Source organism: Ipomoea nil, unplaced genomic scaffold (genome assembly GCF_001879475.1).
Source record: "Ipomoea nil cultivar Tokyo-kokei standard unplaced genomic scaffold, Asagao_1.1 scaffold0188, whole genome shotgun sequence".
Taxonomy (NCBI): domain Eukaryota; kingdom Viridiplantae; phylum Streptophyta; class Magnoliopsida; order Solanales; family Convolvulaceae; genus Ipomoea; species Ipomoea nil.
Genome location: NW_017616616.1, coordinates 4,807,080 through 4,877,440, shown reverse-complemented (window position 1 = coordinate 4,877,440; position 70,361 = coordinate 4,807,080). Strand labels below are relative to the sequence as shown.

The following is a 70,361-nucleotide window of genomic DNA, read 5'->3' as shown; positions in this document are numbered from 1 at the left end:
GCCATAACCCCGGGCTTTGCATCTCTGAGAAAATTGTTGAAAATTATAATGGGGAGGCCTGCATAACCTTTGAGGATAAAGAGGTGCAACAAATGAACAGAATAGGGGACCCTAGACCCTAGACCCTAGACCCTAGACCCTAGACACTAGACCCTAGACCCTAGACCCTAGACCCTAGACCCTAGACCCTAGACCCTAGACCAAGACCCAAGACCCAAGACCCAAGACCCAAGACCCAAGACCCTAGACCCTAGACCCAAGACCCAAGACCCAAGACCCAAGACCCAAGACCCTAGACCCTAGACCCTAGACCCTAGACCCTAGACCCTAGACCCTAGACCCTAGACCCAAGACCCAAGACCCAAGACCCTAGACCCAAGACCCTAGACCCTAGACCCTAGACCCTAGACCCTAGACCCAAGACCCAAGACCCAAGACCCAAGACCCAAGACCCTAGACCCAAGACCCTAGACCCAAGACCCAAGACCCTAGACCCTAGACCCAAGACCCAAGACCCAAGACCCTAGACCCTAGACCCTAGACCCTAGACCCTAGACCCTAGACCCTAGACGCTAGACCCTAGACCCTAGACCCTAGACCCTAGACCCTAGACCCTAGACCCTAGACCCTAGACCCTAGACCCTAGATCCAAGACCCTAGACCCAAGACCCAAGACCCTAGACCCTAGACCCTAGACCCAAGACCCTAGACCCTAGACCCTAGACCCTAGACCCTAGACCCTAGACCCTAGACCCTAACCCCCTAAACCGCTAAACCCCTAAACCCTAACCCCTAAACCCCAACCCCTAAACCCTAAACCCTAAACCCTAAACCCTAAACCCTAAACCCTAAACCCTAAACCCTACTTTGAGGATCGGACGTCGGGAGAAGCTCCGGCGAGAATTGGTCCTCCGACTTTGGCGATGACGATTCCGGTGAAGCAACGTCGTGGGGACCTTCAAGGGCTTGTCGGAGACATCCATGATGCTACTGGGGACGATCGAGGGACGCAGGGAGAGATTCGGAGGTCGAGCGAGAATTCTGGCCGCGAACCTAGGGTTTCTGCCCATCCGCCATTGATGATGGTTCAAGCTCCTGGTGGCTCTTCCACACACCTTCGAGACTTGCAGAAGGTGGTGGGGGTTGATCGCGATGACCATGGGGCTGATCGGAGTGCAATCGCGTCGCCGGCGATTAGTGGTCCCTCGACTTTATGCGCGACGATTCCGGCTGCCTTGCCGAGCAGTGGTGGCAGTTTCGAGGTTGGGGAGACTCAAGGGGCTGCTAGGGAGTGGAGCAATGGCGTGCAGACTGATCGCCGATCGGTTGAGGGTCGAGAAGGTGTTTGCGCGATCGGAGTTCCCTCGAAGGGCCGCGATTGCGCGTCGGAGACCATGGCATCTTGCCATGGCTCTTGTGATCTCAGAGATGGGAGGGGAGAGGCGGTGTGAAGGCAGTAGCTCGACGCTGAGCGCTATTGGCCGTGAGTTCTCTGCTTGCGCTGCGGACTATGGGGTGCGAACGGAGGCAAGGGCTGCTGGGTCGATGGCTGCTGCCTCAGTGGTGGATGGCAAGTCAGAAGATGGAGTTCGTCGCCTGGCTGCTCAGCGTTGTTTGGAGACCTTGGGCGTGTCTATTGTGGATGCAAAAACCCACGCCAAACCCAAGGACCTCTTGGCAGTGTTGTTGGCAGCCATGGAGGAGAACGAAAGTCGAGACAAGCTTGGTGGTTTTCGTCTTCGGCCACAGGCCAAGGTTAATCGTTTCAAGAAGGCCAAGCCTAAACGGAAAAAACCTCATGGTGGTGCCTCAGTTTGTGACTCCGGTGGCGTGCTGGAGAAGAAGGATGGAGTGGAGAATGTGAGGCAGCATGGTGGTCTCTCGGCAGCCAAGTCCATGGAGCTTGGTGGTCCCATGGCCTTTAGCCACGCTGGAAAACCAGGCACTGCCGGAAGAAGGGCTGCTGAGGTTCGTAAGAAACGAGCTAAGGCTCGGGTCAAGCCATACGAGGTGGTGTCTAAGCAGCAGCACGCTTCGGGTAAGTTTTCGTCTCTCCTTGCCTCTAAATCAGCTGGAAAGTTTGACACCGGGCAGGCAGCATCCATGGTGTCTAATCGGCAAGCTCAAAAGGAGCAAGCTGGTCATAGACACAATCCTCCTAATCGGCTTATCTCGCGTGATGATGCTGGTCATAGGGGTGGGAGGGATGTTGCTGTGCTCTCGGCTTTGCCTTTGACGCAAGGTGGGCAGTGTGATGAGAACATTGTCTCACATGCCACACCTTTGGTTGTTGGTGCAAAAAGTGATGGTGGGAATGGCAATTGTGACCCTAAATTGGCCTTTTCCCCACCTAACGTGAATTTTGCACCTATGGGCGTTGAGTCTTCTCGGCCTTTGGTGATAGACGAGAGCAGTGTTGGCTTTGCTACTTGGCCGAGCTCAAGTGATGGCCATCTCCTGGGCACATCTGTGTTAAAAGACAAGGTGGGGGTGGAATGCTCAAAATTTGGTGCGTTGGGGAAGCAGGCTGCTTCACTAGCTCAAATTGTGAATGGGGTGTGTTTGAGTGTGGGGCAGCCGGTTTCAAACTTGGGTCAAGAGGGGACTATGTCCATTTTTGATCCACTTTTGGTTAACCAAGATAACATGCCAAAACTTGAGCATTGCCCCTCCGTTGGTAGTTGTGTTGCTATGCAAAATGTTAGGGAGACACCCGGCATGGTCTATAGCACAATTGTGCATTCCGAACCTTTATGCAAAGGGGAGCATTTAAGAGCTATGGATGATGTTGGGGTTGGCCGAGAACATCAAGGAGATGGAGCTATTATTTGTGCTATGCAAAAGGCCCCACTGCCGGGGGTTAATCATACGGCAACAGGTAATACTTGCCCTCCGTTCTCTTTTGATTTAAATCTAGGTGCGGGAGATGTACAAGAGGCATCACGTAGACACCCTAATCGGCATGTCCATGATGGGCAAGCTGGTCATAGGGTTCATGGGGGTGATCCTAATCGGCGAGTCATTGTTGACAAAGCTGGTCATAGGTCCCATGAAGGTGCTATTCCGAGTACATCAGTCGCGTCTAGAGGGCAAGACATGCTGAATGTTAGTGGGGATTTTGTAGCAAAATCCTCTTTCTCACTCTTGCCTAGCTTTGGAATTGCCCCACCCGTTTGCTCTAGTCCTCTACCTTCGGGTTTAAGTGGTACTGGAGTGGGTGGGATTGAGCATTTCTCAAACATAAATACAGCTCTAAATGTTGGCAACAAGATAACTAAAAACCACGGGATTGGAGGTAACACTTCAATTACGTTTGGGACATGTTGTCGACATCGAGTGGTTCAGGGGACAATAATGGTGTAAGTGGTTTGGAAGCTACACGAACTAATATACTTGCACCATTTGCCTCACATAAGGGTGTTATTAGGGACACGCAAAATTCAGTGCAGGCCCCTAACAACACCCTAAACCCGAGGCATGCAACCATGGAGGAAGGTAAGCATGTCTCGGGTTTAGCCGGGTCCACTGTATGGACACGGCTTGCTGCGTTGCATGCTAAGAATGCCACCCAAAAGGGGCATCATGCATGGATAATACGGCCCAGGTAAGTAGCTCGGCATTGGCCGTGAGCTCAGGTACGCCTCTCTCCTTTGCTAGTCTTTTTGCATCAGCGGGTCTGCCTACTCAAAAGGTTAATGCAGGCCATAACCCCGGGCTTTGCATCTCTGAGAAAATTGTTGAAAATTATAATGGGGAGGCCTGCATAACCTTTGAGGATAAAGAGGTGCAACAAATGAACAGAATAGGGGAAACCTTACTCATTGGAAAATTCTCTTATGGCAGGCCCGTTCTTTCCGTTATAAGGGAACACTTTGCCAAGCGCTTAAAGCTGAAAGGAACTGTGACTATCGGCTTAGTGGACCCACGCCACGTGTTTCTTGCATTCTCTAATGCGGAAGATTGCATTAACACGCTGGTTAAGGGTCAAATTCTCTTTAACGAAAATTGCCCGATGCGGCTCTTTAGGTGGACAATGGACTTTGACACAAGGTACGAGACGTCTTTGGCCCCGGTGTGGGTTCTTTTGCCTAATCTTAAAGCCAACTGCTTCTCGGAACCTTGTCTCAAACAAATTGTGAAACCTATTGGTAAGTTGTTACAGGTGGACACGCCTACGGCCAAGTTCACTCGGCCAAGTGTGGCTAGAGTTAAAGTTGAGGTTGATTTGCTAAAACCCCTATGCCGTAAGGTGTTTATTCGGCTTGGGACTGCGAGCCCGGACCGGGAACCCGTGGGATTTTGGCAAATGATTGAGTACGAGCGTGTCCCCCCGTACTGTTTAAATTGCAGGAAACAGGGCCATATGGCGAATAGTTGTCGTGTTTCTGGTGGTGGAGCCCGCGCAATATGGCTCCGCAAGTGCCGGCATCAGTGTTTGATGTTAGCTCTAGTCCCACGGTCGTGAACCAGCAGGCAGACCCGATTTCGGGTGGCCAGGGTCGGGGCACTGCTATCGTGTTGGATCATCGGGATATGACGGCTAATCAAAGAGAAAAGCAAAGAAATAAAGAAAAACATGTGAAAGGCAAGTCCCCGGTTATCGATAATAGTCGGGGACCAAGTGCAGGTACAGGTAAGTTAGTGTGGCGGGCCCAAACTACTAGCTGGCCTAGTGCCCCGGTCCCGGTCAGTAATGGGTTTGCTGCGCTACAGGATGATAGCCTTGCTTCGGATGAGGCTATTGTGGATACTGTGGAGGAGGCTTTTGTGGATGCCTCCACCCCGGATGTTACCGGGATATCGGATATAACGCCGTCTAGGATAGGGAATGGCCTCTCATCGGGCCGCTTGTCCACTATTCCAGAGGGCAACGAGGATGCTAGTCTCTATACGGGAGAGCGGGCGGATATACAGAGCCCGCAGCAGGTATCTTTCTCTTTTACTCCTTCTCCTGTTCCGAATCCTATCTTTTATGGACCCCTTGAGCTGGGGACGCCGCCATGCACACCTCCGAGTGATACTCTTTGGTTAGCGGCTCAAACGCCCGATTCACCCCCTGAGGCTCCGAGGAGGGGGAGGGAAAGGGCGTGGTCAGATACTGACGTCCCGGTGGCTGACCATGAACCGGAGGAATAGATCTCGGGTTCTGACACAGAATATGAGAATCTTGACCTCCGGGAAGGGGTTGCCTCAGTAAGGCGTCGGTATAGTTTTATGAGGCAGGACAGGGACCCCCCTGAAGGGCCGGGTGTTTTATCGTCTATATGAAACTACTCGTCTAGAATGTGAGGGGGGTGTCCTCTCGGGGTTCTGCTCGCAGGATCCGTGTATTGTTGAGAATGCATACACCTTTTATTCTATGTCTGCTCGAGCCTTTCAGCTCGTCTGATTGGCTTGAGTTTTTCAGGATTCGCTTTAATTTTGATAATGTATTTGCTTCTGTTAATAATAAAATCTGGCTTTTTTAGAATAATGATTTGACAGTAACATTTGAGAGTCAAACTGAGCAGTGCATTACTATTTCATGTGTTCATTCTACCGTGCTCACGTCTTTTTGGCTCTCATTTGTTTATGCCAAAACCAAGGAACGCTTCCGGGACCCGTTGTGGGCTGAGTTGAATCATGTGTATTCTTTGATTCCTGGAGGGGTTCCTTGGTCGGTCGCAGGTGATTTTAATTGTTTGTTAAGCGTGGACGAGAAAAAAGGTGGGCTTCCGTATCCACATCGGAAGACTACTGATTTTCAGCAGTGTGTCAGTACGTGTGACTTGATTGATGCAACCTACTACGGCTCCTGTTTCACTTGGTGGAATGGGCGGCGTAGGGAGGCAGCCATATGGATGCGTTTGGATCGGTTCCTGTTTACTTCGATATGGGAATCGGTTTTCAAAATGTCGGTACGGCATTTATCAAAGTCCACGTCTGACCACAGTCCACTACTGATATCCTGTGATTTATTGAGTACGCAGGTTGTACCGAAGCACTTTGTGTTCTTAAATGTATGGATCAAGCACGAGGGCTTTCAGAGGGTGGTGCGTGATAGCTGGGAGGCCCCTGTGGAGGGGGGCCCTATGTTCGTAGTGGCCACCAAATTGAATAGATTGGGTAAGGTTCTGAGCAGGTGGAGCAAGACTGAATTTGGGGACATATTTGTGAAGCTCCAGGAATATGAGGATAGTGTTCAGACCCTTGAGGCTGCCTTGCAGCAACACCCGGGTGATGAAAATGCTTTAATTGAATATAAAAAGGGTGTTGCTTTGCTGCAAAAACAGATTGCAATAGAGGAGGAATATTGGCAGCAAAATGCGCGTGTCACCGAGGTTCAGGATGGGGATAGGAACTCCCGTTTCTTTCACTCTATTGTTAAGAAACGCAGGTCTTGCCCCGAGTGTTGTCCCCGCAGCAGAGTGGGTTTGTAGCTGGCCGGTCCATCACGGACAATGTTCTGCTTGCGTCTGAGATGTGCCATGGGTTGAGTTTGCAGAACCGAGACATAGTGCTGAAGCTGGATATGGCTAAGGCATATGACCGGGTTTCATGGTTTTTCCTGACTTCGGTGATGCGCCGCCTGGGTTTCAGTGAGATTTGGATAGATATGGTGTTCCGAGCTGTGTCGAATGTTTGGTACTCTGTGAGGAACCGCTGTGCCACGGTTCACACAGCCCCCGGGGACACCACATATACATCACCTGGCTTATGCGGATGACGTGATTATTTTTAGTACAGCCAGGTTGGGGGCAATTCAGGAGGTAATTAATGCTTTGAAAGAGTACGAGGAGATTTCGGGACAGTTGGTGAGCTTTCAGAAGAGTGCATTTTATGTGCACCCTCGTACTCCGGCTGGTGAGATTGACAGCATTTGCAGGGCAACAGGTTGTGTGCATAAACAGTTTCCATTCACCTATTTGGGTTGCCCTGTGTATCTTGGTCGCAAGAAATGTATGTATTTCGCCTCCGTTGTGGATAAAGTCAAGGCTAAATGTTTAAGTTGGAAACGACGGGTGCTTTCGAAAGGTGGGAAGGCGATCTTGATTTCCTCAGCTCTACAGGCCATTCCTTTGCACCTGTTCTTGGCCTGCGCGCCCCCTAAGCAGGTAATCAGGGACCTGGAAAGATGTTATGTGAGTTTCTTTTGGAAACAATCGGGGGGCGCCCGGTATCACTGGAGTTCGTGGAAAACTCTGTCCCGTCCAAAAAAAGGAGGGGGGAGTTGGTTTCCTGGACTTGGATCTCATGGTTAGAGCTGCCAGTGCGAAATTGTGGTGGAATTTTCGCACAGAGCATACACTTTGGTCAGATTTCATGAGGGCCAAGTATTGCAGTCGGGTGCACCCGGTTGCTAAGCTGGTCCAGACTACTGATTCGCACACCTGGAAGCGGATGTTGATGGTTCGTGATGAGGTCGAGGGGGTCCTGACTTGGCGGTTGTTCCAAGGCCGGGTTAATTTCTGGTGGGACAACTGGTCAGGTTTAGGCCAACTTGGCCGACTGTATCCATCTCGGGGGGTTTCTTACTCCCGGGAGTTGCTTCTGGATTATGTGCGGGACGGTGAGCTTGATTTGACTGGCCATGATGACTTGGCTTATGCGGGGGTTAATGCGGACTTGTCCCGAATGGGGCAGGGGCCGCGTGACATCCCGCTTTGGACCGTGGCTTCTGATGGTATGTTTTCTTACTCCTCTGCTAAGGCCTTTCTTAGGCCTACTATGCCCACTACACCGGACCCTCTCTTAGCTAAATGTTGGCGCAAACACCTCCCGTTTAAGGTGTCCTTCTTGGCTTGGAGAGTGTTCCGAGGGCGGCTTCCTACGGATGACATCTTGTCTCGTTTCGGTCATGTGATTGTCTCGAGGTGTTGGTGTTGTCCAGCCCCTGTTCCTGAGTCTATTGATCATATATTTTATTTCGAGGAAACAGCAGGATCTGTCTGGAGATATGTTTTGGCGTCCCTTGGCCTCCAGTCGCGACATCGAAGTCTTAGGACATTGATTGCGAGTTGGGGCCGGGGAGGGGCGCGTAACCCTTTATTTTCCTTTGCTGTTTGCAGGTTGCCGTACTTGATTTTGTGGGAGCTGTGGAAACACCGTAATGGGTGTATGCATGGACGGGACACTCCTAGCATTGCACAAGTGATGCATGGGGTCGCAAAGGGGGTGGCGGAATGTCTGTTTAGGCGGTGGCCTATGCAGCATATCCTGCCCTCTAACTGGAGGACGACTGTGGCATACTTGGAGGCACATGTGCCGAGGCAGGTTGTTAGGACGGTCAGGTGGTCACCTCCCGCTGCTGGATCGTTAAAGATTAATCTATCTCTTTCAGCGGCAGTGGGGGGGGCTGCGGCCGTGGTCCGCAATCAGGCGGGTGGTTTTTGCTATGGGATTGCCTGGTCTGGACATGGGGAGCATGCTCGGGGCATGTTCCGGGTTCTGTTCTCGTGTCTGGAATGGTGCCTGGCCAGGGGCTATACAGAGATTGTAATGGAATCCACGTGGGCGGAGCTTTGTAGTTATGTGGATCTTTCATTTCGCCCGCCGTGGTTTCTGGACGACGTGGTATCCAGACTCCAGTTCCTGTGTTCCTGTAGGGTAGTTACTGCTGTCTTGTACCCGTCTAGGGCCAATCTACCTGCACGAACACTTGCTGATTGGGTGGTTGATAAGCCGGGGGGGCCATTTTTCGGGACCTTAATGATCTGCCGCCTAGGGTGCGTTCGTTGTTGGTACACGATGACATACCCTATGTGTTTTTTGAGATAGATAACCCCCCGTGATTCTGGTCTGCTTGTATCTTGTACTTATGGGTTGAAAAGTTTGGAAAAAGAAAAAGAAAAAAGAAAAAAGAAAAAAAAAAGGAAAAAAAGAGAAAGAAAAGAATGAAAATAGTGGAAATGATAAAAATATGAGTGGAAAAGAATTGGAGTGTTCAAGAGATTATGAGTGGTAAAATGAGGGATTGGTAAGGAAAGAAAGAGCGGAGTTGAGCTAAAAACAGAGAGTGTGTGAGGTGTTCTTGGAGGCTATGAAGTCTTGCTGGTCGGGACTGAGTCTCAACGTAAGGTGTTGGCGGTACAACATGGCACCCTAGTCTGGGCTGAACGGTGCACCAGGCAGGACTAATCAAATCCGTTGACCTGGTCAGGCTTGCTGCTAGCCAATAGTAGCCGAGTCCCTTCTGGACTCCGGGGGGGACGGGTCTCATTTGGGGGGTTGCTGTTTGTTCGTGTCAGCCTGTTAATACCTATACACTCACCTGTTGTGAAAGATGGAAATAGCTGGGGTCGAGGAAACAGGATCTTGTTTGTTCTTCTTGTTTTCTATTTTGCAGGTTTGTTTCTTTGGCCTCCGAGGCGTATACTGGTCTACAAGCTTTTTTAGTTCCGCCTTTGCAGGCGTTCTTTGAGATAGACCAGGCCTCAACGTTGGTGCAAGCGGTAAGAAGTTGCATCCTGGCCCGGGCTGAACGGTGGCCGGGTAGGTGTTTCTCAAATCCGTTGGCATAGTCCAGGCTTGCTGCTGGCCCATAGTAGCTAATCCCGTTAGGGTTGGTTCCGGTTCGTGCTGGTGCTGATCGGGGTTCGATGCTATTGGCTGCCTTGTTCTATGATTGCTTTATCTGTTGGCCTGTGATTGCCTGTAGTATGTAATGTTTTGACTAAGGCCTGTGTGCCGACACTCTGCTTTATCATCTCGTCGGGTTGGTGTGAGTTGTTGCTTTATACAGGGCAGCCAATAGCACCCCAGGAGATGGTGCGGTCATATGCTATGTCTCCTCGACTATGATGGCCGTGAAGGCAGCTGGATTGTACTTGCATTTTTATTTTCGAGCAGCTGCGCTTTGTATTTAGTTATAGTCTTGGGTCTAGTGTTAGTCATCTAGCATGGGACTTGGGGCATGTATGTTATAGCCCCGGGGGCCTACTTTATGTTATCTCATTTTATTTTCTAGCTTAGTTTTACTTAGTTTTACTTAGTAGGATTTTGGTCGTGTGTGGCCTAATCCCTTGGACATTGTACTGGCTTCGGCCTTTCATTTATTATTAATAAAAGTATCTTTACTTAAAAAAAAAAAAAAAAAAAAAAAAAAAAAAAAAAACCCAGGGTTTAGGGTTTAGGGCCTGCGATTGCCTGTACTATTTTATGTTTTGTTTTGACTGAGGCCTGTGTGCCGGCATTTCTGCTTTACCATTTGTCGGGTTGGTGTGTATTGTTGCTTTTAACAAGGCAGCCAATAGCACCCCAAGAGATGTCGCGGTTGTGGTTGCAGCCCGGTTGGACTGCATTGATGCTAAGTGCAGTTGGCAGGGAGGCGCTATGGTTCGTGACAGGCAAAGCAGTTGTTCCCCTTGTCACTAGTCTCCACGATTATATGGTGGACCGTGAGGCAGCAGGGCTATATTTGCATTTATACTCTTCGAGCAGCTGCGCATCTACTTACTGGTTTTTGTGTTTTCATTTGCATTATAGTCTTTGGACTGGTGTTAGTCATCTAGCATGGGAATTGGGGCATGTATGTTATAGCCCCGGGGGCCTTCTTTATGTAGTCTCTTTTTATTTTCTAGCTTAGTATTAGTTAGTGGGATTTTGGACGTGTGTGGCCTAATCCCGTGGATGGGTACAATCTGAAATGCCGTTTGGAGTTTGGAGTTCATTGGAGATGGATTAGGGTGCTCCCTTTCGTTTGTCCAATGATCCTTGTTTTTTCCGGTCAGTTTGGGTGGTTTCCGGCCGTGATAGGTGGTTGCAATGGTGATCTCTGTTTTGTCTTGTCGTTCATGGTCTTTTTCCGATTTCCGGAGGACATTTCAACAGGTGGCATCGGAGGATTTTCCGGCGTTAACTGATTTGCCGGTGGTGTGGTCCGCTCGCCGCCGGCAGAGAGGTCTCCATATGGTAACGCATCAGTTGCCGTTTTGGGAGGTGGCCGAAATTGGTATCTCCCGGATTCTGTGGTGATTGACTGCAAAACGCGTTCTAGATTGTTGCTGATGATGGGAGATAAGAGATATACGCACGTGGTGCATGGAGACCAGGTTAACCCGCTAGTTGTGGGCTAACCCGAACCGTGACCCATTAAGTTTATTTTATTTTCTGTCACATGAATTTAACAAGAATACTCTGTGGTTGGATGGTTTGTGAGGTCGATTGAGAGCCGTATGGCGCAGGTTCAACTCTCACTATTGATGAGGGCTTTTATTAGTTCTCCTTCCCTTATGTGGACGATTTTGCAGCTACACTTACATTCTTATATAATTTGTGAGATTTGGTTTTTAAAGGTGAATGTGGTGTAGTGGTAAAGTAGGCGCGCAGTGGGATTTCTATCCAGGGTTTGAGTCTTCTTGTGGGCATTTACAATTGATTTCATGATTTTATAGAGTTAAACGTGCATGGCGTGAATGGAGGTTATGAACCAGTTAGGCTTAAGCTTTATTTTAATTAATTTTGCTCTAGTTTAATTGGGATTAGCCGCTGTTGGACGTATATTTTCGTTTGTTTGGTTATTTTTGTATGTTTTGTGTATTCAGGGGTATGCCCCGGTGCATCATGTATTTGGATATTTGTTTTTTATTTACATCTCTGATTTGTAGAGGAAAAAAAAACCCTAAACCCTAAACCCAATGGGTGTTTTGACCTCCGGTGGAGATGAAGTTATTTAGCTAATTAAGATCTGTTTGGTTGTGCAGATCTTATGTTTTCTGGGGCATCCCAAACCCCCTGATGAAACATGTTAAATGATGAGGGGGGTTAAGGTTTGTCTTGGCTCTTCTGTGCAGAGCTGGGGCTTGTGCTGGTTAAAACCCAGTGATGAACTGTGAGCTGGGCAGTTCTGAGGGTGTTCAGCTTGTGGTGGTACTGGCAGCAGGGATGAAGCTATAGGAGCTGACCTGTTGTGCTTCTCTGTGGGCTGATCTGCAGCTTTGTTGCAGAGATGAAGCCAACTCTCTCTTTTTATTTTTGCAGGTGTAGACAGAGGAGCAGGACAGAAGTGAAGATGAAGGATGGAGCTGTAGATGCTGTTCTAATGATGATACAGGAAAAGCAAGTCCTAGAGTAGCAATAGTCATGTTTATTTGTGATTTTACTTGGCTTGTAGGTGTCTTATGTGATGAATGGGGTCCTTAGTTCCCCTTTTTTGGTTAAATGTGGTAACAGCCTTGCCAATTTGTCCTCTGAGGTGGGAGTATCTTGACTGCATTCACTTGGGAGGGATTTGGGGGGCATGATAAAAGGATTTGATCTTAGTGGCTTGCATTATTTGAAAATGGGAGTGTTAGGGGTGAGAAGTGTTTAAAATGAAAGAGGGAATTTTGGAGAACCATCGCTTAAGGCTACGTAAGCAATATAAATAACACGATACCAAATAAAGCAAGTAAAGTCTTTATTGATCCCGGGAAAGGCCCTAAGTACAATCTACTTGGTTGTTCTGAGTACCGACTGACTGCGGTCGGGATTCTCTAACAACAACCTATCGATCGTCCCAAAGTCCTCTACACTGTAGCTACTGTGGGCATTTATAGCCGCTATGCCGGGGACAAGATTCCTGCCGCTCGGCATGTCTTCCACGTAGCCACCACGTGTCATCTTCCCGGGTGCCCTGCCTGTCGCCATGAAGAGCCGCCACGCGTCCTCTCGCGTCCTTGTACCAGCTCTTTCGTCGAAGGGCTACCGCTCGGTGGTTGACATCAGCGCTCGGGCAACTCCCGGCCATTCCCGACCGGGGTCTTCATGGAAAAAGCCCGACCTGCCACCTGAAAAGATCATAAGAGAAAGACAAAGGCAAGTCGGTCGTGGTGGAGCTTATGTCGGTCGGGATATTCCCTACCAAAAGCCCCCCAGCCCGGGCCTTTTTGATCAGTCGGGAAAAAACGGGACGGGATGAAGAAGCCCGTCCGGGGTTACGAAGGCTGTCTTGCTCTCGTCTTCATGGTGCATCATTATTTGGTGATATCCCTTGAAGGCATGGTGCATCAACTCGGCCCCGGCCGTCTCGTCGACCATCTGGTGAATGCTTGGTAGAGGATACGGGTCAAGCGGACAGGCCTTGTTGAGGTCCGTAAAATCGATGCACATCCTCCATGCTGGGGGCTTAGGACCAAGAACGATATTTGCCACCCACTCGGGATAGATCACCGGTCGGATGTGCTCGATCGCCGCCATCTTTTTGACTTCCTCCCTGACAAATTCGCGGCGATCGGAGGAGAGATGTCGTGTTTTCTGCACGACCGGCTTGGCGGCGGGATCGACGGCTAACTTGTGACAGATGACCGACCGATCGATCCCGGGCATGTCTTCGGGCCCCCACGCAAAGATATCAGCGTATTCCCGGAGTACAGCCAGGACTTCTGCCCGGATCTCGGGGGTGAGGGCTCGGCCAATCTTAATTTTCCTGTCCGGGCGATCCTCGGACAGGGGAACTTCTTCAATTTCTTCGGAAGGCTCAGGCTGCTCCTTCCGTTCCTTAGCCTCCTCCTTGGCTATGGTATTCACCCGGGATGACGGACCGGAGTCGCGTCTATTAACCGCTCGGGTGTAACATTTCCGGGCGAATTGGACATCGCCGCGGACCACGCCGACCCCATTGGGGGTAGGGAATTTCATGCACAGGTGGGGCATAGAAATTATCCCACCAATCTTCATAATGGCGGGTCGGCCCAAGATTATGTTGTGGACACAATGGAGGTTGACCACAACAAACTCCAGCTCCGTCTTGATCGACTTTGGAGGCGTGCCGATCTCTACGGGGAGCGTTATCTTTTAGGGGTGTGCAAATTTCGGAGAAATTTCGGTTAACCGACCGAACCGACGAAATTCGGTTAACCGTTTTCGAACCGAAATATTTCGGTTCGGTTAATGGTTAAAGGTTTTCTTAAAATTCGGTTAACGGTTAATTCGGTTCGAAAGTGTCGGTTAACCGAATTAACCGAACGGTTAACCGAATTTTAGAATATATATATAATATATAATATATTAAATATTAAATATATAATTACTAAAATAAAAAATAGTCAAAATGTCAAATAGAATACATAATAATATGAATTTATTATGATATGTATTTTATTTTAATTGGAATTATTATTTTAGGAATTATTTTATGGATTTTAAATTTTAGGGTTAAAAATTTCGGTTAATCGGTTAACCGACCGATTAACCGAAAAAAAGTTCGGTTCGGTCAATTCGGTAGAGTAAATTTCGGTTCGGTTAACGGTTAAAGCAAAAAAAAGTTCGGTTAATTCGGTTCGGTTAAAACGGTTCGGTTAACCGAACGGTTAACCGAATGAACACCCCTATTATCTTTCCCTCGGGGTAGATCAAGGCCCCGGTAAATCCCGACAGTGGTACACCGACCGGAGTCAGCTCCTTCCTGTCGAGGCCCAGCTTCTCGAAGACGTCCAAGTAAAGGACGTTCACACTGCTGCCCGTGTCCACCATAACCCTTTGGACATCCGTCCCCTTGACATCGATCGTGACCACCAGCGCCTCCATGCCGTGGTCGCTGCTGCTAGGTTGGTCCTCAAGGGTGAAGGTTATGGGTTCCATCCTCTGTCTTTTCCCGGTCTCCCGAGAATCTACGATCGCGACCGGGCAGTTCGTCCTCGATCGAGATGCATCTTCAAGCCCGCCAAATATGACATGGATGGTGGGCTTGCCGGATGGTCGGCTGCCAGATGGGGGGTCAAGGTCCCGTCGGTCATCGTGACGATCGTCCCTTCGATCGTCTCTTCGGTCCTGACCCGACCGATCAGAGCGGTGATGAGATCGCCTGTGATCCCTCTGATCGGTACTTCTCTTGTTGTCCTCTCTCTTCCCTACGCACTTGTCCAATTTTCCCAAATTGAGCAAATCTTCCAGCAATTGGCGCAAGTGGGTACACTCCTCGGTGTCATGCCCGGCGCATCGATGGTAAGCACAGTGCTTACTCTTGTCAGGGCCGTCTCGATCGGGATGGGGGAGTTTGATGAGATTGCAGGACTGAGCGTACTGCATGGCCTCCGCCGCGGATCGGTTTAAGGCCGTAAACTCGCCAGGCCTGGTGCGGGATCGGGGATGGTCATCTCCCGACCGATGTTCCGCCCGGCCGGCCGGTTTACGGGACGAAGAGCCGACCTCCTGCAAGCGCTTGACGGCATTCGCCTCACCTGCGTTGGCGTAATCAGTGATCCTTCGGAGGGCCTCCTCATATGTGGTCGGGGGGTGGAGGATAAAATCCTGGTATAAGTATCCCGCCCGGAGGGAGATGTGAAGCATGTGAGTGGCGGTCGCATCATCCATGGGCTCGACCTCCCCGACTGCCGCCTTCCACTTGATGAGGAAGTCAGTCAAGCTTTCCCCTTCGAGCTGCTTGGCCTTCTCGAGGTACATATAGGACTTCCTCACCACTTTGGAAGTAATGAACTTCCGTACAAACTTGATCGCCAGGGTCTCAAATTTGTCGATTGACCCTGGCTGCAGGGTTCGGAACCATTCTGCCGCCCGACCGGTAAGCGTTGAGTAGAAGGCCCTGCACATCACGGCGTCTGAAACGCCCTTCAGCATCATATTGCTGAAGAAATCATTCACGTGAGCCTCCGGGTCTGTCCGACCGTCGTAACTCTTCTCTCCCGAGACCTTCAAGTCGAGCGGGTAAGGTTGAGCCATTACCGCTGCTGTGAAAGGCGTCTGGTGTAGGGTCGATCGGTCGGCCGGGGGTGCTGTGGGATACGCACTCCTGAGCTGCGCAACTTCAGCCTGAAGGTTGTAGAGCAATCCTCGGGTTTCGTTGAGCTCGGCGGCCTGAACGGCCTGGGCTGTATCCCGAGCGCGTCGTCGCCGGTGAGATCTCGACCCGCTATACCCAGATGAAGCCTCATGGCTAGCTTCCTGCATTTGTACGTCTTCTTGCCCGCGGTTCGGGTCTTGGGGTCCCAAACGCTGGCGCATCTCTGGTCGGAGACGATCGAAAGCTACCGCTCGGGCAACCTCTTCAGGGTCCTCCGCTTGAACGGCCTGGGCTGGTGCCTCCATCGCATCAGCACCCCCCGACTCCAACCGCGAATGAGCCGAGCGTCGAGCCCGGGAAGTGGACTGACGCTGCGGCTCTACTTGTGCGGTCGGTTGTACTGGAGGGGCGGCGGCTGGAGCTGTATATGCAGGCGTATATGGTGGATAACCAACCGGGGAAGTGTAGCACATCGGTTGGCCTGGCCAGTACCCATACGGTGGAGGTGGGACCGGGTACGGATACTGAGCGGGATACATCATCGGCTGCTGCTGGTATGGCAAACCGGGTGGGGGGTATCCCGGCTGTATGTAATTCACCGGCTGCTGGGCGGTCGGGTACGTATTTGACGGATGCGGTGGTGAGAGGTTGAGGTTGAGGTCCATCGTCTGACCCTGCTGTTGGGTAGCGTAGTGGTCGGAGGAGCTCGCTGCATCCGCTTGGTCGTCGGCGAAGTTGTTGTGTGCCCACGGATACATGATTGGTGAAGAGACCGGGTGCTCGTCGAAACGTTGATTTCTTGCACGGGTCCCCACAGACGGCGCCAAAATGATACTGCTAATTCTACGTAAGCAATATAAATAAAACGAGACCAAATAAAGCAAGTAAAGTCTTTATTGATCCCGGGAAAGGCCCTAAGTACAATCTACTTAGTTGTTCTGAGTACCGACTGACTGCGGTCGGGATTCTCTAACAACAACCTATCGATCGTCCCAAAGTCCTCTACACTGTAGCTACTGTGGGCATTTATAGCCGCTATGCCGGGGACAAGATTCCTGCCGCTCGGCATGTCTTCCACGTAGCCACCACGTGTCATCTTCCCGGGTGCCCTGCCTGTCGCCATGAAGAGCCGCCACGCGTCCTCTCGCGTCCTTGTACCAGCTCTTTCGTCGAAGGGCTACCGCTCGGTGGTTGACATCAGCGCTCGGGCAACTCCCGGCCATTCCCGACCGGGGTCTTCATGGAAAAAGCCCGACCTGCCACCTGAAAAGATCATAAGAGAAAGACAAAGGCAAGTCGGTCGTGGTGGAGCTTATGTCGGTCGGGATATTCCCTACCAGCTTCCTTTGACAAAACATAGTACACTATGCAATTGAAGCTTCCTATGCCTTAAGGGTGGGGTGGTTTAGAATGATCATTGCTCACATGACTTGCCTCCCAAGCCTTTCGTTGGTAAAAACACAGAGCTCTGTGCAACGATAGGTGGCAGGATCGTGTGAGGGTGCTTGGAGGGTGACCATTGCTCAGGATGTCGGTCATAAAGACCTCCCCCCTCCCCCCGATAAAAATACAGAGATCTGTACGGGCGAGGTTGACTTGCAACCTGTAGGGTGGTAGGAGATAGAAGTGTTTGGTCTTGATATCGGTCCCACCATTTGAATGGGGCATGGCTTACATGACTTTAGTTTGCTTTATTTTAGTTGGGTGCTTGGGTGAGCTTTGTGAGAGTTTGAGTGTACAGGTGGACCTCTATCTTGATGTTTCTGTCCGCCCGTCTTGGGCTCTGGATGATGTTACTTCATAATATCCAAAAAAGAATTACGAAGTTATGATATTACTTCATATTTTATAGGACCTGCAACGTAATTCTTAACATAAGAGTGTTTGTCTAATAGCATGAATTTTTCATAACAAAAATGTCTTGAACAGTGATGAATACAAATATGCAAATATATTTGGCAATAGGAATCCCTTCATATGTTATGATAGTAAATCTAATAAACTTCACCTTTTCACAAGAATAAGACAGTCTCTCCTCTGCTTCAAGTTCAGTCAAGGATCTCAGGCCCCATGTTTTTATAGCTAGTTGCAAAGCTTACTCAGCTAGCTTAGAACTTTCTTTAGATAACTCACATGGAAATAAACTATCCTTCACCTGCACTTGGTAATTGACATTAAGATTTCAGAGTCAAAAAATACTGAAAAGGAAAGAATAACTTAAACCTTAAACCCTAAACAATAAATCTAGTCAGAATTAACAAAATATAAAACCCAAAAGATCACCTGTCTCCTAGAAAATTTAAAATCCTACACAAGATTTAGACTGTTGAAGTTTCTAGCTTTGTATACTGTTAGGAAGGGGTTTGTCTGTCTTTCCATAGTCAACCACCTAATCGTGGCCATTGCATTGTAATGCATTTTTCAGTTTCTTATGATATGATATTTTTCTTTAAAAAAAATAACAAAAAAAACATTCAAATCTGATATTAAATTACTATTATAACAATTTATATTACAATCCTGAAAAACTTCTATAAACTCAACCATTAATATAAAAGACTGTAACCTCCAAGCTCAATATGAAGCATTGAAGCCAAATGAGTACACTTCCTTTACCCACCAATTCTCAATCTTAATAAATAAATAAAATCTTGAAAAGTTTATATAAACTCAACCATTAATGAAAGACTGTAATTAGCAATCAGACTTAAATTATTTGGCCCAACCTACATTTATTCATATGACAGTGCATGAAGCATCAAAGAGCATGGTGGACAATTTGATCCACAAAGCATTAAGGGGGCGTTTGGTTCAGGTTATATAAGATAACCAAAGGAATGTGACATTCCAAAGCTCACATTCCGGTGTTTGGTTCATATTATCTCAAGGAATCTAACATTCCCAAGGAATGTCACATTCCCTCCACATAGGATTTTGAAGGGAATGTGATTCCCTTCAAAATCTTAGGTAATCTAAGATAACCTTGGTTATGTTAGTTATATATATATATATATATATATATATATATATATATATATATATATATATATTTGTAATTATATATATTTTTTTTTATTTTTATTATGTTATGTTAGTTTATAAAATAATTTTGTTTCTCAAGTTCAAGATTTTAGTTAATATTTTAAAATCATGTGATTATATATGATACCGTTATCTTATTTATTTATTTTAATTTTTAAATTTATTAAAATATATGAAAATATGTTAAGGATATTATAGTGTGTATAAAAGATAACCCTAAACCAAACATCATTATATTACATACCCCAATTTTAACCAAACACAGGAATCTAACATTCCCAGTAATCTAACATTCCCAGTAATCTAACATTCCCTAAGGTAATCTTACATTCCGTGAACCAAACGACCCCTAAGGGTTTACTTGAATGTCAAGATTCAAGAAAGTTGAAGGATAAATTGGCCTTAGTTACAAGTGAGGAATTCTTATTATGTGTTTCTTTGAATTAAAAGGAAGTCCAAAATGAGATAAAATATGGTATCTATTAGGCAGTACAATTTATTCAAAATCCAACTAATTATGCAACACTAAGCTGGAAGGGAAATGCAGTCACCATTTCCCCCACACCCAGGAATAGTGACTGGAAAACTTCATATCCCTTCTGAATGCGTAACAGAAGATTTTTAATTTTAGACTTTACCCTTGCTTACTCGATAATCAATTAATTACAATTTACATATATAGAACTGTACTTATTTTCATGTAGCAAGTCTCAGACTCTCAGGTAATCACTGTAAGATTATTTTTTTGAAAAAACACCAAGGATGGAATAACCTTTAATACAATTACTTACTAAAAAAAACCTAAAGTAAAAACATAAAAAGACATTAAAATGACTTGATTTGATAAATTGTACAAATTGACTTTCTCAACACATCTCAAGACAAACAATCCATGAGACCATTGCATCCATTACATTCTTGCACATACCTTTTAAAAATCTAAACTAAACCATAATTCTAATTTAGTTGAGGTTAATTATAAGAATTGTACATATCCCTTAAGTCATAGTAGTGTATCTTTCTTAATAGCTTAGTAACAACTAAGTTTTGGTCTTCTTGTTCCTTTTCTAATTGGTTAAAATATATGTATAGAGTAAACACATCCAACCTATCTGAATTGATTTTCTCAATTTGTCTTATGCCACACTTCAAATACGAAGTAAAATTAATCTAATGTGGTCTCTTTTTGTTTTTTGGAACTTAGCACTCTTTTCTTAGTTACTTATCTTGTACACATCTTAACTCTGTTTAAGCTCATCTTAACAGAGCAATCTAAAATCCAATCAAATGAAGAGAGCTGTGGCAGATCACATTTCTATGAAATGAATGTGTGTGTTTATATAATTATTTCCCAAAGGGAAAAGTTGAAAACACCCCTAATTCAAAGGGCAATCTTTCTAACCAATAGTTAATAAAATACACTCACATTGTAGCTAGACTACTGTCATTAGCTAAGAGCCACGCCTTTTCTAATGAACTAATCAATAATAACCATACATTAAATAAAGAACTCATCATCCATATTATAGAAAAGGATTCCCTGCTCATTCATACAATCTGCAATCCTAAATGATGAGCTTCATCAAACAAAAATGCCAAAAACAAATACAGATGAGATGCTAATGCTCCAATGGCAGTTTATAGTTTCTCTCAGGAGCTTGAGCAAACCAAAGGCAGTTTATAGTTTCTCATACCTTAAAACAAAAATATATTATTAAAAATTGGAAAAAAGAAAAAAAAAAAAACCGAACCTGCAGGGCGGTGGCTGTGGCGTCGCAGGGGAGCGACGGAAGCAAATCAGCGGTGGAGATGGCGTTGGCGAGTGCAGATCGGCGAAGCTGTGGCGTCGCGGTGGTGGATGCGATGGCTGATCTGAACTGAAGGATGCGGTGGTGCGATGCGGTGTGCGTCTGATCTGAACTGAAGGATGCGGCTATGCGGTGGGTGCGTCTGATCTGAACTGAAGGATGCGGCTATGCGGTGGGTGCGTTTGATCTGAACTGAAGGATGCGGCGGTGCGGTGGGTGCGTCTGATCTAAACTGAAGGGTTGAAGGGTGCGGTGGATGTAAGGGTTGAAGGATTAGATCTGAACTGTGAAGTCTTAGGGTTAGGCGGGAACATAAAAAGAATTCTTCTTGTTTTTTTAGAAATACTTTCCGCCACTATTTCAAACCAAAGTGGCGGGTTTTTTTTAAAACCAAACTTTCAAAGCTTTATTATAACCTGTATTTGTACCGGTGCGAAAATTTAAAAAAAAAAATACAATTAGGCGTATGCACATTGATTATAATAAAATGAAGATAATATTTATCAAATTCGTTTATTAATTATTAAATACTTCTTTATATACAACATTTGTAATTGAAGAACCACATTAGGCATCTTCTTTGCATACAAGTACTTTGAGGCCATATGGACTACTAACTCTAGAAACCGCAACATATAGTTGTCTATGAAAAAAAAAATGATATCTTTAGAAGCAAGCCAACATTTGATAGCGTTTGACCTTGAGTTTTTTTTTTAATTTATTTATTTTCATTGCGTAAGATAACATTGAGAATTGTCTTCTTGTGAATTTAAATGACACTATTGGACCTGAAGGCATCAAATTGGTAATTTCGTTATAGTTAAGGGACCATTTCGGCAATTAACTCTTTTAAAATTAGTATATATTCCAAATATTGCAAAACTATGTAGTTTTCATTGGGCGGAAAACTTTTTATAATTTTAATTATCAAAATGTTGTGGCTTTATTATAGTAAAATGATTTCTTGCCACCGTTTCAAGTTGAAACGGTGCCGGAATGTAAAAGCGTTATTTTAATTTTTCAAACTGCATCCGTTATAGCTAACAACAGTGGCGAATTATCTATCGATTATTTACGAAATTATCACCGCGAATTTTTAATTAAGAATACACCACTGTTCTTTTAACAACAGTGGCTAAATATATGCATTTTCATTTATCTATAGTAGTTTCATAATATTCATTCTATATGTTCATAAAAATAAAGCTTAATGTACATAGATAGTATACTATGAACACATCATGTTTAGTAATATTCATTATGTGCTATACTCAGAATATTTGTTCTATATGTCCATAAACATAAGCATTAATGTTTATAAAAACAAAGTTTAATGTATATAAATATTAGACCGAAAAATTGGATGACAAGACCAAATGTGATACAAAATACACAGTCATGCACCTAATTAAAAAAATTTAATAGTCAAGGACCAAGTGTGATTCATGTATAATACTTAATGGACTAAAAGCGAAATTTATTATAATATTTATTCTATATGTCTATAAAATAAGTTGTAATATCAAAAAATCATAAACTAAATGTACATCATATGTATTTCCATTCATTTTATAATAGGTTCATAATGTTTCTATATGTTAATAAAAACAAAGTTTAATGTACATAAATATTACACTAGAGTAATAAATTTATATACCTATAGATCTATTTAATAATAACAAATAAAATATAATATATGGATGTCATTCAAAAGATCTTAATTTAGAATTTTTAATGATATATTTTTTATACATTAGTTTTATTTTTACAAAAAGAAAAGGAGAAAAATAAACTCAAGTTAAAATTAAGAGTTAATTCCATTTTTGGTCCTAGATTTATAGGTAGCAGTCCACTTTTAGTCTTTTTTGTATCAGAACATTCATTTTTGGTCCTAATATTATTGTGACACGACTAGTTTTAGGCCTTTATAAAAAAAAAAAAAAGTTGAAATTTCGTTAAATACAAGGGCATTTCGCTCCTCAATAATGAATTTTTTCAAAAAAAAAATAAACATAAAAAATATAACGAGTCAACACACTTTGTATTAAATAGATCAAAATGTCTTTCAATTTAATGAAATTTCAACGATTTTGTCGATAGAGGACCAAAATTGATCATGTCACAATAATACTATGACCAAAAGGAGATGTTTTGAGAAAAAAAGGACTAAAAGTGGATTCTGACCTATAAATCTAGGACTAAAAATAGAATTAACTCTAAAAATAATATAAAATTACCATATGAAAGGAAAGTGTAATTAATTTTAATTTGAAATGATATTACAAAAATGTCTATGTGTTTTGGTGAGAAAATTTGGCTAGACACTTCTGTTATTATATAGATATATATATATATATATATATATATAGATATATAGATATAGATATATAGGGAAGTGATCAGGTGCGGGTGGACTCACATTAAGCATTACACTAGCGCACTTTAAGTACACAACAGACGCACATTAAACACACAAACAAAATACATCCAGAACATAAACTCACGCACCTTAAGTTTTAGCAACAACTTACATTAAGTACACACTCACGCATATTAAGTACAAAACTCACGAACCTTAAGTACAAAACTCACGCACATTAAGCACAAAACTCGTTAAGTTTCAACAACAACTCACATTAAGTACATTCTCATGCACATTAAGTACACAACTCACGCACTTTAAGTACAAAACTCACACGCATTAAGCACTACACACTCACACACATTAAGCACAAGACTCACGAACATTACGTACAAAACCCACATACATTAAGTACAAAATTCACGCACATTAATCACCCGCACAACCGCACACGGGAAACATTCACCCGCACCAGAATTTTAACCTAGCTATATATATATATAGGTAGATATATAGATATGTAGATATATATAGATATAGAATATAGAATATAGATATAGACATATAGATATAGATATATAATTTATTAAATACAATTCTAATACAAAATCTAAATATTATTTTACATCACAAATAAATCTTACTCCATGGTATAATTTGCCTCACACGGCACATCCATGCAAACACAAGCACGGAGAATGAGCAGCACCGCCATTACTTTTCCTTCGTCCTCCTCTATTGCAGCGGTGGGAACGCCGGCGACGCGGACTCGGGTAGGCAAATATGAATTGGGAAATACGTTGGGGGAGGGCAGTTTTGCAAAGGTCAAGTATGCCACCAACCTCGACTCCGGCGAGAGCGTCGCCATCAAAATCATCGACCGTGACCGCATCCTACGTCACAAGATGGTCGAAGGGGTCCTAATTTCTCGTCCTCTTATTTATTTCAGTATTTCTTTATTCATATCAACGCCTTCCTGTTTTACAGTTTGTGTTTTCATTTCTATATATATACTTGAGAAAATTCGAACTTTGATACCTCCGGATGTTTTGTGATTCCCCAGACCTAATTTTTATATCTATATGATGAATTTGGATCCCATTTTTGGTCTGCTAGATTAAGAGAGAAATATCTACAATGAAGTTGATCAAACATCCCAATGTTCTAAGAATCTTTGAGGTACTTTCAAATCCTGTTGCATTCTCTTTAATATTGTCTGTCTTAGCTTGTTCCTTTATATCGAAAGTCGAAACTTGTATGGCCAATGTGACCATCCCAATTTTCGTGTCTTATAGCCCAGTAAGCATGAAATAAATTTACATTAAAAATCTAAAAACATTTTTTTCCATTTGTTAAAATTTACTGGTTTCATATTGAAGGAAATCAAATTAAAATTGATTCTTCATTTCTTCTCGTGGTTTTCTATTGCACCAAAATTGGAATATGTGGTATACTGGTATTCTTTTTTTTTTTTTGAAATTGCTTGATTGGACCCAAAAATCTGTTCCCTTTTAGTGTTGTATTTCTTCCAAGTTGAAAACTAGTTGTATATGAAAAATAGGTTCTGGCAAGCAAAACAAAGATTTACATTGTACTTGAGTATGCAAATGGGGGTGAGCTCTTTGATAAAATAGTAAGTGTTTGATACCTTGAACTTTTATAGGGTCTTTTCTTTGATTACTTGCTATGGCAGTTTTATTTGTTGCAATTTTTGCCAGGCTAGACATGGGAGACTTAAGGAAGATGAAGCTAGAGGATATTTCCAACAGCTTATCAATGCTGTGGATTACTGTCACAGCAGAGGTGTTTACCACAGAGATTTGAAGGTTGCAAGAAACTGTTCACCCTTCATAAATGACTGACTTTTTTCTTTGAAATCTCAAACTTTTGTTCCACGGTTCATTCATGTGGCCTAACTTCTTCTGTTTTTTTTTTAGCCTGAGAATCTATTGTTAGACTCATTTGGCATTCTTAAAGTTTCTGACTTTGGGCTGAGTGCACTTCCAAAGCAAGTGCGAGTAAGTGCTGCAAATCTTCAAGCTTGATTTATTATAGGAACTACTTTCATAGATGCATGGGAGCATAGATCTACTACTAAACGAAAGAAATTTATCCAGAAAAAATTTACATGTCAAAGTTGAGTTGTCAAGAGCATAAATGATGCTTGCTTGTAAACTTTGTAATAATTAGACATGTTTTACCTGCAGCATATTGCTGATGAAGAAATATGGAATCATATAATCATCATCAGTAAATTATACAAGATCCAGATTCCACATCCCTCATTTAATGGTTTAGTTGTGTGGGGGTACTATTGAGCTCTTGCCAAGGCCTTTTTAGGAAAAAACTATATACTCATGTATAGGTATTGATGAATCTCATGGAAGGAAAGTGCAAATTTGACCTTCTATGTCATTTTGGGCGAAGAATTTCTTGTGATGACAGACCCTTTCTATCTCATTTATGGAATTCTTCTGAATTAATTACATCTGCAAAAGCATGGTAGATATCTTAGATGATCCATATAGTTGTTAGCGTCTGAATTTCTAAGGATTTGGAAGTGGGTGACAAGTTGGGTACTAAATAAAAAATTCAGATTAAATGCTGCTGCAGTGCTGCCTTGACTGATATAACTATATACTTCTCAAGTTGCTCTTTTTGTTAAATGTTATTTACAATATCACTTGAATGCTAGACTTGGTGTAGTTGCTAGTCTTTCTTGTTGACCACTAGGTCATTAAACCTTGGAGGCAACCTCTCTAAAAGTAGAGGTAAGGCTGGTTAGGTTGCACAACCACCCTCCATGATGCAAGAGCCTTGTGCACTTAGACCTTTACCTTTGTTGTTAACTATATTGTTTCTTTGTCATATTCTATAGTCCATACACATTCCTACTGGAGATAATTCCATTAACTTAATTTAGAGCTTCTTATTTTGTCATCATTCTTATCGTTATAGGAAGATGGACTCCTTCATACTGCTTGTGGCACACCAAATTATGTTGCCCCTGAGGTAAGAATTATTAGATGTTTGGGAAAATAGTTGAGTACTCAATATTTTTCAGTTTCTTGTATCATTATCTATTGCATCAGGTGCTCGCTGACAAAGGCTATAATGGTACATCTGCCGACGTATGGTCTTGTGGAGTCATTCTTTTCGTTTTAATGGCAGGATACTTGCCATTTGATGAACCAAACCTCACGGTTTTGTATAGGAGAGTAAGTTTATGGGCATAAGGGCATTGGTCCTTAATCTAGTATTTTGAATCCCACTTTAGTCATCATGTTGATTACTTTTTGTTTCTTTTTCCCAGATTCAAAAGGCTAGTTTTGCTTTTCCATCATGGTTCTCATCAAGTTCCAAAAAGCTAATTAAACGTATTCTTGACCCAAATCCTGTCACAGTGAGTCTCACAACTTATACCGATTGTTACTTCTTTATAATATCAACTATTAACTTTTATTGATTATTTTTGTCAATCTCATTTTGATCACAAAAGAATACACTCAATAATAGAGTTATTATGTCATTACTACTGAAAACAAGTTTCTAAATCAATTTTAGGCTAATGTTTTATGGAAAGATCCAAGTGTGAAAGAAGTAAGAGCTCTGTTTATGCAAGTTAGTTGTGAAAGAAGAAAGGGCTTTATGTATTCCTGTGTGTCAAAATATGTACAAAGGGTCCTATATTACACAGGTAATGAATTGGCTTACAGTTTCTCAGCAGGAATAGGCTTAGATGGTGGTGCAGCCTGTGGATTTGTGGTAGGCAAAGAGGATAGAGAGCCAGGTGACTCACTAGGAACCTCAACCGTTGTTGGTTCCATCACAATGGTTTTATTATATTGATACACCATTGTTATCTTATCAACTTGTTATGACAATGAGATATAGAGCGAATAAAAAGCAACAACCATGTAGTGTCTTTATTTCTTCTTGTATAAAGGTTTATTCTCTCCCTGCCTCACCATTAAAGGCTTATAATGTGGTTGTGGTTGCTACCCCATTAAGCAAATGCATCTAAGCTTTCCTAGGCCATTTGTACAACTGCCAAGTCCAATCATCTACAAAAATAACCTGCCCACACAATTTATCGAGAGATCTGATTAAAGATATAAACTTCTCTGGATGCCATAAGAAGAACACCTTTCTAGAGTCCCTCCACAGCATACATATATAATCTAACTTCTGCTTACGAGCTTTTCCTCATTTCTTGATATTTTGTCACATCTGTTGATGATTATTAATAGATGCATGTAGGTTTTTTTTTTTTTTTTTTTTTTTTTAAATAAAATAAAATAATTTTGTTATTTTAATGAAAGATTGTTTTGTTATTTGAAAATTCTTTGAACTTCTGTGCTATAATACAAACACAATTTGACAGACTCATTTGAGTTTTCCATAGTGACAATACTAATGAATATTTCTCTTCCCCTCATAAATCCTATTATGGCTTCTTGAATCTTGGGTAATAAACAGATGCCTTCTTTTGCTATCATTCTGTTTTTTGTCCTTCCTCGTACATTTGACTGTCTACTTTGTTCATGACATGACCCCTAGTATTTCCATTCCTTACCATAAGGGTTAATATTGACATGACATGACCCCTGGTTATTATCACCTACATAAGGGTTAATATTGTTATTCTCCTGAACACATACACCACTTTATCTCTTCTGATGTTACATCCTTTGAGTCATCCTCGTATTTCCATTCCTTACCATCAGATCACACTAATCTAAGGATTTCCACCATACTCAGTGTGTGACCAATAGCTATTGGACTGCATCATGAGTTCCTCACTGCTTTTAAACTTCCTTGCATTTAATTTTCAGAAACCTATCCCTCATTATCCAATAACTTTTTGTACAGTTATGCACTTGTGTCATAAACTGAGCAAGTGACCATTTTCCATGCTTTTCTAGTTTTCACTGCCGATCAGTCCATTTTCTTTTAGTTTTTCACCCGTTCACTATTTTCCTTGTCTTTACTAAACACAATATGAAAATACTGGTATGCTTTTTCTTTTCTTTTTTTTGTTCTTTTCAGCGAATAACAATTCCAGAGATTTTGAAAAATGATTGGTTCAAGAAAGGTTACAAACCACCTCACTTTCAGCCAGATGAGGATGTAACTCTTGATGATGTGGATGCTGTTTTCAATGACTCAGAGGTAAGGTGTTTTGTTTATAATTAATGTTGGCTTTGGTCTGCTCCTTGTAAAGTGTAGTTTGAAAGTGCAAACATAAGTTTGCTTCCCTCTTTAGTGACCACATGCTCAGCATGATTTTGATGAGATCCAACGTCAGGGAGAATTTAATCCCTTTGAATGGAAAAGCAATGACACTACAGGAAAGACCTTTTGGGCAATAAGGAATCCAGTGCTCTCACCATACATTTCTGTTATTATTTATTAGCAGAAGCATCTTCACCCCCCCCCCCCCCCCCCCCCCCCCTCCCACTATATTGTGTATATCATTTATTTATAGTCCACTCTCTGTTGGTGTTTATAGATGAAGAAAATCTACTGTATTAATTATCAAGTTTTACTACATAATTAGGCTACATGGTTATATCTCCCACTTACAAGTTTAATCCCTATAACCAGCAAGTGAGCATATCTGATTTATTTATTTATTTCAATAATAATAATCTTTTTAATAATCTGTCAGGAAAATCTTGTTACCGAAATGAAAGAGAAACCTGAATCCATGAATGCCTTTGAACTTATTTCTAGGTCTCACGGTTTCAATCTGGAAAATTTGTTTGAGAAACAAATGGTACGTCCATATAAACACACATTTTGTTCTATGTATAACATGCAATCTTTTCCTGATGCTACTATTTTTATATTACATGAAAATATAAAGAATCTTCATTCCCAGTTACTAGTTGTAGAAGCTCCATTTGTTGAAAATTTAGAGAAGTGCATGCTCAGATAGTCATTGGATTTTTGAATGCTCAATGTCTGATTTCAAAATGGATTTTAAATTAAATGTGTTGTTTGTGTTTGTGTAACATAGTTGTTACCTTTTGAATGGACATACAATGTACAGAACCATGTAAAAAGAGAAACATGCTTTACTTCCAAGAGCCCTGCAAATGAAATAGTGTCTAAAATTGAGGAAACAGCAAAACCTATGGGTTTCAATGTCCAGAAAAGAAATTACAAGGTACTAACTTAAACCTTTAGCACATCATGTAAAGTTTCCGATGTTGGTTAATTGATTTTTACAGAGTATTGTCACATTGTAATTATATTGCTCTGATGTATTTCACAATCTCACTGGTTAATCATTATCTTGAATTTAGATTAAATTACAGGGTGATCAGACTGGGAGGAAAGGTCGTCTTTCTGTTGCCACTGAGGTATCAACTTAACCTTGCTAATGGAAAGCCTTCACTTTTTTTTAGTCATATGAAAAGTGTGGTGCACTAAATCAGTAATGGCATATTCCTTCCTGTGGCTTCAATTTGTTCAGATGAATAGCATAACTATAGATGAATTCTATACTGTTGCTATTGCAAAAAAATAAAAGGTCCATTTGATCCCTACTCTTTGCTGCAGGTGTTTGAGGTGGCTCCCTCCTTGCACATGGTTCAACTCCGGAAAACTGGTGGTGACACTTTAGAATTTCACAAGGCATGTCTAATTTTGATTTCTAGAAGTCTACTCAGAACTGCTAATTCAATTCTAAGATAATAGCTAATAATTTATTTATATTTTCACCATCTGGAAAATGGCAGTTCTACAAAAATTTGAATTCTGGATTGAAAGATATAGTCTGGACTACTGAACAAAGTAATAACGAAGAACCAAAGGTCTGCTTCTTTTTTATTTTTATTTTTTACAACATATGTGAATTTATCTATTCCATGTTTATGTTTATGTTTATGTTTGTGGTAGCTACCTTGTGGATGTCTCATGTGCACGGATCACACTAATTCAATTAGCTAGTGTTTGTATTGAACTCTTCAACCTTTGCTCCTAAATAAAATCATATTCTTTAAATTGGTTTGCTTACTTCATACAGGTAGCTTAGATCAAAATAATGGAAGATGAACATCGATCTAGTGAGGTTCTTCAATTCCTGGCGTGTGGTTATACTCTGACTTTGAACCATAGTGGGTTTCATGTAAGATCTTGTTGTCATTGTTAGATCGAGGGCTTAGATCAGAGAAGTTTGCGTGGGAAGACAGACACTCATTCTTGAAATTATGATTAACCTTAGCTTGATCGTGTGTTTATGCTTTTGACTTATCAACCAGATGAACGAAATTAGCACACGTATGAATTGGATGCTGCACTGAACCAGTTTGCCACGTCAAGCTGAGAAGTAACAATCTTTCATGAGAAATGAGAATGGCCTTGTATTAAGTTTGTGTTCAACTGATTCTCTAACATTTTATATAATAGATACTGGATGTTTCGTAATTTACCTGAATTATATGGATAAAGGCTTTATAGTTAACCAATTTCCTATATAGTTTGATTTATTTTTTATTTTTTAAATGGTTCCGTAAAGTATAGATCATTTTTAGTCATTTTTAATTTATATCATTTTGTATTAAATAATTAATTAATTCTGTATGCACATTTAATAACATTTTTTTTATATGTCAATGATCTAATATATATATATATATATATATATATATATATATATATATATATACATATATATATATATATATATATATATATGCTTGTTTTTTGTGATGTCTTGTTGTAAATGGATAATTAAAAAATGCAATTGTGATAGAACCATTACTCTCTTTTTTATTTTTCTTTTTCTTTAAAAAAAATAAAAATGACATTAATTGCAAGAGTTTATAGATTGAAGACTCGCTCCAACTTATTGACATCAACGTACATAAATTCGTAATATTTATTTTAACTAGTAATATTTAGTAAACTTATAAACCAAAACAATTTTGAATTTTTAGCTACATTCCAATGTCAAAAAAAAAAAAAAAAAAAAAAAGTGTCTTGACAAACTTCAATGTTTAATTAATTATTTAATACAAAATTATATAAATAAAAAATGAAACACGAATGGATGATTATTATATTATGTCGAAAAATGATTATTATTTTATGAAAAAATTATGGGAAGAACGAATGGATGATTCGGGTTGGTGGTTAGCACGAGTTGAGCGAAAACTCTTTTCCAAAAGTGTTAGGAGCGTTGCCTAGATTTCGCAGGGTAAAACACGGTTGAAAGAACATTTATGCTATACAATTCTGATATGGTTAATTCCCGATTGTACGCAGCGAGTATACCGTATGTATAAACTATAGTGTATATATGAACAATGTAGAGAATAAGCAAGAGGAAATAGCTTAAAGAGATCTTTTATTCATAAGTGTTCTTATATTTTCTAGAAGGAACCCCTAAAATGGAGGGCCAAGGCCCCTTTTATAGGTCCAAGCGTGGGTGGGTTTGACTTTGACCCGTGGACCAAGACCTGAACCGAACCGTTTGACCCCGACCCAAACAAGAGCACAGAGCGTACGGGGAACCTAAACCCGGAGTATATTCTCCATCAAGAAGCCCCACAGTCTGTGCCCTGACGATGAGTTAATGAGGAAGGGTTCGAGCTGGAAAACCGACTGTTTATTCCTATTCCATTTATATTCCTTTAACCAACCAAACACTGTAATACAATTACTAAAGTCTATTCCTTCATCGAACCAAACAATAAAATACAATTCATATTATATTCCTTACCTATTTCATTCCATGTGGAATAACATTCATATTCCCTCCAAATTCATTCCGTAAACCAAACGTGTTGTAAAAGAAGAGAGAATGTATTGGGTTCTTGTAGGAAAAGTTGGTTTTTGAAAAAAAAAAATGCCTTCTTTGTTATGCGTGAAACACACCACAAGTGCCCAATCGGACGCGTGCAGTACACCACCACGAGAGCCTCCACGATGAGTTGCGCCTGCCCGATGTAGTCCGCCGGTGATGAATTCCCTTAACGCAGTGATTGGAACTGCCCAAGGAGATTCAAGCAGCGAGCCCGCGTGCTAGAGCCCAAGGCGGCAGTGATGGAGTCCCACACCTCCTTCGCCGTGTTCCGGCCAACCGCTAGGTGTAACACCTCGTCGGACATGGAGGAGACGAGAAGCAACAGTATGGATTGGTCTTGCTTCACCCATGACCTGTAAGCCGGATTAAGGACCGGACCGGTGGTGGCCACGCTGAATGCGGAGTCGCCGGGAGGGGAGTCGTCGACAGTAGGCGGTGGACACACAATTTCGTCGTCGACATACCCGAGCAGCTCTTGACCCTGGAGGAACGAGAGTAGCTGCGTACGCCAAAACAGGTAATTTCTGGAGGTTAATTTTATCGACACAAAGTGATGTGCCGAGGATAGGGGATTGGAGGTAGTGGCCGGCTGTGGGGCAATGGTGGTGATAGTTCTTTCATATGAATTTGTCGACATTTTGGGAGAGGAGGAGGAAAAAGAGGAGGATCTAACCTAAGGCTGAATTTGATACCAGATGAGAGAGGAAATTCAATTCAGTTTCAGATGATAAGAGTTACAATTCCAAGACTATGTGGTCTAATGGTACTCGGGTTGGACTTCCACAGTAGATTGAGAATGTATATGAACAGATGGCGTTATTGACTCTTTGTGTTTCAGTAGATTGAGAAAGTATATGAACAGATACGACGTTATTGGCTCTTAGATACTACATTGTAATAGAGGAGAGTGACCAAAAGTAGTATAATGTGGCATCATCTTTGAATTTGCAGTATATCATATAACTCAAAACATGGTATGTAACAAATAAGACATGTGGCATCATCTTTGAATTTGCAGTATATCATATAACTCAAAACATGGTATGTAACAAATAAGACAGGATCAAGGTGGCATGCAACTAAAACTTTATATACAAATCTTATACAACATCTTCACCCCCATATAAAACCTTGAGGACTGAAGAAATGTTTAGTTGTACAAGGACACCATACCCAATTTTTACAGATAACATAAACCAAATGCTAACATGGAAATCATAAACCTCAATTTCAAAATAAATAAATAAATAATAATAATAATAATAATAATAATAATAATACTTAATAATAATAAACATGGACAGATATATAAACAATTTGTCCGCATCATTCATTCAATTCACTGCCTACTTCGTTATCCATTGCTTCCTCGCTGCTTGCAATGCCTCCTCCCTCATTCTTGACAGCTGTTGAAACCACTGCTGGTAATGCTCTTCAATTGACGCAAGATGCACATTTAGCTCCGTCGTCTCCCGGGTTTTCTCCATCGACAGAGAATTGCCTGCTGGGTTCAGAAATATACGTGTTCCACTCATATCTGCAAAAGTCCATTCCATGTGCTTTGTTAATTCACTTACATTTCCATTTCCCTGCACTTTATATTCATCCTGCCATAAATCCCACAAATCCATATCTGAAATCATCCCACCCGAACCTTTACACATCCCATCAACACCGTAATCTACACTTCCGGATGACATCATATTCCTTGCAGAAACATGATTACCCATAACCATAACCTCAAATGCAATTGATCCTTGAGATTCTTTATCCACCATTTCAGCCACATGAGAAGATGCAACTCTTGAATGGAGATACACCTTCCCCTTATCAACTTGGGAACTAATTTCGCTTTGACTACTTGAAATATCATCTTGATGAAGAGTTGAATTGGAAGTACAGCCTGTCATGGCCTCATCCCCTTCACATGTACTTTTTCCTCCACTACAATCATACTCAGATGAGGGCTTCCAACCAGGTATAATTCTCATTATTAGGTAATTGATAAAATCCGCAATGAAAGCAACATCGTGCTTGGCTAGCTCCAATTGTTCAACCATCTCACCCGCAACTGAAAGTGCGGTGTCAGTGTCAAGATAGAAGAGAAAGTGTATATTCCTCACTTGACCTGTCAGGAAAAAAAAAAAAAAAAAAAGTGAAAAAGAAAAAGTCACATGCTAATTCCTAGAAGAAAAAGAAGAAATAAATTCTTCTGCACATACCACAGGGATCTGCAATGCGCAAGGTCAATGAAATTGAGCTGTCATCATTCTTCTCTCCCCTTAACTTGAATTCATTATTCCGATGAAATCTTTGGAATTCCAATACTTGAGCATTTGGACTTTCACAATTGGAGTCTGTACTCGCAGACTGGTTATGCTCAGGATCTATATCCATTGAGTTAGGTTCATAGTTCAATGAACTTAATGATATTGGAATTTGATTAGGTAACTGCAATGGAACGTATAGTGGCTTTTTAGATTTCTCTAATTGAAAAAAGGCATCTTTAAGAAGCTCCTTAGCAGGCGACCTTTGAGGTGCTGCAACCAAACATTTCTTGATGAATTCTCTGACTTCAGGATCAGTAACCTTGCTTAGAGATGCAGGTTTTATACCCTGAGTATGCAGTATGCCTTAGATATTGATAACGAACTACATAAAAAATAAATATTGAATAGTTTTTAGGCAAAGATAGCTGAACTAACCGAGGTAACTTTCTTATAAATTTGTGCTGGATTCTTGCACTCACTGTAAGGAAAATCCAAGGTGACCATTTCCAGCATACACATGCCAAAGGAATAGATGTCAACTAGTTCATTATATTCCTCTTCATAAAGCTCAGGGGCCATAAATTCAGGAGTTCCTGGCAGAGAACACACAAACTAAGCATTGTGAAAGAATACCATAACTTCAAAAGGGTGCTATTGGAAACATTTTCATACCAATCACACTCTTGGCAGTAGACTGCTGCAGAACAGTTGCCAATCCAAGGTCGCCAATTTTTATTTCACCTCGATTTCCATTCACAAATATATTGTCACATTTCAAGTCTCTGTGAATGATAGGAGGGTTCTGACTATGAAGATAGGCTAAACCTTGAAGAATTTGCCTAGCCCAATTCTTGATAGCTTTCATATCAATAGTTTTGTGCTTCTTGCGATATCTAATAGCCAAAATAGTTGCAGTGATTATATAAGAACAGAAAGTCCTTTTTTTTTTTTTTGTATGAATAGGAAGTTCATATGGATACTAGAGAAAACCAAGAAAAACATACTGTCTCAGGCTCCCAGATGTAAAGAGCTCGGTAATCATGTTAATTGTCTTCTTCTTGTCATCAATCCATGAATCACAGAACTTTATAACGTTTTCATGTTTCAACTGTCTAAGAAGATGAACCTCAGAATATAGCTTTTCCAAATCTTCTGGTGACTGTAACATGTCAGCAATTTTTACTCGACTCCATGCAACTTCAATTCCATCAATTTGGTCAAATGCCTTATAGCTATTAAAATGCGAAACAAAACAAGAATCAAATAAGTCTATGGAATCCACAGAACGGGGAAGAGAAAGAGGGGGGAAAGTGCATACACAGTCTTGAAAGCTCCCTTGCCCAATACTTGGTTATACTGAAAGAGAAAACAGAATGATGTGAATGACTGAAGAATAAACATAGCACACTATTGTTTTTGGATACTCCCGAGACTACTGACGAAAAGAAAACAGGCTCTTAGTTATGCCACTATTCTTCTTTAACAAGAAGAGAATTCAACCTTGGAACTCTGGCAGACATAACAAAATCTGAAATAAAGAAAAATGAATGAAACCACATTATTACCCGAAGGTATCGACCTCTGGGATCTTTCTCCACGTAGTCAACCTCCTCAAGGTCAGACTGCTCATTAGAACTTGCAAACAACCGATATTTTCCGTTGGCAGAAAAACCCAGGAAGCTCCCATTTCCAATACCAATCCCGGGCCCATTTCCGGAATGAAACGATACCGATCGAGTACCGGAACTAGTCATCCCGGCGACCGACCAAACAGCAGTAGACGAAGAAAACGAAAAAGGAAAAACAGCAAGGAACACAACAGCCCAAAGAAAGGCGAGGAGGAAGAGAGAGCTAAAACGCAATCTAATCAGAGGCGGCTGGAGAAGACATCTCCGAAAAGGGGCCCGCGAGTCTGCTGCACTTGGAAGAATGCCTCTGAATACTCGAGTGCCGATCGCCTCTCGCCGAACAATACTCGTCGGGATCGACATTCGATGTCAAGTCCGGATGCGGAAAAACTGGCATTGAGATCTAATGCACTCTTCGACAACGGGAAAGATACATCTGCTCTACATGCCGGCCACGAAGTAGACGAGGACGACAATCGAATGCGTGCATTATTAACCTTAACACCACTTTCCATTATAATACCGCGAATTTCTTAAAATCTTCTTCATTCAACTCATACTTTTCAGCTTCTATTGTCTAAAAAATCCACGCCCTTTACGCTCTTCACCCCCTCTCTCAAATCAAACCTATACCATTATTATAAAAGAAAAAGTTGGTGGAATGCCGGCGATGGGATGTTGTAGAGGGAAGAAGACGCGATGAAGGGAAAAATTAATTAAATAATTATAAACTCTCCTTTCAGTAATTTTATAAAACACAAAAAGGAAAGGGAATCAATTTATTGGATTATTCTTCTTTTGTAAAATAAAATAATATATATATATATAGTATAGTATAATAACTAATAAAAGAGAAAAAAAGAATTAAATGGGGAGGGGACTGATTTATACTCAGCATTTTGAAATTGAAAAAAAAGGAAATCATCCGCAAGACAAGGCCTGAACAAACACCTGTTCCGTTCCACACTAATTAGTCGTTAATATATACTTTAAAAACAAAATTTTCAAAATAATTATTCTTTAAATAATTTTTAAATTAATAATTTAGTACCATAAATAGGGAATGGTTCATGTGAGAAGGGTATTCCATATAAAAAAAATTGGGAGCCATTGATCTAGATTAGATCAACGGCTCAAAATAAAAAGATTTTTTTTTTTAAAGATGCTCTTCCTGATATGCGAATGATCAAGTGTCTCAAACTAATGCACCTTAAACTTCGAACTTATGCACCTTAAGTTGAAAAATAATGCATCTTAAACTTTAAACATACGCACCTTAAATCGATGCGCCTTAAACTATAAAATAACACACTTTAATCTTTAAACTTATGCACCTTAAGCTTTAAACTTAAGCACCTTAAACTTTAAACTTAGGCACCTAAAGCTATAAACTTACGCACCTTAAACTTCGAACTTATGCACCTTAAAGCTGAAAAATGGTACACTTTAAGCTTTAAACATACGCACCTTAAGAGTTAAAATGATGCACCTTAAACTATAAAGTGACACACCTTAAGCTTTAAACATACGATGACCAAAATGGTTCCTTAAGCTATAAACTTATGCACCTTAAACTAAAAATTTATATACCTTAAGCTAAAAACTTACACACCTTAAGTTTTAAACTTGAGCGCTTTAAGATTTAAACCTAGGCACCTAAAACTATAAACTTACGCACCTTAACCTATAAACTTACACACTTTAAATTTTAAAATTACGCACTTTTGCTATAGTCAAGGGACTATTTCGGCCATCACATGCACTATTTCCTCTCTTATTAAATCAAATATTTAGTTAATGGAATGAGTCATTAACTATAGTGAAATTACAAATTTAGTCCCGAGTAAACAAACGTTTCACAGCTTAACAACAGAAGACCAAATTAATTAAGATTTTTAAAGTTGATATACTTAATTAAGTCAAAAAAATAGTCAAGGGTCAAATTGATAATTTCGTTATAGTCAAAGAACCATTTCGATAACTAACTCCATCCAATTATCCATCAAATATGTTTTTTTTTTTTTTTTTTTTTTTTTGCAAGAAATCCATCATGCCTAACGTGTAAGAGAGGCAAGGAATTACTTTTTGCGGTACAAAAACCATAATCAGAAACAGGTGTGAATAATGAACTTTTTTCTTGGTGCCAAATAGAATAATCAGAACTTTAATTCCACTTTGATCTATATCGCCACCACCCGGCACCCACTTCATTTTTATAAAAAATGATAAATGTAGTACCATGAAATATAATTTTGATTATGTGTAGAAATATTATTAAAAAGAATAAATGAGTAAAAACGATGGCTCATTATTTTTAAAATCAAATAAATTATGATACAACTTCATCAATAAAAAAAATAAATAGAAATTGAGAGTAGATATAATGAATAGTTCTACGTGTATTTTCATTTTATATTTTATATTTTATATAATGAAGCATGTTTTGATTGCTTAATATAAAAAGTTATGTCGATTGTTTTTTTTTTTTCTTCTAATAAAATTTGAATATAAGTGAGAACTATTCTTTTTATTTTTTCTAATAAAATTTGAATTAAAGTGAGTAAAAGTTAAGAGTATGTGTTTAAAATACGAGTAGTATTTTTGGATGTAATATAACCCCATTTTTCTGTATCCAAAGAAGTCCGTTCCACATTATATTGGAGTCAAAAAGGACAAAGAAAACGGCAGGAGTTGTTCAAGAAAATCATCAGCAAATGTCACTCTCACCATCGTCGTCGTCATCGCTGCTGCTAATATACTATCCATCCCATAGGTAACGGTTGTTGAGCAGAAAAATAACGGTGGTTCGGTGAACCATGTCTATTTCTTTGTTCTAGTTTTGGTTCTGGTGGCAAAGATGGTTACTTTATTCTGAGTAGACTTCAACCTCAAAAGTCAAGTGCAGAGCATTAATAGCAGGAAATGGGGTTGCTGACAAACAGGGTCGAGAGAAGTGAGATCAAACCCGGGGATCATATATACACTTATAGGGCCCTTTTTGCTTACTCCCACCACGGTAATTCACAATGCTTTCCCAAAATGCTCGTATCTGCATCTATACTGCTTTCCACTCTCATATTTTCCTCTCTTAACCAGTAATGATGAAATTTGGTAAGCTGTAAAAAAATCTGAAATTGGGCTACCATTTATGTGGTTCTCTCTGTCACCCCCCTTCTGCTTTCTGTATACTCGGATGCATTTTGCATTTCTGCCATAGGTGTGTAAAATTCCAGTCTTTTGACTTCCCCAATTTTGTTTAAATAACATTTTTGCTCTAATCTTGTTCTTATTCTATGCGATGATTTTAGTTTTTTTTTTTTTTTTTTTTTTTTTTTTTTTTTTTCAATTGATTTGGGACTAATTGCTCGAGGAAAATTCATTTACTTAGATCGTTAAGATTATAGATTATATTTTGTATTCATGATTTGGGATAATAATATTTGAGTAACTTGTAGTTTCGTAAACCTCAAATCCACAATCATAATCCATTAGCATAAGCTTTACCCAACGTCTATGATTTACAATCTTAGTATTGCTTATCTTGCGTGTTTGGGATAATTGACTTAAAGTAGTTTTTAAATTACTTTGCTTCCAACATTATACATTTTGATTCTTTGACATTAGTATGCTACTAGCTTAAGAAATAATTGGTCCTCCCTCCCTTTGAATGGTGAGATCTCACAAAATCTTCAAGTGGCTATTGTAGTGTGGTGTTTTACAAAGTAGTAGTTTACCTTGGCATAGCAATTATCCTCTGCTGGTCTTGGTTATTCTCCTTGGCATCATAATGAGGATTAGCACATTGCTACCATGTCAGATAATTAATTAGCCATTGGGCCATTTGATAGTGCTAGTAATGTGGGCAGACTAGGAAAAAACTAGGACAAGGAGAACCATCAAAATCGAATGACTGCAGATATTACTTTTTATAGAATACAAGGTCTTAAGTCATTTTTCGATGGCTGGTTACCAGATCATTTTAGAGCCTGGCCCTTCATTGACACACCTGAAATTCTCCATGGAGAAATTTTATCTGATACCAAGCTTTCTGCTTCAGGTAGTGACCTGGATCCATAATCATTTAGCTTCTCTCTCTCTAAGGCTTAAGGCTTTTGTCTTAGAGAGAGAAGCTCCTTAAGTTCTTTTATACATGTTTCTGCGACTCTGTGTTTCATATGTGTCAGTTTCATCTCCTTTACCATTACCTGATGCAATTAGAAGTTAAAAGGATTTTGCCGTATCATTATATGCATTGGTAAGGCCTGCTGTTTATCAAACCTGCTAACAGTGAGACTGATCAACTGTACTCCTAAGAGTTCACTCCCTCCCTTATGTTGATTGAATTAAGTACATCTTGCCCTCTTCTCATTTATTTTCTGCACAAAGTTGCCTCCTATTCTTCTGCTTTCAAATAGATAAGTAATAAATTTCCAGGTTTCAGATGTATTAGCCATTCTTGTGCTCATCTTTACCTGAATTTCTTAAAGCTAAAAATCAAAAGCATTATCATATGTCTGATACACAGGCATTTATGTTGGTGGAAGCAAAGTTGTTCATTTTACCCGCATTGAGAATTCTTCTGATACTGCTGATGATGAAGAAGTGTTGAATCTTTCTTCATCCATATCCTGCCCAACCTTTCCGGATTGTGGATTTAGGCAACCCAGTAGTGGAGTAGTACTTTCTTGTCTGGACTGCTTCCTCAAGAATGGCTCTCTCTACTGCTTTGAGTATGGAGTGACACCTTCAGTTTTTCTTGCCAAAGTTCGAGGGGGCACTTGCACCACTGCAGCATCAGACTCCCCTGAGACAGTCATACACCGAGCAATGCATCTTCTCCAAAATGGATTTGGGAATTATGATGTATTCCAGAACAACTGTGAAGACTTTGCCTTGTACTGCAAAACAGGCCTTCTTACACTAGATAGGTTGGGAGCTGGAAGGAGTGGGCAGGCATCTTCAGTGATTGGTGCCCCTTTAGCAGCACTTATCTCTTCTCCTCTCAAGTTACTAATTCCCAGTCCTGTTGGTGTGGCCACAGTAACAGCGGGGATGTACTGCATGAGCCGTTATGCTACCGATATTGGCGTTCGTACAGATGTTATCAAGGTAGCAGTTGAGGACCTGGCTATGAACCTTGGCTTGGGAAGCAGTAATGAGGGAGCGGTGGTGGTAGCTCAGCCTCAGGCATCTAACCGGCAAGTTGCTGGGTGATATCGCAATAATCAGTGATCGAGTTGTTCAACAAATAATATCTCTGGTTTGCCATTGTCCTATCATTCTCTTCGTTTTTAGTCTGGCCTAAACTTGTTATTTGGTTATTAGTGTATCCCAGTGACATTATAAATAGACAGAATTAAGGTGTTGGCTTTGATTTATTATCCTACTTTTGATGTCAATCTGTTGCAAATGTTTTCAAGAGAGTTGATGAATCTTGGTGAGAGTAAAAGTGAAATTACTCCATTTATTTGTATTCTAGTTGTTACATGACTTTATTATTATTATTATTATTATTATTATTATTAGGAATAAGGGTCAAATAGGCCATCGAACTGCACACGATAAAACAATTAGGCCATTGAACTTAAAAAATCAACAATTAGGTCCCTAAACTAATCAATTTCAAACAATTCTTCCAATTTGAAGGTTTCCAACAGGTCAACAGGTCATCTCCCAAATTAATTATTTTTTTAAAATATAAATTTTAAAAATTAATTATTTTTAAATTAAATTATTAAAAAAAAAAAAAAAAACTTGGAATCCAGCCGGAGACGTCTCCGGCTGGAACCAGTTTTTTTTATTTTTTATTTTTTATTTTTTATTTAATTTAAATAATTAATTTTTAAAATTTAAATTTTAAAAAATAATTAATTTGGAAGGATGACCTGTTGACCTGTTGGAAACCTTCTAATTAAAAGAATTGTTTGAAATTGATTAGTTTAGGGACTCAATTGTTGGTTTTTTAAGTTCAGTGACCTAATTGTTTTATTGTGTGCAGTTCGATGGCCTATTTGACCCTTATTCCTTATTATTATTATTATTATTATTATTATTATTATTATTATTATTATTATTTTCCTTATAATTTTTCATACTATTTGATCATAACTGTGACTACAAATATCTGAAGTAACAAAAGTCAAGTAATAGCCCGTTCTCCTGAGGCTGCACGCAACACATACAGCCACCAGGGAGGGAATATAACAATAACATCAGTCTATAAATTAATCTCTGTTAAAATACACCGTTAAAATTGGTAGTCTAAGATCGGAAAAAAGATGGAAATGTGAAATTTGCTTGTGTGAGATGATCTTATATCTTACGGTGTAGTCATTCAGCAAGCTAATATAACCATTTCAATAATAAGATAGAGAAAATGGTCAAATAAGTCCATAAAATTTCTATTTTCTATATATCATAATCCTCCCATGTATTATATATTTTCTATTTTTTGGACATGATTATTATTTTTACTACAACCTTCCTAAATACAAGTTAGTTTTAATAGATTTATGTGGAGTTCCGATATAAAAAATAAAAAAAAATAAAAAATAAAAGACTTACGTTAATTCTCGTTGTCGTCGATTCTTCTCTCAATTCTCTCTGTACTCGTTGTCGTCGATTCTTCTCTCAGTTTTCTCGGATGGAGCACCAGCAAATTAAGCTTTTTGTAGGAGGACTGTCACACGACACTAACGAACAAACCCTGAGGGATTACTTTAGTAAATATGGAGAGATCAAAAGCTCCGAGACCATTAGAGACAGAATCACTGGTTTGGGCAGAGGTTTTGGTTTTATCGTGTTCACAGACAACTCTATTGTTGAACATGTCTTGAGTGATACCCATGTCATCATCGAAAAAAAAAGTTATTATTATTTGTGTTTTTTTATTTAATTTTCTCACAATTTAACTCGCATAGGATTATTTTTAAATTTTTTTTTTGTCTTTAGTTTATCATTAGATTGTTGCTATATTTGAAGTGTTATCAATTCATATACACATATTTTTTGTGACGAAAAAAGGTGGAATAATCTTCCATTCCAGCACCCCACATCCTAGTCTCTGAATACCTTCGCCAACCCGGCTAAGCTTCATACAATGTATTTTAATTTTTAATGCTAGATAATAGATATAGATTGAATATTATTGAATTGTAAAAGTTGTGGTTGAGCGTCTGAGATTATATTCCTAGTATGTGATTGATTTAGTTCTTAAATTATGTGTTAGATTTATTTTGTCTTGCTTTTTGATTTCTTCCGGCGAGGGAAACCAAAGAGAACTTTTCTCTGGTTTCGACGAGAAGTTCTCTCTGATTTCTTCCGGCAAGGAAAACCAGAGAAAGCTTCTCTTTGATTTCCGGCGAAGGAAACCATATAGAAGTTATCTCTGGTTTCTTCCGTCTGTTTTTTTTTTTTTTTTTTTTTTTTAAATTTTTTTAACTTTTTAATAATTACTATTATTTGATTTCAAAAAAATAATTATTATTATAAATATTTTTTATTTTAAATAAAATATTTAATTATATAAAATATTTAATTATACAATTCTTTCTCATTTTTAGAAAATAAACCAAACAAACATAGACAGTTTTCTGTTGTGCTTCCAAACAAAAAAAAATGACTCAATTTACAAAATCATTTTTCAAACGGACCCTTAAGTCATTCTTTCCAATAAATGATTGCTATTACATGTCACTGAGCTCCAGCGCCAATCCAACATCTCCGGTGACAATCCGGCGAAATGGGTACCTCGGCAACAGCAGCTCCATGGAAGAACCTTCTTCTGAACTCTCTAAACTCTAATTCTCACCTCAAGCACTCCATCTATCTTCAACTTGTAAATATCCACACATCAATCACGCATCGCATTTGCCATTTTCTGTTATATTTTGACTTTTTCTTTTTTATTTTTCTCCTTCAGGCTACAGTTGGATCAAATGGAAGGCCCTCAAATCGTACCGTCGTCTTCAGGTCTGTGTCTCGTATAAAATTTTGAACTCTCTTGAAGAATTTATCGGCATGTAAAAAGTTTTGCTGATTTTTTGCTTTTCCTTGACTTTGTTGGGGCATTTTGTTTCAGAGGTTTTGAAGATAACAGTGATAGGATCCAAATTTATACCGATTCCAGAACTCGAAAGGTTCTTCCCTGTGATACTCTCTCCTGTTTTTCTCTGATGCTGAATTATTGGCATGTATCTTTTCCTGAACTTCTGAGATTACTTTTTTTTTTTTTGTTTTTCCTGTTTTGAAAGAAAAAAAAAACTAAAAAATATATGATCTTTCACATATAATCAATGCAGATCGAAGATATAAAGCACTGCCCATTCGCAGAGGTACTTAAAGATCAGTGCTTTTGATTGAAAACCAATTGCTTTGTTTTGTGTAATGTTTTATATTGTGGATTCTGGTTGATATTGGAGAGGAATCTATAGATAAGTGAACTACTTTTTATCTAATTGTGAACCAAACTGGTGCAATGCACTCTCATTTACTTCTCTGGGGAACTTTTTTCTTTTCTTTATAGTTTGTGTCTGACTGTTTTTTTTTTTTTTTTTTTTTTTTTTTTTTTTTTTGAAATAATCTTGCTGCTTTTAATTGTAAACAAATTGCTGAGTTGTGAGGTTTCAGATATGCTGGTATTTTACTGATTCCTGGGAGCAGTATCGAATTAATGGAAGAGTGGATGTGATTGATGCATCAAACCCTGATCCAGATAAGCTTCAGGTAATACTGGATAACTGAAATATTTGCATATGCATACTGTCCTATATGTGTTTGTGTGGGCGAATACTTCAGATGCTTTGTTTATGGAAGGTCAAAGGCCCAGACACAATTTATGTTTGTATTGGAGTACTAGTGGTTTTATTATCTGCCTCTGATACGTGGAATACTTGAATACCTTGTTCAATTTCAGTGAGCTATTCTCTACATAACTAAAATAGGCTCACTTTTGCACTAGTAATTAAATGTTATCAAGTGCTTGCCTCCACCATTGGCACATATCATTTGCAAAATCAGGTCAGGTTCTTGGACTAATTACATGGTGACACAACCTTTATGTCCACTACACAGTACACACAAGACATGTGAAGCCTGGGAGTTTGGGCAATACAAGATACTGCCCCAGGCTGTCCATATCTTAACTGTCATCTCACAATCTCCATGTACATATAGGCTAAGCCTTAGAACAGGGAGGACTAATGCCTCTCTGCTACAAAAACACATCTTAGTTGTCTGTATTGTATCCGCCGTTGAAGGCTGCAACCAGCTACTTAGTAGAAAACATAGCCCTATACTAATCATATCTCTTTATCTATCCATCAAATTCACTGTCAAGAACAAAAAGCACTAAACACATCTTGTATCATGTGTGATCCCATAGTCCCATATATCGTCAAAATAAGTGAAGCTTTGATCTCTTTACATGTGGATTTCATTAAATTCAGTCTGGCAAGGACACAGAACTAGATTGCTTTCCTTACTTGGTTATACACTATGCAGCAAAGACAGACAGCTTGGTTTGCTAGTTCTCTGAAATCAAGACTTCAGTACTTGGGACCCTCTCCGGGACTTCCTTCATTGGATGATCAATCATCTCAGGAAAATTCATTGGGTCCTTCTGCTGGTCCAACTGATGCATTTTGCCTGCTAGTTTTGGATCCTGAGCAGGTTCAGATTGTTACATTATCAACTTAACTACTTAAGTGAATATGATAATTGCATTGCCTCTCTAATGTCATGTGTGTGCACAGGTTGATTTTTTGAATTTAAAGAGTAACAGAAGGATAGCATTTGCATCTAGATGCAGCATCAATGGAGAGAAGCTTTGGACATCAGTTGAGATCAACCCATAATCACTTATTTGAGATTGAAATCTCACCAATTTGAAGCATAAACTGCAGAACTGGTACAATTTAGTCAACCTCATTATATTGCACCATCAATAAGTAGCATTAGTGTATTACTAGAAACTTAGGCCATTGTACCGCCACACCCCCAACCCACCTACCCCCCCACCCCCACCCTCCCCCCCCAAAAAAAAAAAAACCAAAAAAAAACTAAAAGTGATTAATGCACTGTTTAAGTAAATGTTTATTATATGAGTTTGTGAGTGAGTTGTTTATTTTAATACTCCGGATAATCTTAAAGACATAGTTTATAAAAATAAACTCAAAACAATTAATTATAAGGCATAACAACCAACTTATGTGCTTAAAGCGGTAGGTAAACATAATAGTTATACACTTATACATTATTTCAAATTGAGCTTGATTTGATACTTGTCTTTTTTATCTCTTGGTCTTGTTTGACATTCAGCAGTTAGCGGATAGCGGATTGTATTAGCGGGTTTGACTAGCGGATTGTATAAGCGATTTGTAAAGAGATACTTAGTAAAATTAGTTGTTTAATTTAGATGACTATAAAAGTATACATATATTTCATAATAATAATAATAATAATAATAATAAATATTATTACAATGTAGCATCTGTTCATAACTACTTGGCTCGAACTCATAACCTTCCATATGAGAGTCTAACCCGAGAGCCATTTGAGCACAAAGTGCTTGGCAAAGGAACCTCCTTTAGGAACCAAGTCAAACAACTAATAGTGGTCAAATAAGCTAAAATTAGCTTATATGCTAACTATTTTACCAAACAGGGCCATTGAGTTTTTTTTTTTTTTTTTTTTTTTTTTTTTTTTTTTTTTCACTTTTGGTCCCACGAGTATTGTGATATTAATAATTTTGATCCACAACTTTCAAAACTTGTATAATTGGTCCACGAGTATCAATTTCTTAGCGCAAATGGTCATTCTGGTGAAATCTCCATCAATTTTTCATCAAAAATTTATTTTTCATTTATAGTAGGGGTATAATGGTCTTTTCATTTTCACCAATTTTTAGTTGTTCGCACTTTTGGTTTACGAGTATTGTGACATTAACAATTTTGATCCACAACTTTTAAAACTTGCATAATTTGTCTACGAGTATCAATTTCTTAGCGCAAATAGTCCTCCCGGTGAAATCTCCGTCACTTTTTCACATAAAATTTATTTTTCCTTTGTTGTAGCGGTCAATTTTTTTTTTTTTTAAAAAGACCAAAACTTAATGCATTAAATCATCAGCAAGATAATCAACAAGATACGAAGGGGGAATGCCAAATTACTCCCCGCAACCTGACTCAGAAACGTCCTCGTTAGAAAATTTATTTTTAAAAGTTGTAAATCAACATTGTTAGTACCGCAATACTCGTGGGATCAAAAGTGTGAAATTAAAAATTGATGAAAACGAAAAGACCATTATAACCCTTGCTATAAACAAAAAGTAATTTCTTTGGCGGAAATTTGATGGAGATTTCACCGGATGGACCATTTGTGCTAAGAAATTGATACTCATAACTAATTATACAAGTTTTGAAAGTTATGGATCAAAATTGTTAATACTACAATACTCATAAATTAAAAGTGTAAAAAACTCCATATACTTTATATATTAAAAATAGACTTATCAGTCAAAATTACATGTCAAATACAAAAGATAATTATCACCAATTGACCATAAGATATGCTTTTAGAAGTCATTTAAAAAAAAAAACTAATTTATTAATCAGTGACTGAAACGTTTACAAGATCATCATACATTTCTTACAGTTAAACACACGCTTTTAAAACTTATAAGAAGTGAAATAGATAAACAGAAAAATGAATGATGAAATCGTCTTTCCCTGCAATAATAAGACACTCTTTGGGTACAATATATGACATTATGACCCAAAACTCGAAGGACGGAAGTGTAATTAACGGAAAACTATTGAGACCGAAGTGTGATTTCATCAAATGTTTTGCATTAAGGCTGCAAAACTGGAGTTCAGTTAATTGTTTCTCCCTGACGCAGAACGATGAAGGACGGAAACGGCACGAGTCCGTCAGCAAATCCGATCAATATCGCCGGTCATTTACCGCTTAGTCTGGCCAAATCCGAGATCGTTCCTCCTGCTCCAAACCGATCCAAATCAGGCTCTGAATTCGAACCAGCAATCGACTGGTTACCGGATTTTGCCGGCTACTCATGGATTGCTTACGGTGCTTCGTCTCTTCTCATCATCACTCATTTCCCCAACCCTCTGTCAGAGAGAGAAACTGCAATTGGCGCCATTTTACGCCAAGTCTTCGAGCTCTCAGCGGACGGCACTGGCACTGTTTCCGCCGTCGCCTGGTCGCCAGTTACGCCTTCCACTGGCGACCTTGCTGCCGCTTTGGATAATTGTATTGGGTTGTTTTCGTTCCGTCCAGATACTTCTTATAGTAAGTTTTAGATAAATATTACTATACTGTTCCCTTCACTGGATTTGCTTGCACATTTACGTTTTGTGAGTTGACAGTGAATGAATAGGATTAATATTAATATGTCCATAATAGCACATAGAAGTTGCTCAACTTATTAGTTAGGCTGCTAATATCACGTAGGACTTGGTTACACTCTTTTTCATTTGATTTATGTTTACCTTGCTGAACTAGATGAGGTGCCAACATATGTATACACAGTGCGAACTTTTATATCATAGTCGAAGTAGTTTTACACATCATGGCCTGCTGCCTGCGTCTCTTTCTTTTAGATGCTTAGTACTTCGTACAGTGTAAACCATTTTATTCTTTAATTCTTGCACTTTATGAAATACTAAAATTCCTTTAGAACTTCAAGTGTCTCTCTTTATAATACCTATAAGAATCATTGCTGATGCTGAACTGCATCATAAGTTTGTACAGTTTTCTCTCCCTCCCTTCCCTCTTGAATTAAAAACTTATTCACTCATATCCAGGTTCTTTTTGTTGGAGCCAGACTACAGTGCTGGTACAATCTACAAAGGTGGATGCACTCAAATGGACAGGATCTGGAGATGGCATAGTCTCAGTTGGCATGGAGGTTGTCTTATGGAGAAAAAAGGAGAGGTCCTGGGAAATTGCTTGGAAGTTTAAACCAGAATTGCCTCAAATGTTAGTTTCAGCCACCTGGTCAATTGAAGGACCTTTGGCAACAGCACCTCTGCATAGATTGCAAGTTGATGATTTGAGTTCTCCTATCTGCAAGACTAAAAAATGTGTATTAGTTTGTCAAGGAGATAGAGATTCACGACTTGAACATGCTATGCTACCTCATCCTCAGCCTGTTTCTATGATCCAATGGAGGCCATCTGCATTACGAGAGCCAAGTAAAGAGGACAGAAGTTTCAAGAGGTCACTGTTGTTAACTTGTTGTCTGGATGGTGCTGTAAGATTGTGGAGTGAGATTGATGATGGAAGGGTCAAAAAAGTCTTCAAAGAAAATGATCGCAAGGTTACTAGATTATCTTTTCGGGTGGTTGCTGTGGTTGAGGTAAATCAGTCATTGAGTGGAAAACTGGGCGTTGATATATTTGTAAGATGGGCAACAGATATTGATGGTGTAATTAAGATTAGAGAAGAAACTAACTATTATTCTTCTCTTGAGGAGTACCAGCATGACAAGGTTGGTAAGTGTGAATGGTTAATTGCTCATGGTCCTCAAATAACATTGACTCTTTGGACTGTCCACTGTCTTGATGATTTTGCTCCAGTGAGATTTCCAAGGATTACTTTATGGAATAGTAAAGAACTCAACTATCCTAAAGTGGATTCAAAAAGATTGCCACTTAATGATGTTTTTATCACAAGGAATCAGGTCTTTGGACCACCAATAATTTGTTCTTGGATTGAGTTATTACCTTGCAACTCTCTAGCCTGGTTACATTTATATTCTTCAAGATCAACTGTTAGGGAAGAAGGATCTTCAAAATCAAGTACTGAAGAACAGGGGTCTTCAATTAAATGCCAGAATGATAGGTTCTTATCATGTTATTCTAGAGGAATTTTGAATGTTGACAATCACAGTGATAAAATTTTACAAGTTGCAGTTCATCCATATTCTGAAGTTGAACTTGCAGCCTCTCTCAATGCAAATGGAATGCTTCAATTTTGGTCATTTTCTGCTACTTCGGATAGTGTCATGCCAATTTTAAATCCCTCTTGGAAATTTTATGGAAAACATTATTCCCACTCGAGGTACTCTTGCTTGAGGTGGGGGCCTGCAATTTCAAATGAAGAATGGGTTCTTTTTGTAGGACATGCTAAAGGTGTAGATTTCTTTATTGTCACAACTTCAAAAAATGAAGAAAAGAAATTATTATGTCACAATGTATGCACTGTCCCCTTTCACAATGAAGGCCATGAAGAGGGGCCAAACAGTGTCTGTTCAATATCTTTGCCTTCTACTTACAATGAAACCTCTGTTTATAATAATTTCTTACTATTATCTGTGTGGAAGTGTGCCTTCCAGGCTTTTTCATGGAAAATTAGCATCCACCAGTATGATTCATCCAGTGTCTCTTGTGACTGCAGTCTTGAGAAGCCAAATAATATTGAAAGTAGTTTGTGCAAATTCAAAGGTAGTTTTTGCAGCAAAACATATTGTGTCTCTGTTGAACCTTATTCATCACAATTCCCTTCTCCATACAACCATGACCTAGCATCTAGCTTCCAAGTAGTTTGTCCAACTAATTCTGTTTTGAGCGAGCTGCAGGGTTCTGCTTATGAGAAGTCCAGTAACCATTTCACTTATCACATGGCCACTGGTTACAGTGATGGTAGTTTGAAATTATGGAGAAGCATGCCAGCTACCATTTTGAATTCACAGTGGGATCTTGTTGGTATGCTTTATACACATCATGGTCCTGTTCTTGGAATATCTTCAAGTTCTTGTGGTCGGAAGATTGCAACAATCTCCAAAGCAGATGAGGCAACTACTTCTCGTAATCTTCAAATATGGGAATGTGTGCACCTTATGGATGAAGGTAGCTTCATTCTAGAAGACACTTTGTCTTTTGATGCAGAAGTAGTTGCATTAAATTGGTTGACAATGGGAAATGGTCAGTTGTTATTGGGGGTTTGTACGAGCAATAAGTTGCAGGTGTATGCTCAAAGACGCAGCGGAGGCCATTATATTTTGAAGCCAGAAAAATCTTTAGAGGGAAGCATCTGGGTTTGTGTTGCTGAATCTCATACTAAAGCCATCATTCGTGACTTCTTTTGGGGGTCCAAAGCCACAATAGTGGTTGCTCATGATGAGTATTTATCTCTCTATAGTAGGTTGTTATTTTTGGAGGATAGCAAAACCCTGTCCAAGTTTTGCGGAAAAATCTATGGGGATGCTTACCCTTGCTGTAATGATTCAGATAAAATTTTGCTAGGTTCAGCAATTGAGGATTTTGATAATTTTGGACAATGCCCTTCTACTTCCCCCATGAAGATGAACATGATACATGAAATTATCCCTGTCATGAATGTCAAAAGATCTGAAAAGGAGTGTAACTCATTCATAAATATTGGCATTTGGAGCATACTAGAGTTAACAGAAATGTTGGGAGGATCAATCCCTGTCATTCACCCGGAGGCACTTCTGACAAACTTACTTTCAGGTATTTTAAAATTGGTCTATTTTCTTTTTCCTGTTTCATTTTGTCCATCCATCTTCCTTACCATACAGGTGATATTGCATTCGATTTTGAACATGCTATTCACAATGCTTTTAGGTAATTGGAAGCGCCCTTATGTAGGTCTGAAGTGTCTTACTGAACACTTCAGTTCTAACACATCTGCAAAGATATTTTGCTCTCAAAATTTCAATTGTTTCACATTACCTGTTCCATTGTCAAACTATCTTGAAGGACGTGTGTTGCAAAGTTCTGCTGATAAGTCATTTCAATGGAATGGGGATATTGCATCTACAGAGGCCCTGAAAGGATCATATCAATATGCCTCTAATTTGGGTCATGGTGCATTATATACTGCCCCAACAAGATCTGAAATTTCTGGCTTTATTGAAGCCTTTGATAAACTATCGAAGTGTTCAATCATGTCTGACACTGAAATGATGCATAGTCGTGCCGCTATAAATCTTCTGCAAGAAGTTAGCAATTCACAGTCTGCTTCTGCTTATGGAAGTCTTGATGAATCAGGTCGAAGGTATTAAGTTCAGTTCTTTTTCTGCTACAGAGTCCATTAAGCTTACATTGTTCAATCATGAATTTCCTTTTTACTAGTTTGTTTGTCATAATAATACCTGTGTTTGCATTTTTGCTTTACAGTGAACACATCTCTTTCCAATTAATTTTGGCCCTTCATTTTTGTGGTACACCTTGTATTGATCCTAGTTATGATAACTTGTCCAATTAATTTGATGCAGTTTCCTTTATTTATTTTACTCAGGTTTTGGGTTGCAGTGAGGTTTCAGCAGCTATATTTTGTTGAAAGATTTCATAGGGTGCCATTGGTAGGAGAGCTGGATATTCAGTCAGCATTGGTTGGTTGGGCTTTTCACTCTGATTGCCAGGAGACTTTATTTGATTCTCTCTTATCTAATGAACCTTCTTGGCAAGAGATGCATGATATAGGAATTGGGTTTTGGTATACAAATGTCTCACAACTAAGATCAAAGGTATTCATTGAATCTAATTAAAAATTCTATTATTTTATTTCCTGGTGAAATTTTTAGTATGCTACAGTTTAGTTATTTCTATGTAGAAGCTAGACACCTGTTATACTCTGACATAACTATGCAAGTCTTTGCATCATCTGGACCTAGGGGCTAGGGCTGTTATTACTTCCTGTCTCTTTGTGTGTTGTTACTTGTTTGAAAAGAAAGTTAAATACTACATCTGCAATTTTGGTTTCATGTGCTTTGTTGGGTTAAAGCATTCAGGAGGTCCTTGTATTATACCATTTTTTTCAGTTTAGTCATTTTACTTAAATTTTGATCAATTTAGTCTCTATATTTTAATATTTGAATTAAAAATAAAAGCCAACACTGTTAGTCCAACCGTCAATTTGTTGATGTGGCAATAACATTGGCATTGCCATGACGGAACATGCTAATGTGACAATTGCCTCATCAGCTTTTATATATTTTAATTTTAAAATATTGTTTTTTATTAAGACTTTATTTAATTTTATTAAAAATAAAATAAAATTGCGAGAAGCTGGAAACTCAGTATTTCTGTAAGAGATGAAATAAAAGAACCAGTCAGAGATGGTGCCATGAAACTCAAAAGCTCTTTCGGTGCCAACTTATTCACCAGCTGTTGGTAGTGGCTATGTGGAACCAGGGGCTAACACTGAGTCGGCTTTGAGCAACAGAGTTTTGAGTTAACCATGTGAGGCTTTTTGGATTGTTCACTGACCCAGATCCAGCCCATCACATGTTGATTGATCAGCATTGAGCCTGATTCTTGGTGTTGCACCCCAGAAAATGTATTTATCTATACTCTTTTCTTTTCTGGAATTTTCAATATTTCTTCTGTTTTATTTTTAGAAGTCTTTGGGTAATTGGAGATAATGGATTAAGCATTTAAGTGGTTCTTCATTTATATTTGTTTTGCAGTGAGTACAAGAGATCTATAATGGGAGATTGGGAGAGGTTGCAGCTCAGAATGGGTGCAAGTGCAGGGACAACTACCAATTGCAAGTGAGGTGCAAAACCCAGTTGCAACAGTGCAGAAATGATGTCTTGCTTTTCATTGAAAAATATAACAATAGTAATCTTAAAATTAGTTCTAGTACTAGGCATCTCACTATTTATTTGTTTTTACTAAAATTAAATTGTTTTATACAAAAATCAATATTTAAAAAAAAAAATTAAAATGTTGAAATTGAGGGATTGAAAGGTCTGGTGGGTTGTAAATAACCACCACCCGCAAGTTAGGTGGAAGCAAAATATGTGAGAAACCGAAAATAAGAGTATAGAAAGAATATATTATAATAAAAGATTCCAATATATTATATCTCTGTGTTTCTGTATGCTGAACTATACAAATATCCTATATTTATAGGAACATTTGGCTATGCCCAGTCCAACCAAGATTAGGAAACCAAGTGTACTACTAGGAATAGGACTACGGATTCCTATTACTCAAAATATAAAAACCTGACAAGGCAATTAACATGTTAGTATACTTTGACGTGGCAATGTTGACGGTACTGCCATATAGCTAAATTAATGGTTTAAATTAACAATGTTAACTTTTGTTCTCAATTTTATCAAATGTTAAAGTACAGGGGCATATTCAAGTAGATGAACTAAATTGAAAAAAATGGTATAGTACAAGAACCTTTTAGGTACTTTGACTGCTTTGTTGTCCTCTTGTCTCATTCTTCTTTGTTTCTCATCATGTTATCTTTGCAAGATCAGCATTAGAGTATTTAAGCAATTAAGCATGATATCGTGTCCTCATCTTTCGTTCTTTTTTAAGATATGAGCTCTTAGATGTGGATCGCCATATTTGAATATGTATTTTCCATATATGAAGTCCAGTAGCTGATTAGCAGTGTACCTTTTAGGCACTTGAGAAGATACAAGTTCATCTTTGACATGGTTCTTTAAATGGTAGGATGCTAACACATTTTTTGCAAGACAATAATTTTTAGCTTATCTTTTAAAATGTTTTTCTGCTAAACAAAATTCTGTTTCCTTTAGATATACAATGAGATGAAAGAAGGCAGAGGATAATGTTTGTTGGTATTATCAGATTCTGTTTACACAATTTTTTTTTTTCTTTTTTCCTTTTTTCCTTTTGTAGATGGAGAAGCTGGCAAGACAGCAATATTTGAAAAATAGAGATCCCAGGGCATGTGCACTTCTTTACATTGCCTTGAATAGAATTCAAGTTTTAACAGGTCTTTTCAAAATTAGCAAAGATGAAAAGGACAGGCCGTTGGTGGGCTTTCTTTCCCGCAATTTTCAGGTACTGTGTAGACTCCTTTTGTTAATTTGTTTATAGCGATTCTAAACAAACATAATTCCCCCAAACAGTTTAGTAACTTATAACGCTTTCATTTGAGCTCTTATAAATTTATCTTATAGATAAATTTTCTGAATTTTAGATTTTTTATCCTCTAAACTTTGTATGTTTTCGAGTTTCAGTTTATATAGTTTTTGGTTGTGCGTTTGTTGCATGTCTTCTGAAATTTATGCGGTATCAGTAATTTCAGTCTAGCTTTGCAAAACCAAACTTTGGGATAACCCGAGCAAGTACATTTATCTTGCCTTATCAATCGTCTTCCATTTGTACCCCTCTCTTCTCTCTCTCTCTCTCTCTCTCTCTCTCTCTTGATTAATATATGTATCTTGACTATTTATGAGTTCAAGATGACTTTATACTATAAGCAGTCTAATGAATGAGATACTTTCTTATTGTATGCGGTGCTGTTTGGATAACTGAGCCTTGTTATGCATAATGCGATTTACTTTGTTCCAATAAATAATCTTAATAACCTGATTTTTCAGGAGGATAAAAATAAGGCAGCAGCTCTGAAAAATGCATATGTTTTGTTGGGCAAACATGAACTGGAACTTGCAGTTGCATTCTTTTTGCTTGGAGGTGATACGACCTCTGCTGTCACTGTGTGTGTGAAGAACCTCAGGGATGAACAGCTTGCACTTGTAATCTGTCGTCTTGTTGAAGGGTATGGTGGACCATTAGAGCGTTATATTGTAACAAAATTCCTTCTTCCATCCGCAGTTGCAAAAGGTGATTACTGGCTTGCCAGTTTCCTGGAGGTAATTGATCTATGAATTAGTTTTGTTTCAAAGTTTTTTTTTTTTTTTTTTTTTTTTCCTCTTGTCCCTTTGCCGAATGATGAATGCATGTACAAACTCTTTTTCATTTGCAGTGGGTATTAGGAAATTATTCACAATCTTACCAGAGAATGCTTGCCATCCAGACGGAGCCTTTTCTCAATAAGTATGTCCTCTCCTCACACCAAGATGCTTTTTTAGATCCAAGCATTGGACAGTACTGCCTAATGTTAGCAATGAAGACTAGTATGAGAAATGCTGTTGGTGAGAAAAATGCTGCAGTCTTGGGTAGATGGGCAATTTTGATGTGTGCTACTGCCTTAAGTAGATGTGGTCTACCTGTAAGTTCACATTTCCTACAGTTTTGCCCAATACTTGCAATTTTGAAATGGGCATTTTGCCTAGCATTTGAGTTTATGCTTTTGGGTTTCTATTGGAATGGGTGAATATTTCCAACTTTCTAGATTACTTGACCTTCCTCTCTGAGGCTATGAACTATGGATCTGTGTTTATTTTTTTCTGAAATTGGGACTGAAGAATGCCTTATGCCCATACTGCTGAATAATACCAAATATTTTGTATAGTAGTCTGTTTGTGGATTTATTTTCTTTTTCTTTATTTATTTTTTCTCTAAAGCTTATACTTTCAAGATATCAATGGGGTTCTTGTTGAGAATTATTTAATGGCTTCTGTACTTTTTCCATTATAAGCTTGAAGCATTGGAGTGCCTTTCTTCTTCAGTCAGCATCTTTGGTAATTCAACTCAAGGAAGTATACCGCACAATGCAGACTCTGAACTTTTTAATGCTACTATCTTGGGAGTGTTAGTAAATAAGAGTTCATCAAACTGGATATCAGGTGGTGTGGCTTTTGATGTAGCTTCACATTCAAGACTAGATTTGGCTATGCAGTACATATCCAAGTTGTTGAGAAAACATCCATGCTGGGTGGACATCAATATCATGCATCTTCAGGCACATACATACTCCGAGTCTGAGTATCAAGGCTGCAAGAGATTACTTGATATTTTCCAACATGAATTAAAGGAAACAGTTTCGTGCTTTCAGCAGAAGTATTCTATGCTTCCTATTGATCTTATGAACATGGTATATAACTATATACTTATTTTTGCCACTGACGTTGTGCTTGATCACTGTGTTTTTGGAACTGATTTGTTTTCATCTTGCAACTTTTTGTACAGATTTTTTTGTCCCTCAGCAACAATAGTTTGGAACACATTGGATATAGTCTGTTACAAGATTACACTAGCAAGTACACCTCACAAGAACAAGGAAGACTTGATACTTGCTTTCTCTGTCCTCTTCCTGAACTACTTCTGAAGGTTGCCGAAGAAGTATTGCATTCACTTTCTAGGTACATCATAGTGTGTGGTATGAGTTATTTGTATCTAGAACCATGTTCAATGATAGATGATGTGGTCAGTGAACATGGATTTGGTTTGGTTCAACCTTTGAAGCTTTACGAGTGGAGTTTCATTTGGTCATTGCGGTATGTTAGAGACATGATGGTGTTGTTTTCTGCTTCCTTTCAGCAGGACTTCAAAAGAAATCCTTTTACTATTCTTGATTTATTTGAGTTCTTCTTATACTTTTCATCATTTTGGATTCAAAGAAATTTCAGAGGTCTTACTATGGTTTTGAAGCCTCTTGTAATTGTATGTGACAAACAGCATGCTTCACATGAGATCAATATGAAGGATCTCCGGGAAACCCTTTACCAGAACTTGGAAATCTTGGCTCATGATACCCCAGTTATTGATATAGAATCTCTTCATATCAATGAGAGGCAATTGTATAAACAATTTGGAGATCTATTGCCATCAGTTCCAGAAGGAAAGGGGCCGCAAAACCTGTGTCTCTCTTTGTGGGGAACTATGTCTAATATTCTGGAATATCAGCTAAATTTGATACCACTGGAATCTAGAGACTGTTTATTTGAATCCCATAACACACTCCAAAAAGCATCATCTTCAATAATCCATGGAGGTAATATGCCCTACCAGATTGAGCTGGGTGCAGTACTCGCTAGATTACTGAAGGCCACATGTGGACACATTTCTGCTTATTGTGCAAAACAACTTGCATCATTCCTGCTGCTGAGGGTATCAAGAAGAAGTGCTCATTTGTGGCCCCAATACAGAAATCCAGCTAAGAATTTGGATCATATTATTGATAATGCGGAGGTTCTTTCTAATGAAGATGAATTATCAGCTTCAAAAATGTTTTGGAGTATCTGTTCTGAGATTTGTGAAGTTAATGGAAACTTTTTGCAAGAGAATGCAGAGTTGTTGCAGCATATTAAGCAAAAGTCCTTGAATGGGTGGTATGACGTGTATCCAGTTATTATGAGAGAGTGTGAATCTGAGGAAACTTGTGATAAAGAAGACAGGCTTGATAGTCCTAGTAGTGCTGCTGGATCTCCTCTTGCATGCCTGTCCCCTAATGATCATCCCTTTCTGAGTTTAAGTGGAAAATATGCAGATCATCCAAAAAAGGTTTTGCCTTTCAATAATGCTAAAGAAATTTGTAGAAGAAATGGAGAACTCATAGAGGTGACTCTTCATCCCAAACAATTCTTTCCGAAAATTGATCATAACTGTTGACACCGAAGTCTCAGTATTCTGTCTTTATATGATTATTATTTCGAGTCTCATATAATTTGCAGGCTTTGTGCATCAACTCCATTGACCAATGTCAAGTAGCTCTAGCTAGCAATCGGAAGGTGAGAGTGTTGAATTTGTTTGTGTATTGTCCTGAGCATCTTTTGAAAGCTCCAATATTTATATTTAGGTTTTCACAGTTTCACTACACCATTGGCTTCTCATGTTACTGGAAAACATTTCAACTGCAATATAACAAGCTTCTTGTTTTAATCTTTGAAAATTAAGTATTCAAAACATTTTTTTTTATGATTTAGCAAATTAAAAAAAAAAAGAGGAAAATTTTAAAATAAAAATTATATATATATATATAGAATTAGGTTCTGGTGCGGTTGGCAATCCAAGGTGCGGTTGTGGGGTTAAATCTGAGCCATTGATCTTGCTTAAATCAAGGTCCAGGATTACCAAATTTTTTTTTAAAAAAAACGCGGTGGCAATTTGGTAATTTTTGCATCTAAGTCAAATTTAAGGTGCGTGAGATTTGTGCTTAAGGTGTGTGGGTTTTGTGCTTAATGTGCGTGAGTTTGTGCTTAAGGTGCATGGGATTTGTGCTTAATGTGAGTAGTTGTTAAAACTTAAAGTGCGTGGGTTTTGTGCTTAAGGTGCGTGAGATTTGTGCTTAAGGTGCATGGGTTTTGTGCTTAATGTGAGTAGTTGGTAAAACTTAAAGTGTGTGAGTTTGTGCTTAAGGTGCGTGGATTTTGTGCTTAATGTGCGTGAGTTTGTGTTTAATGTGAGCCATTTTAAAATCTTAGGTGTGTGGGTTTTGTGCTTTGTTCTGTGCTTAAGGTGCGTGGTTTATGTACTTAAGGTTAGTGATTTGTATTCTTAAGGTGCTTTGTTTGTGTGCTTAAGGTGCGTGGTGATTTGTGTACTTAAGGTGCGTCCAACTGCACAACCGCACTGGAAATCATTCCCGTACCTGAACCCTTATATATATATATATATATATATATATATATATATATATTATTTAACTCTGGTAGTTTTGGGTTACCATTGATACTCTCTTTAATACAGGGCATTCTATTCTTTAATTGGGAGGATGGACTGCCTTATGAAGAAAAATCTGATTATGTCTGGGCAGACGCTGACTGGCCGTGTAATGGCTGGGCTGGATCTGAAGCTACACCGATTCCCACATGTGTTTCTCCTGAAGTTAGGCTGGGTAAGAAAGGGACAGTCCTGGGGCTTGGTGGAGCAACAATAGATGTAGGTTTGTTGACAAGACCTGGGAAAGATTTTACAGGCAGTGGAACATTTGGAGTTCCAGGCTATGCTGGTATTAGTTCTGGCCTTGGTTGGGGAATTCAAGAAGATTTTGATGAGTGTGTTGACCCTCCTGCCACAGTGGAGAATGTTAGAACAAGGGCATTATCAACTCACCCTTCAAGACCATTGTTCTTGGTTGGTTCTAGCAATACGCATGTATATTTATGGGAGGTGAGTAGTCTTGTCTGCCCTACATTTTTTTTTTTTGTAGCATAAAATTTATTTTAAATAACCTTTACTTCTATTGTTCTTTACATCTAAAATTTATTTCCAGCTGGAGTTTACTGTTGGTATTTTTTTCTTATACAAAATGGGACTAAAGAGAATTAATGATATCAACAGTTTGGCATGGACAGAGCTACTGCTACGTATGGAGTGCTTCCTGCTACAAATGTCCCTCCACCTTATGCCATTGCCTCTATATCTTCTGTGCAGTTTGACCATTGTGGTCACCGATTTGTAACTGCTGCATCAGATGGTACTGTGTCCACATGGCAACTTGAAGTTGGAGGAAGGAGTAACATTCATCCAACTGAATCCTCTATCTGCTTTAACAACTATACATCGTATGTTGCTTAAAACTATTTGAACACCGCTCTTCGTCTCATTGTGGCTTTTGTTAGTTCAATTACTTTTTCATTTTACTCTAGTTTTTCTTTATTAAACTGAATAATTTCTTGCTGTCAAGAAAATAGGTTCTAGTCTAAGTTCTTTTTTTATGCTTTCTATGTCTTTCCAGCTAGGGATGATGTTAATTTGCAAGGTTTATCTTTCCTGTTGTAACTTCTGACTTCTGACTGTAGGGATGTTACTTATGTTACTTCTAGTGGTTCTATAATAGCTGCCGCGGGATATAGCTCCAGTGGGATTAATGTCGTTGTATGGGATACACTAGCTCCTCCAGCTACATCTCAAGCCTCCATAATGTGCCATGAAGGTTTGTTTCCATTCTTTTTATCTACTTGATAAAAATGATCCATACTTTCCATCTCATCCTTGTTGCACACCCAACATCTGTTTTGAGAGCTGCAGTGTAGAACTGATGCAATCCTTTAATTGTTTTATAGTTCCTATAAATGTTAAAGTACAAGGACCGAATACTCATCAGTCATTGCCGCCACAGAAACTATTGATTTTAGAAACCTTTTACCAAACCAAGAAATCAATAATGAAATGAAATCACATTCTCTTTAAAGTAACTTTTTTGCTTGCATAGCAGGAGCCAATCTATATTCTGTATGTGCAAGGTAGTATGGGTGGCAACTTAAGTCATCATTCTGGAATAATTTTTGGTGCACAGTTTGAACTGAAATAGTTCCTTGTGGATGTTCCAGGTGGTGCACGCTCTCTGTCTATATTTGATAATGATATAGGAAGTGGCTCAATTTCGCCACTTATTGTGACTGGAGGAAGAAGTGGTGATGTTGGACTCCACGATTTCCGCTACATAGCAACAGGAAGGACAAAGAAACATAAGCATTGTGATACCAGTGAACAGAATCTCCATTCCACAGTAGACATGCAGAAGAAAACTGGTGATCAGAACCGGAATGGTATGCTATGGTATATACCAAAGGCCCACACAGGTACTTGCTACAATACTACTTGTACGATTGCTGCTGAGTATAAATTATTTTTAATAATTGTAGCTGTATGCAACTAATTACTCAACTTCCCAAATCCTTCTGAAGGGAGTGTCACCAAAATATGTACTATTCCGAACACTAGTTTTTTCTTGACGGGAAGCAAAGATGGAGATGTAAAACTTTGGGATGCAAAGTGGGCGAGACTAGTATTTCATTGGCCAAAATTGCATGAAAGACACACCTTTTTGCAACCAACCTCCCGTGGATTTGGTGGAGTTGTTCGGGTAAATATTTAATACTGGTGAAGTCAACTGAAAATTGTTAGATATGTGTATTTACAATGCTTGAACTAGGAAGCATGTTTTTTATGCATGTGTTAGAGCTAAAGGTATGGTTATTGTAATTTTGCAGGCTGGTGTTACAGATATTCAAATTGTTTCTCATGGTTTTGTTTCTTGTGGTGGAGATGGTTCTGTAAGGCTGGTTACAGTAAAAGGGACTTGAAACTTGCATGAACAAGGATTCCATCATATTAGCCAGCCAGTCTTAACATGAATTAGTGTGTCTACTTAAAGTGTTACAATAGACTCTGTGAAAGGACTCTAGCCTGTACCAAAATTCAACCTCTGCTTGCGAGCTGCAACAGTACTCACTTCTTGGAGTCACGTTGTATTCAGGCCCGTAAATATGAGCTGTCTTTGGCATTCATTCGATTATTATCTTCTCCACTTTTGTGGTAATCAATATACATATACCCTCTTCCTTCCGACAGGGTTTGCTCTGATTTAGGTTGTTGATAGTTTTGTAGTTGTTATTCTATGATGCCAAGCAAGTTATCTGATGCTTTAAGGGTACACTGAGTTGCCAATTCTTTTCATTTGTTTTTATATATTCCTCTGAATCTGTCTATGAACTGCCATACCAAGTTTACATCATAACTTTTAACTAGAGCAATTGCACTGTTATCATTGGTCCATCAACAAATTTGCAATTTGCAATTTTTTTAAGAATAAATTTCATAATTTACTAGACTTCATAAATCACGGTCCTCCAGTCTCGTGTGTAATTTAGTGGTATATTTGATATTTTTTAATATAGATATGATTGCTCTGTAATTTTTTTTTTTCACAATAGTATTATCATTTGAAATGCAATGCAACATATCACTTTAAAAACACGTGTGAAGTCCACATCAAGTCACCAAATCAACTAAAATATTTAGTAAGTAGTTAATTGAAATACTCAAAAAAAAAAAAAAAACTGCATTATATTCGATGGCTTTTTTCTGCAGTTGCCTTCATGCCTTGGTAATTAATTCCATTCAAATCCATGGATAGATAATTAAGAGCAAACTTCTTCATTGACTATTGTGGTATTTCTACTTAATTATTTTCTTTTTAGAGTAAATATCCAAAATGGTCCCTTGACTATAGCTAAATTTATAAATTGGTTCTCGATTATTGATTTCAACAAATTAAGTCCTTAAGTTTCTAATTCTAACCTAATTAAGTCCTTCATCTGTTTGATCGTTTGTTGATCGTGATCTTTGAGGATATATATGTAATTTCATATGCAAATCTCAAGAGAATGCCCTTGGAGCTGACGACGCCGTTTTGGAGGGGGAAGTGCTTCTCCGCTTGCTGTTTGGGGATCACGAGCCGGTTCATGTTGAAGGCGCGACGGCTCTGCTCGAGCTCGTCGGTGTAGTGTGCTTGCGGAGCATGTCGACAATCTTGGCCTTGGAGTGGGAGCTCAAGAACACGGGGCCTCGTAGTCGTCAGTTGTTTCCGACAAGGGCTTGAAGTTGGTGACGGTGTCGCAGCCACGGAAGCGCTGGGCGGCAATGTTGTACACCCTGGCGGCTTCCTCCTCCTCGTTGAACGTCCCCAGCCACACCCGCTGGTGCTTCTCGTTAATTTGTCTGAAGTTGATGATGCTAAAAGGCTGTCTAAAGTTGATGATCATCAGTATAGGAAGTAGGGTGTTCTGTTCTCTTAGCACTGTCAGTACCTTTGTCGATAAGTAGCGTTTTTTGTTTCCAAATTTTGAATGAAAGAATTCTGATTATCACGGCGAACACAACGAGAGGTGTGGCAAGAGATATTCCCACTACAAATGTACGGTTTGAAGGAAATGCAGGTGCACATCTGCTGCAAGATTGGAAAACTGGAGGTCATTCTTGTAATAAGCAATATAGGCTAGATTCTGTATAGCTTAGAGGCACTTCACCTGTGAATTTGTTGGCTGAGAAATTTGCAAAAGGCCATTTATATTACAAATATCACAAGGGAAAGAATCTTAGAAATCATTCATGGAAATGTCCAGATATGTCAATGCAAAAAGGGTGGGAAGGGAAGGGGGCAAAGTTCTGGTGATGGTGTTGTGTAGATCTAACGGGGAAAGAGATGTGAGATTGGAGATCGATGGGTTGAGAGGTCCGGAGAACTTGTTGTTGCTGACGTTCAGAGATAACAAGGAGCTAGAGCTCCAGTATCAATGGAGATGGAGCCTGAGAAATTGTTTGAGCTGATATCCATTCGGCTGTGGGACCACGCCTTTGAATCTCGACGACGGCAGCTTCCTGCCGAACTCCGCCTCCACCCCGTTCTCTGTGTCGATGATCACGCTCGCGCCGTTCCTCATTCGGTAGACGCTCTTCGGCGACTTGGTCACCGCCGGCAAATTCAATGCCGAAGCATGCCAACCGACATAGAATCACTAAAAGGCATTGACTTTTGAGCTTTGCACATGAAATTACATATATATATATCCTCAAAGATCACGATCAACAAACGGTCAAATATATGAAGGACTTAATTGAGTTAAAATTGGAAAGTTAAGGACTTAATTGGTTGAAATCAATAGTTGAGGACCAATTTGTGAATTTAGTTATAGTCGATGGACCATTTTGGGTATTTACTCTACTTTTTATTTTCTCACCAAATATATATAGTGTGATGTTCCTATAAGAACCACCATCCTATTAGTCCATGAGAACCAATCTAGTGCATTAAAAAAACATATCTATGGTCTATGGATCGGATGAGATCAATTAGGGGGTTCAAAATTCACATGTGCATATGTAGCATATGCGGTGTGAAATTGGGGATTTCAAAATTTACGTATACGTATTAAGCATGTGTTGTGTGCATTTGGGGATTCAAAATCTGTGTGTGCATATTAAGCATGTGTTGTATGCAACATAGGATATGCACACATCGCATGCCCTATATGCACATGCGAATTTTGAACCCCCAACTAATCTCATCAATAGATCTAATCTTTTAATGCACTAACTTGGTTGTAATATGGTGCCATCACATTACATTGTAGTGGTGCAATTTCTCCTTTATTTAATTTTTGTCATTTCACCTTTTAACAAAGATAGCTAACATGAGTTTTATTATTTTTTTTTTTTTGGGAAATGATTTTTATCATTATGTCTCTTGTTCTAATATGTAATTTGTCTTTCTCGTAAACTCTTTTAATTGAGTGATGAAGTTATATGTCAATCATTTTTATTAAATGGTGAAACAAATTAAATGTAAATGATTTTGTTTCAAAAAAATAAAAGTGATTAATTGTGAAAAGTAAATAAAAAATATAATAAAATAAAATTAAAATAGTAGAACTAATTAAAATATAGTGTGAATGACTAAAAGTGAAATTTAAACTATAATTAATTAATTATAATCTAGCAGTCAGTGAATTGGGCCGGCCCGTCTTCATAGTTCAATCACCATCTCGGTTACCTCGGTACTTCATCGCCGATTGCGTAATACGAAGAATTTGGAATTTGGAGTGTTTGAGAGGGGCGTAGAGGAGAAAAGTCGTAGAAGGAATTAAGGAAAGATAAAGATGGCTGTGATGGGTAAATTGAGAATGTTCGTAGTCCAAGAACCTGTCGTTGCTGCTTCTTGCCTCATCGCCGGCGTTGGTAATTTCCCCCCCTTCTTTTTTGTTTTTTGTTTGAAACAGATATACAAGCATGCCCTTTTGATGTAGATGTATGGTAGCTGAAATCAAATAACATATTATGTAATTTTCATTATTTTTTGTTTAATTTGGTTTCCTAATATGTCTGTATCCGTTCTTTGTCTTTGTATACAATTCGATTGCCGGAGCGATTGGATCCGTCATCAGTTAGGCTAAGCGGTTTTCATCTGCGGTTTTAGTTAAGAATTACAAATTGTCCAGCAAACTCTAAAACTTTTTACGAAATCTAGGTGGTTCTTGCGGTGAGGACACCGCTTTTAATTGCGGACTATGCATCGATCGTTTTAGGGTTGTAAAATTTATTCTTTAAAAAAAAATAAAAATCTGAAACTTGTTGTTTGGATTGCGGGAAAAGATTTTCCCAAGCCACATTCTGAGGAAATGGGTTTTGACTTGGCTTAGATGAAATGAGTTTGAAATTTATGTTCCATTTCTCTTTATATAATTATATGCTTCTGCATTAGGATTTGATTTCTGTTGTTATTGCAGTCATAATCAGGGTAATCTAGAGACACTGTGGATCATCTTAATGTGTAGTAATATGCTGATCAAGGCAATCTCGTTTCAATTGTTTCCCTGGCCTGTTATTTTACATTTTACATATATTATAATGTATGTATTAATGCTTTTGTTTTTAGTAGGAAATGGGATGCTGCATTTAATCAATTCTGATCTATTATAAATTCTTGGAGTGTTACTACTTATGTCATGTATGAATTGTGATTTAACTCCATTCACAGTCAACATTTTCTTTTCCAGATGGATATCTAATCTCAAAAGCAAAACTATTTGTTAATTTCTTTATATACTCTATTTACATGTGTCCCCTATTTTCACAGTGAATTTAGAATATGGGTGGTTTATGTTAGGGTTTTTGTGTTGTGACCATTTCAGGGCTCTTCCTCCCAGCAGTTGTAAGGCCTATGCTAGACTCTTTTGAATCATCCAAGCAAGTCCCTCAACCTGCTCTAACTGATGTATGTAAAGTACTGCTTAATTATGTAGTTATTTTTGTGTGGGATTGGTTATATGCTATGCTATGACAGAGTTGGTTTAAATAAATTTATAGATTGTGTGTTTGTTTGTTTGTTTGTTTTTGGCAGGTGGTTGCTGGTATGACTGGTAAAAAACAGGGGTAGATGATTGCAGAATAGTTTGTGTAATTTTATCCCTTGAGATTTCTGTGTTTTTTATGGGAATAATAAGATGGTGGTATCTGTCTATCGGATAATGCTGAGATTTTGTAGTTGGAAAATTTCCTCATTTGCTGACGTATATGCTATGCTACTCAAAGTCGAGAGAGATTGCTATTAATAATAATATTATGTTTGTTATATTTGAGTGAATGCATGTATGTCGTATGTAATTTCAGAACAGCTATGCCAATTCAATTATGTTGAGATGGTGAAATTTGGGTAGGAGCAGCCCTTGTTATGTACCTGATCTGCTTTTGAAAGTGTCAAACTGAACTTCTACACATTGTGCGATCAGACGAAGGAGGGAAGGAGGGACAACCATGCCTGCTTCCATACTCGTCCAGGACGAAGGTGGGGCAACCATAGTTGCTTCCCCATTCATCCATAGTAGACGAAGATGGAGGCAGCTATGGTTGTTAACAAGGTGGTCCCAGGTCAACAAAATAATTTGCCATCCACCACTTACAAATTTCTAATCGAGTTAATTATTGAAATGGTCCCTTGATTATAGTAAAATTACAAATTTGGTCTTTGACTATTTTTTTGACCAATTAAGTCCCTCAACTTTAAAAATCTTAACCAATTTGGTCCTCAATTTGTTTGATTGTTAGTCAACCATTAACTTGGGACCAAATTGGTAATTTGTTATAGTCAAGGGACCATTTTGGTAATTAACTTTAAGGTGGGCAATTTGGTTAAGTTTTCTCAAATCGAGTTGTACCAAACTAGTTAGATTCGGTAATATACTGAACAATCGAACGGTAATATATTCTTGTATACCGAACAGGTCAGTAAAAACTCGAACCGAACCGAATACCATTTGAACTTTGGATTGCTATTTTGTTATATAGTAGACTTTGGCTATGGACTATGTAAACACCATAACACATAATATAGAACTTTTGATAACAAACCATAAAGAAATCAAATAAAACATTTACGAGAGATACCCGTGAGAATAAGAGCTGAACGGCAGAGCAATCAGTAAGGGATTTGGATTTACTTTGTATTTATTTATTTATTTATTTATTATTATTATTATTATTATTATTATTATTATATTTTTTAAAAAAAAATCAAACGGTATTTGGTTCAGTTCAATTTTTTATCGAACAATTCGAATCGGGTCGGGTCAGTTTTTTATAGAACCGTACAAGAATCCAATACCGTTCGGTTGTTCGGTATATTACTGAACCAAACTAGTTCGATTCGAGAAAACTAAACCGAATTGTCCACCCCTAAAGTTAATTACCAAAATGGTCCCTTGATTATAGCGAAATTACCAATTTGGTCCCAAGTTAACGGTTGACTAACGATCAAACAAACGGAGGACCAAATTAGTTAAAATTTTTAAAGTTGAGGGACTTAATTGGTTAAAAAAAATAGTCAAGGACCAAATTAGTAATTTTGTTATAGTCAAGGGACCATTTTAGTAATTAACTCTTTCTAATTTTATTGGGACTTGCTTTTGTTTTGGTTATTATGTGTATGATCAATTGTTATGCCATGGACCTGGGTCTACCTTGCAAGGTGGATCTAGGTCCAAAACGTGCATATGAAATAACGGTGTTGTTAGTGACACCGTTTTCTCAATCAATGATGTTTTTTTTTTTTTTTTTTTTTTTTGTGAATATAGAGTTTTGCAATTTTGAATATTGAGTTCTGTAATTTTGTATATTGAAATCTAAATTTGTGAATATAGAGTTCAAAATTGTGAATATAGATGAACGAATTTTGAAGACAAACGGTAAGGAATGAAGTATTTCTTTTTTAAATTCAAACGGTGTTGTTTTGAAACAAAATGATGCCATTTTGAACTTGGGTCCACAACATAATTTAACGTGTATGATGGATGGGTTTAGCCCAAAACTCTCCCCCCCCATGTAGGGGCAAATTATACTGTGCATTCGTATGCACCATGCATGGTGCATACGGATGCAAAAACGACGTCGTTTTGCATCAAAACGCGGGTCCTACTTAAAAAAAAATCAGTTTCGGTTCCCAGCAATAACATTATGTTGTTCATTTTTTAGTTCATTCATTTTGAATTTTTAGTTATAAAATTATGGATGTGTAGGTATATGCAATTCTGGATTTATAGTTATGAAATTATGGATATTAATTATGCATGGTTTCATTATGGAATTCTGGATTTTATAGTTATGAAGTTATGGATGTATAGTTATGCAATTCTGAATGTATAGTTATGCAATTCTGGATGTATAGTTATGAAGTTATGGATATATAGTTATGTAATTCTGGATTTATACTAATGAAATTATGAATTTGTAGTTATATAATTATGGATGTATAGTTATGAAATTATGAATGTGTAATTATGCAATTCTGATTCTATTTTTTTTAAGAGCGCGCAATGATAAGGTAGCAAGGTGTTATTGTATGGATTGGACCACTTGAATTGCTTATATTAGGAGGATAATTGGTATTTGGTATTGAATCAATTTGTGTTGTGTGTCTGTTGCGTTTAACACCACACCCACTGGCCACAGGACATTGACGTACCTACCCCACCCTTACCTGCCTCCATCCATCTCTAATCTCTATCTCTTTTACCACTTTTCAGTTTTCACACCTCCTTCTCCTCCTCCTTTCTATTTCTTTTCTTTTCTATAAAATACAAACAAAAACTTTTTTTTTTTAAACCAAAGACGGAGAGATATCATTCATTAAGATCCAAATTCAAAACGTGTGCAATGAAGGAAAAAAGGATAAAAAAAAACAGTTCATAGTCAGACATGGACAAGACTTTTCTAGTTAAACAATGAACAACTTTGTTCGCGAACCACTTTGCAAACAAAAAGTTTAAGTTAGTAAAACTAAAAGCTATTTTTCTAATGTCAATTAGAATGATCCAGATCAAAGATGAGACAGAATCATGTGTATGAATAATGCCATTAACGGCATGAAGACAGTCGCTCTCCACTTGTAGATTGTCAACATGTTGGTCTTTAATCCATTTCAAAGCATCACGTATTCCAATAATTTCTGCCTCAGTTGGTTTGAAGGCACTGCACCAAGGTAGACGGCTAGCAGCAACGAAACAACCCGCTGAATCAGGAAGAACAAAATCAAACCCCATTTTATTGTTGTGTTGATTAAGAGCAGCGTCAACATTAAATTTGAGCATTTGAGCGGAGATCTGGACCAAACAATGTTAACATCGGTAAACCTGGCAGTAGTATTTGTAACAACATCAACAGAAGTCCATTCAAAGAAATTTTTTTTTTGCATATTGGCAGGTAAATGAAGCCGATAGAAACAAAAACATGAAACCAACATTTTTATTCAAACAATATTTGATAAAAATGGTACTAACACATGGCCTGCAGGCCTTTCTTTCTTCTTCTTTTTTTTTTTTTTCAAAAAAAAATTAAAAATAAAAATCAACTTTGACCGGGTCCAATTTTGCCAAGTGCTGTTGCGGGGTCCACACCACTCATGGCATCAATTTCGAAGGCCTACCCAGCACGTGAAACCTAATCACTTCACTTCCGTTCAAAACTCTTCTTCCTCCTATTCTTCTTCCCTCCCTACTAAGTACTAAACTTGACACTACGTATTTCACTATTTGAATTGGACTACTTTACTTTTTTTTTTTTTCTTTTCTTTTCTTATATGACTCTTCACATAATTATTTCTCATTTAAAATAAAACTATTATACAAGTCAAATACAACAAGTTTGTTATTAAATTTTAAGAATTCGTGTGATGTTTTTTCTAAATTAAAGATTGATTTAGAAACTTGAAAAATATTTTATGCATATTAGACAGTTAGATTGTTATGAGTTGGTTAGAGCTAAATGTGTAACAGTTACCTATCTTTGTGCTAATCTCTGTGTATAAGTAGTCCTGTAATCTACGCTCAATAAACACACATTTATTATTTCACCAATCTGGTATCAGTTTGCTTTGTCGATCCTATGGCAACCAACGACATTCCATCGTCAATCTGCTCCACATACCCACGAACAAAACGGGTGTGTGGAGCGGCGAAACCGGCATGTGGTAGAAACCGGGCTAACCTTACTCGCCCAAAGTCGTGTTCCTCAGAAATATTGGTCCTTTACTTTCGAGTCAACGGTGCATCTAATAAACCGCCTTCCGTCCACAGTCACACAAAATGTCAGTCCTTACTCCCTCCTGTACCACAAGTCTCCCAATTATAGTCTTCTAAGGGTTTTTGCGTGCGAGTGCTTCCCATGTCTCCGTCCATATAACAAACACAAGATGGATTTTCGGTCCACTCCTTGTGTGTTTCTGGGATACCTAGATTCTATCCTTGGTTACAGGTGCTTGGACAGACAGACCGGGCGGGTGTCTCCGCTTTAATGAGGACATATTTC

General features: G+C 38.9%; 6 protein-coding genes and 1 long non-coding RNA gene across 14 annotated transcripts; 5 read left to right on the top strand and 2 right to left on the bottom strand.

Annotated features, from left to right (window-relative positions):
• Positions 1-23,511: 23,511 nt before the first annotated feature.
• Positions 23,512-30,391, top strand: LOC109185851 (CBL-interacting serine/threonine-protein kinase 9). Of its 8 annotated transcripts, none has more exons than XM_019335858.1 (15): positions 23,512-23,826; positions 24,026-24,088; positions 24,471-24,522; positions 24,628-24,735; positions 24,847-24,927; positions 25,868-25,921; positions 26,002-26,127; positions 26,223-26,312; positions 27,959-28,081; positions 28,581-28,688; positions 28,965-29,081; positions 29,221-29,277; positions 29,477-29,551; positions 29,656-29,730; positions 29,943-30,375. In XM_019335858.1, the coding sequence occupies exons 3-15, from the start codon at positions 24,511-24,513 to the stop codon at positions 29,949-29,951; spliced, it is 1,035 nt and encodes a 344-aa protein (XP_019191403.1). In that variant the 5' UTR covers positions 23,512-23,826; positions 24,026-24,088; positions 24,471-24,510; the 3' UTR covers positions 29,952-30,375. The 8 variants fall into 8 exon arrangements, with proteins under 8 accessions (XP_019191403.1, XP_019191348.1, XP_019191356.1 ...); XM_019335803.1 differs by having other exon boundaries at positions 24,471-24,542; XM_019335811.1 differs by lacking the exon at positions 29,656-29,730 and having other exon boundaries at positions 24,471-24,542; positions 29,943-30,391.
• Positions 30,392-31,890: 1,499 nt separating this feature from the next.
• LOC109186811 lies at positions 31,891-32,361 on the bottom strand. Its single transcript, XM_019336968.1, has one exon. It carries the CDS (start codon positions 32,359-32,361, stop codon positions 31,891-31,893), a length of 471 nt encoding a protein of 156 aa, XP_019192513.1.
• Positions 32,362-32,793: 432 nt separating this feature from the next.
• On the bottom strand, positions 32,794-36,416 carry LOC109185842 (probable serine/threonine-protein kinase WNK10). Its single transcript, XM_019335793.1, has 7 exons — positions 35,560-36,416; positions 35,313-35,350; positions 34,999-35,226; positions 34,667-34,887; positions 34,430-34,587; positions 33,947-34,340; positions 32,794-33,852 (listed from the first exon to the last, which is right to left on the bottom strand). Exons 1-7 carry the CDS (start codon positions 35,983-35,985, stop codon positions 33,071-33,073), a joined length of 2,247 nt encoding a protein of 748 aa, XP_019191338.1. The 5' UTR covers positions 35,986-36,416; the 3' UTR covers positions 32,794-33,070.
• Positions 36,417-38,262: 1,846 nt separating this feature from the next.
• LOC109185831 lies at positions 38,263-41,123 on the top strand. The gene is made up of 2 exons (XM_019335782.1): positions 38,263-38,638; positions 40,148-41,123. The coding sequence occupies exons 1-2, from the start codon at positions 38,545-38,547 to the stop codon at positions 40,834-40,836; spliced, it is 783 nt and encodes a 260-aa protein (XP_019191327.1). The 5' UTR covers positions 38,263-38,544; the 3' UTR covers positions 40,837-41,123.
• A 2,152-nt stretch (positions 41,124-43,275) lies between these two features.
• On the top strand, positions 43,276-45,643 carry LOC109185822 (pyridoxine/pyridoxamine 5'-phosphate oxidase 2). Its single transcript, XM_019335773.1, has 7 exons — positions 43,276-43,459; positions 43,544-43,593; positions 43,703-43,760; positions 43,923-43,955; positions 44,251-44,346; positions 45,124-45,291; positions 45,375-45,643. Exons 1-7 carry the CDS (start codon positions 43,364-43,366, stop codon positions 45,474-45,476), a joined length of 603 nt encoding a protein of 200 aa, XP_019191318.1. The 5' UTR covers positions 43,276-43,363; the 3' UTR covers positions 45,477-45,643.
• Positions 45,644-47,500: 1,857 nt separating this feature from the next.
• LOC109185807 lies at positions 47,501-61,706 on the top strand. Its single transcript, XM_019335754.1, has 16 exons — positions 47,501-47,928; positions 48,444-51,113; positions 51,228-51,660; positions 51,904-52,132; positions 54,270-54,434; positions 54,977-55,249; positions 55,363-55,608; positions 55,978-56,373; positions 56,469-57,839; positions 57,953-58,009; positions 58,968-59,390; positions 59,562-59,785; positions 60,023-60,156; positions 60,554-60,805; positions 60,911-61,089; positions 61,217-61,706. The coding sequence occupies exons 1-16, from the start codon at positions 47,523-47,525 to the stop codon at positions 61,307-61,309; spliced, it is 7,551 nt and encodes a 2,516-aa protein (XP_019191299.1). The 5' UTR covers positions 47,501-47,522; the 3' UTR covers positions 61,310-61,706.
• A 2,820-nt stretch (positions 61,707-64,526) lies between these two features.
• On the top strand, positions 64,527-66,147 carry LOC109185816. Its single transcript, XR_002055040.1, has 3 exons — positions 64,527-64,742; positions 65,696-65,778; positions 65,905-66,147. It is a non-coding gene; the product is annotated as an uncharacterized LOC109185816 (long non-coding RNA).
• The last annotated feature ends 4,214 nt before the right edge of the window (positions 66,148-70,361 follow it).

Coding starts and splice junctions, on each gene's coding strand:
- LOC109185851 (XM_019335803.1), top strand. CDS start 23,587: ATGCAAACACAAGCACGGAGAATGAGCAGCACCGCCATTACTTTTCCT. Junction 25,922..26,001: donor CAAATTATGTTGCCCCTGAG/GTAAGAATTATT, acceptor CTATTGCATCAG/GTGCTCGCTGACAAAGGCTA. Junction 29,552..29,655: donor ACACTTTAGAATTTCACAAG/GCATGTCTAATT, acceptor GGAAAATGGCAG/TTCTACAAAAATTTGAATTC.
- LOC109186811 (XM_019336968.1), bottom strand. CDS start 32,361: ATGTCGACAAATTCATATGAAAGAACTATCACCACCATTGCCCCACAG.
- LOC109185842 (XM_019335793.1), bottom strand. CDS start 35,985: ATGTCGATCCCGACGAGTATTGTTCGGCGAGAGGCGATCGGCACTCGA. Junction 35,351..35,559: donor CCAGAGGTCGATACCTTCGG/GTAATAATGTGG, acceptor TTTCTCTTTCAG/TATAACCAAGTATTGGGCAA. Junction 34,341..34,429: donor TTTATAAGAAAGTTACCTCG/GTTAGTTCAGCT, acceptor CTGCATACTCAG/GGTATAAAACCTGCATCTCT.
- LOC109185831 (XM_019335782.1), top strand. CDS start 38,545: ATGGGGTTGCTGACAAACAGGGTCGAGAGAAGTGAGATCAAACCCGGG. Junction 38,639..40,147: donor TTTTGCTTACTCCCACCACG/GTAATTCACAAT, acceptor TCTGATACACAG/GCATTTATGTTGGTGGAAGC.
- LOC109185822 (XM_019335773.1), top strand. CDS start 43,364: ATGGGTACCTCGGCAACAGCAGCTCCATGGAAGAACCTTCTTCTGAAC. Junction 43,594..43,702: donor AATCGTACCGTCGTCTTCAG/GTCTGTGTCTCG, acceptor ATTTTGTTTCAG/AGGTTTTGAAGATAACAGTG. Junction 44,347..45,123: donor CTGATCCAGATAAGCTTCAG/GTAATACTGGAT, acceptor TACACTATGCAG/CAAAGACAGACAGCTTGGTT.
- LOC109185807 (XM_019335754.1), top strand. CDS start 47,523: ATGAAGGACGGAAACGGCACGAGTCCGTCAGCAAATCCGATCAATATC. Junction 59,786..60,022: donor TGCTTTAACAACTATACATC/GTATGTTGCTTA, acceptor TTCTGACTGTAG/GGATGTTACTTATGTTACTT. Junction 61,090..61,216: donor GATTTGGTGGAGTTGTTCGG/GTAAATATTTAA, acceptor GTAATTTTGCAG/GCTGGTGTTACAGATATTCA.